Below are 72,089 nucleotides of genomic sequence, written 5' to 3' on the forward strand. Positions count from 1 at the left end.
CATATTGGAAAATCACAGCAGCAGTGCATTGAGTGGGAGGGACATCTGTGTCAGGCAAAAGATAGCTGAAACTGCACTGTGGCCTCAGAGGACTGTCTCGGTGCTATTGTGAAATTAAGATTTTAGATTCTAATCCTAAATTCCATAAATTAATTAGTATCCTAAATTTAGAAGAATTAATAAGTTCACAAAAAAAAAATCAGAAAAAAATCACTTATCAAGATCAGAGTCTTCAGACAATCTAAGTGTCTGAAGTGCCTTTAGCATGTGATTGCTAATTTACACCTCAATTCAGTAATTACTAAGACAGTTTGCTTATCCAGAGTTTGGACACATCAGTCTTTCAGTCCTCATTTATAATTTTAGCAGTGAAGTGGAGAGCAGAAACACTTTGCTTATTCCATAATTTAGTAGTTTGGAAATGTGTCTAGGATTTGAGAAATTATTTAGGTTTGTGAATCACACTCTTACACTGAAGTGGCTCATAGTTTGCTTCAACAACTACATTGGCAAGTGCTGTTTAGTATGGGATGACAAATGCCCTTGAGAGATAGGTCCTAGGAAGTTATTTCAGTGACACCAGGGATTATCGCTAGAAACATTTTGCCTGAAATCTTGGATGCTAGTTTACCAAAGGCAGCTTAGCAGGGCTAGGGATACATGGAAGGGGAACAGCAATGGAACAGTATTACAAGGAATGGCTGAAGTTTCCTTTCTAAATGCCTGGACATTTAACTGAGAACAAAGAAGTGGGGGCAGATGGGGGAACAAAAGAACACAAAACTTAAAAAACCCTCTTAATTGCAAGTTACCATATCATGAATATGTATCGTATAGCATCCAAAAATATACTACAGAAACTGTGTGAGAAACCTAATTTTATGCACGGCAAGGGATTGACTCTCAGCATCTTTACAGATAACTAACATGTTACCTATGCATCCATTCTCATTGACATTGTCCTTCATTAAATCAGTAGGGTTAATTCCATGCCCAAGGTCTGAAAATTTGAAAAGTAATCGTGAGGCTCCTTTCCAGACAAAAGTTTAAGAAATAGATCAGTGTCTTGCACACAAAAGTCTGGTTTCACACCTGTATTGGAATATGTTCATTTGTTTGGTTTAATATAGGACTAGGTGAAGGCCTTTCTCTTAGTTAAATTAGGAGATGGGAGTCTTGGAATGAGGGTCTCAGAAATATAACTAAAAAAAAAAAAAATCCCAATGTCTTTAATTCTGAGTGTGGATAACTATTTATATATAAGTCACAGCCTCCACCATCCAAGGTGGCAGAATTTTGGCGAAAGTTTTAAAATAAGTTTTTTAAGCTTTTTCGTTTTTTTTCCTACATAACTTGCCAAACTCAGACTTTTAATGTGAAAGCTTCAATCTATAGATATAGATAAATATTTTTAGGAAAATTAAAGCTGTAGAAGTGCTGCTATTCCACAAACTTTTCTCCCAGAAAATTTACAAGCCTCCTACACACAGGAGCTGATGTTTTTTCACCAAATAATTTTGTACACTTGCAAATATAGTCCATTTTACATGTGTGGTTTTGAAATAATAATTTGATAATATACCCTGAATTTCACTACATGTGGGCCATTTTATTCATAACAAGGGATGAATTTCAAAGGGGCAGAGTCCTGACTCTTCTTTACTCCTTCTTCTCATTGATGCTCAAGCTCCTCTGTGGAATTCAGTGACAGTACACTCACAAACATAATGAGGTAGAATCTTGAGGAAAGGATTTCCACAGGACTCCAAGGCACCCCACATACAGATATTTTCCCCAAAGGGCATAGCTTGAAGAGAATGATTCTTTGCATCTGCACTGCTCCGAGGCATTTACCAGGATAATGAGACCAGTCATTCATTTCCTAAGGCTAACTGGGTCTGTGGACTGCCAGTGAACCATGGATCACTTGATCACTTGCTATTGTCCCATGGAGAGCTGTCTGTCATGCTTTCCTCCTTGTTTCCAGCTGCTACATTGCACTAAAGACAGCTAGAAATACATTAAACTCCATAAAAGTACTTTTGCTTGTAAGCAATTGCTGCTGTCGCATGGAAACTTAAGGATTCCGAAATCAGAGAAACAGTCCAACATGGTTATAAAGAGTTGTGGCGGTTACTGAGACAATCTCTCCATTAACAAGCGTTTTAATAACAATAGAAAAGCAGCTTGCTAGTTTAGGCACAAAAACATAGCTAAAAATACATCTATAGAAACAGCTTTCTATTATTATAATCTATTAATTAGGAAGTAGTAATTTAGTATTAATTCATACTATATTGGAGAAGCATGGATTTGACGGGTGGACCACTCAGTAGATAAGGAATTGGCTGGATGGTTGCATTCAAAGAGTTGTGAGCAATGGTTCAATGTCCAAGCGGAGATCTGATGGGCTCATCTGGTCATGAATTCCCCAGCTAATTTTTTTTTTTTTTTTTAATTCCCTGTAAGAAATTTAAAAAACTGCTGAAAGAGTTTAACTCAAATGAAGCAACTGCAATTAATAAAAAAAGTTGATTAAAAGTGTAACTGCGATTTACATTCACGTTAAGCAAAACAACAAAAAAAAAGAAAAATCCACTATTTAAAAAGACATATATTTTATAGTGAAAAATTTTGTTTCAAAAAGCTATGCATGTGCTTTCATAGTTGTTCAGAAAATATGCAATGATTATATACCTGTATTACCATTGCTTTCTCAGGAAACATAGATGATCTAAGCCACTGTCCTGGGCAGTCAATTTTTCTCCTTCTTAGTAGATGGTGCAGTGCTGTGTTTTTGACTTTCAACCTGGAAACAGTGCTGATAACGCCGATGTTTTTAGTTGCTGCCAAGTAACGTTTACTCCGACCAAGGACTTTGTGAGTCTCATGCTTTGCCAGGGAAGAGGGGAAGCCAGGAGGAAGCAGAGACAGGACACCTGACCCAAACTATCCAAAGAGGTATTCCATACCACAGCATGTCATGCTCAGGATGTAAACTGAGAGTTACCCGAAAGGGCTAGATTGCTGCTTGGGTCTGGCTGGGTATCGGTCAGCAGGTGGCGAGCAGTTGTATTCTCTTCCCTTGTTATTTCCCTTATCATTATTATTATTATTGGTGGCAGCAGCAGTGGTTTGTGTTATACCTTAGTTACTGGGCTGTTCTTATCTCAATCTGTGAGAGTTATGTTCTTTCGATTCTCCTCCCCATCCCTCTGGGAGCAGGGGGGAGAAGGGGGCGGGAGTGAACGAGCGGCTGCATGGTTCTGGGTTGCCAGACAGACTAAAACCATGACAGCCACGAAACCACTGAGAGCACTTATTCCTGTGGCTGCCCGGTAACCCTTAACTGTGCTTTTGTATGGAAAAAGGATCTTTTTTATGGTCACATAAGATGAACACAATTAATGTAAGCTTCAGCTGCATATACTTTTCCCCAGATCACTTCAAGGTTTGGTCCACAAAAGCATTAGTCTGCTAGCTTGCAACAGAAACTACAACATTCATTACTCTCACCAATTCAAGGTAAAAGAAAGATGGAGAAAAAACAGACCTAGGGAATAAAATATTGTGCACAGATGACAAATCCTTGAAGAAAAGCAAGTAAGTCTGATACTGCCCCATTTGCTAGCAGTGAGTTATGTTGAAATGTAGATCTAAGACATAATGTGTGGTTTGGTTTTGTGTTTTTTTTTTCTTTTAAGCATATTTGAATATAATTTCCATATGTCTTTATGTATGCAGCTGTGTGTAATGTGTTTTTCAAACTTTTTGACTCAGCAAAACATAAAGAACCAATAGTTCTTTATTCTAACTTATTACTCTGTGCCGGTTTACCTGTTGGGCTGTCTTTATCTCAGCCTGTGAGTTTTCTCACTTCTATTGTTCTGATTCCCATTCAACGGGGGAAGGTGAGTGAGCAGCTGTGTGTTGCTTAGTTGTCAGCTTGGGTTAAACCACAACCATCATTTCTGGTGCCCAATGTGGGGCTCAAAGTGTTCAAGATAACAACAAATTTTATTATAATGTGCTAGATTGATTTTATAGCTTTTACTGCTGTTTAGCTATTAACTGGCAGGCTCATGTGCTTGCCATGGAGCTTGCTTGCCTCACTGTAAATTAGAGTCAAGTGCACATTAGTGGCTGCTTTTTGCTTTCACTGTTTGCTGTATTGGCGTATGGCTTATCATCTTCTGATGTCCCCAGGAACATTTTGATTACTGCAATGGTGAAGCATGTGGGCTTGCAGATGGCCAGGTCATGGATAAATAAGCCCATGCCAGAGCAGGTATATCTCAGCGTGTCTGTGGCCTTGGTTATGTCTGTGCCACAGCAGGTATACCTCTGAAGGGATTGTGGCCCAAGAATAAGTCCAAATATAAGGTATATCTCGAAGCATCTTTGGCTGTGGGTAAGTCCATGCCACAGCAGATACACCTTGAAGCATCATGAAGCTTGTGAACATAGCTAAGACTACAACAGAGCAGAACACCCCTGGAGGGACTGCAGCTACATGTAATGCTGTGCTGAAGCAGGTATATCTCTGATGGCATTGTGGACTACGGATAAGGTCATGCCAGAACAGGAATACCTCAAAGCAACGGCAACTGTGGATAAATCTAGGATGCAGCAGGTATATCCCTGACGAGACTGTTACTCATAAACAAGGCTCTACTCAGAGCAAGCACAACCCTAAGGGACTGCAGTCTGTGGTAAGTCCAAGCCAGAGTAGAGGCAAGGGGAGGAATTCATTGAAATGCTAAACCTGATGGTCTGGTCCAAAGGAACTGGGGTGGAGACTACAGTGGAAATACCTGTTAACTGCTGTAACCCGTGATGTGAGATTTATGTTATATTAATTACTACAGCAGGAACCACCTGAACTAGTGGAGGAGAAGCCTTACAAGAAGCAGTGCAAATACAGCAGTGACCTGACCTAACTGGCTTTGGTGCCCAGTAACTCCATACAACACATTACCTCTCCTGTCCTGAATGACCACCATAATAGATGGACCCCAAATTCAAAGACTAAATAGATTCAGTGGATATTTTCTGGACACTTGTGGATATTTTATAGATATATTATAAGGGTGGTCCATAAACTACAGGAATTATATCTGCATATTGCATCAAAGGATGTGAATGGAATCGGTGATTAATGAGGATGTATTTGATAGTCTGGAATCTGAGCACGAAGTAAATGGTACGGAATAAGGGTTGACAAATATGTTGGGTTTGGCTGGCATGCAGTTAATTTTCTTCATTGTAGCTAGTATATGGCTATGTTTTGGAATTATGTTGAAAGAGTGTTGATCATTCAGGGATGTTTTAGCTACTGCTGAGCAGTGCTTACACAGTCAGGGTCTTTTCTGCTCCTCACCCTACCCCACCAGCAAGTAGGTGATCAGAGTGAATAAGAATTTAGGAGGGCACACAGCCAGGACCATTGACCCCAACTGACTAAAGGGATATTCTATACCATATGAGATCATGCTCAGCATATAAATCTGGGGAAGAAGAAGGAAGGGGAAAACATTTGGAGTTACGGTGTTTTGTCTTCCCAAGTAATGATTAAACCTGATGGAGCCCTGTTTTCTTGGAGGTGGCTGAACACCTTGTTGCTGATGGGAAGTGGTGAATGAATTCCTTGTTTTGTTTTGCTTGCATGCACAGCTTTTGCTTTACTTATTAAACTGACATTATCTCACCCCACAAATTTTCTCACTTTTACCATTTCAATTCTTTCCCGCATTCCACTAGTGAAGAGCGAGCAAGTGGCTGTGTGAGGTTTAGTTGCAGGCTTAAACCATGACAACTCTAATAACTTTATGTTACATACACAAACAGGAACAGAATAAACAAGATTTTGAGCTTAGTGTAGTGAAGTGCAATAATGATAAAAGCTGGAAGCTTTTAATACAATATATCGATATAAAATATGAAAATACCAGAAAATTTTAAGACCTTAACACTTTCATCAAAATAAGATTGTAACGGCATATTAAACCTTTTAAAATGAAATTATCTTCTACAGATAAAAGAACTAAAACTAAATAAGCAATCAAAATGACACAGAAAATACACTGTCTTCCTTAATGGTCTTCTGGGGGAGTTTGGGGATATGTGGGCTATTTTTTTCTAATTCTGTTTTCAATGAAAGCCAAAAATTATTTATAGATTTTTTTTTCTGTATATTTCCTCTTCAACAAATTTAATCTTCCTGGTAGTGCTATAAATGATTTTCAAACATGTCTGGGAGAAAGGGGTCTTATATGATTGCAAAACTTTAGCTTGCACAGTCCTAAACACTCAGGGTTTATTCAGCAGATCTCTGAATGTCTTATTCTCATATAGACACTAGTCCTGGTACCTAAGAAGAGTCCTTCATAGGTGCTCTTATCAGTTGTTAAGGAGACTATATGATTTAACACATACACTTAAACTCTGCAACTTACTTGGTGCTAAATTGCTTGATTACTTTAAAGTTGAGTGTAGTTTTAACACAGTGAAAATATTTTTATCTAATGACAGAGTACGAAAACCTACATTTAGTTTTGTTAATATATTTGCTTTTTTTTTTAATGTTTGCAAATTAACATTTTGTTCTCCATTCACTTGTAAGAATTTCCAATACAGTAACTTTGCAGCAACTGTTATGGGTTAAATTCTAGGGTTGTATAAGCTTTCCAAGATCATTCTCACCAGTAAGTGAAATAACCATATACTTTTATTTGCTCATTGTCACCTCTCAGGTAAGATTGCTATTTGAAGTATTCCTAGATATAAAAGATTTGGGTTTGTTGGGTTTTGGTTTTTTTTTTTTCAGATACCTTAAAAGCTAATTTAATTAAAACCCGAAAAAAACTAGGAAGTTACAGGTTGGATGGGTAGGAAACTGGCTCACAGGTCACACTCAGAGTTTACTTAGACTGGCAGTTTGTCACAAGGAGGGTGCGGGAGGGACTGATACTGGGCCCCATGCTGTTCAACATCTTCATAAATTACCTGGATGATAGGATTGAAAGGCCCCTCACCATGTTTGCTGATGACACTAAACTAGGTTGTGATGTGGACATCGGAAAGCCATCTGACAGAGAGCTGGGCAGCTGGTAAAGAGTATAAAGTTTAAAAGATTAAAAACTTGAGATAACAAACCCAAACTTGAGATGACAAACCCAAAGATCCTAGTACAGGCTAGGATCTGTGTGGCTGGGAATCAGCCCTGGCTGAAAGGGACATGGGTGTCCTGGTGGGTGACAAACTGAACATAGGTCAGCAGTGCAGTGCTGCAGCAAGCAGCAAAGACAAATCAGATCCTGGGCTGCAACTGTATCTGATTACAAGCAGAGCTAGAGATGTGATTATCCCACTCTACTCAGTGGTGGTCAGGCTGCACCTGTGGTAATGTGCCCAGTTCTGGTCCCCATAATTCAAGAAAGAAACAAAAAGTCTGGAGAGGGTCCAAAGGAGGGCCATGAAGATGGCCAAGGTGCTGGAGAATTAGGAAATTGCTGTCCAATTAGGAAAGACTGAAGGAGTTAGATCTTTTCTCTATGGAGAAGGCTCAAGGGGGACCTTACCACAGTATGCTAGTACTTAAAGGGCAGCTAAAAAGAGGATGGAGGCTCTCTCTTCACAAGGAGCCACACAGAGAAGACAAGGGGCAATAGGTACAAGTTGCACTAGGAGAGGTTTCATCTTGACAGAAGAAACTTTTTATATCGAGAACTATTCGCTGGAACAACCTCTTCAGAGAAATGGTGGAGTACCCATCACCAGAGGTGTTCAGGGTGTGACTGGATACTGTCCTGGATTCAACTGCAACAGTTATTTTTCTCCTTCTTAGTAGCTGGTACAGTGCTGTTGTGCTTAGACCATGACAGACACGATGCTAGATAATCTCCTTTTCCCACAAAAGTTTGAACCAGGTGATCTTTTAAGGTCCCTTCCAACCCAGGCTGTTTTATGATTCTCTGAGACAAACAAACAAAAAAATAATTAAAAAAAAAAAAAAAAAACAAAACAACAGCTGTCCCCAAAGTTCTATCACTCTAAAAATACTTTAGAGGCCAAAATATTTTTATATCAAACCTTGGCAAGTCTTTTTCTTTTATTGCCAGATTGTGTCTATATTAAAGAATAACACAAAGGCTCTCTAAGGCAAGGCAAGGCAAGGAGTTTTGAGGAAACAGGTTTTGTTACTACCACACAGTCACTAAAGCGGTTAAGCTACTTAGGACTGGATGGAAATTGAAATTTTATTGAAGCTGATGTATTTTACAGAGACATAACAGTTTCAACAAGAATTGTAAACAGGATGATTTCTTAGGGAAAGTGTCAATACCCTACTATTTCTCTAGAGAGTACAAAACAAGAATGCAAAGGCAACAGGGACAGACCAAAAGAAATTGAATTTAAAAGGCAATATTTTCAGCATGAAAATAGCTATTCTGACAAAACTGATTCTCAGTTGCACTCAAAGTATTTCTTGTTGTTCCAATGTAAAAATAAATATTTTAAAACCTAATTTTGTGAAATTATCTGAAGATAGAATACTTGGTCTCTCAGGAGGTCTAATACTTTCTTTATTAAAACTGTCAACTTCGTACCAAACAGATCATGCAAGACGAGCAGTATCGGCCTCAGCACTGCTGTATCTTCTACCCTTATGAGGACTTGTCATAGCCTGAGATTTTCTGTTGAAGGGGAAGGAGTAGTGGGGAAGTTGTGTCTGCTTTGATTTTTTTGCTTCAAATTAGTCTGTTAATATGTGTTACTATATAGAAGAAAGATTTTAAAGACATAAATTGTTGTCATTGCTGTTGCCATTAAAGGGGACTATCTCATGTTAGCTAAACTATTGGATACATGTCTTGCTCAGCTCACAGCTTCTGTACAAGTACTTTCACATATAACAGCCTAGGAGTTTGCAAAAAGGGGCAACATCAAATCTAATATGCATGTGACATCAAGTTTAGATTATTTCATTCAGTGTGGCTAGAAAACTGTTAGGACATTTCTTTGATTTCAGAAAATATCCATTTATTCACTGTGTTGACTCAAGTACAATGCTGACCTTAATCTTCTGGGCTGTTATGGACTTGGCTTACATGACCCCACAATACATTGTGTGTTCCACCTTCTGCAGGATGGCAACTTGCCCCGTTATCCACATTTCCTGGAAATCATGATATTACCATCCTCAAGCGTCATCTAAACACAAAGATTTTGTGCAGCATTATTTCACTAGTCAAGTCTACATTTACAAAGTGGTAAAGAAACTGAAGGAAGAGACACCTGCTATAAGTGTTCCTGCCTCTCAAAATCAATCAACTAAAAAGCATATAAGCAGTGGTTTACCAAAAGGTCAAGAAGAGGTAACAGATTCATTTCAAGTAATATTGATTTCTTTCCTACAGATTTTCCTTCTGGGTGGTGTTCAGGCACCAGTGTGAATTGTTTACCTGCCCATTTTTCACTGCTTGCCACAGCAAATGTACCTTGTACTGTGGATCTAAATATACCTCCTTTGATGATGCAATTTGTGTGATCCAGGTAGTTAGATTCATCTCTCTGATAGTAAAACATTATAACATATCTTGATTGATACCTTGGAAACAAACATCCTTGGCAAAATGCAAGACTCTTGAATCTGCTAATTTCAGCTAAAGCTTTATGTAGTCAAATAAAACAATTAAACTGCAGTTAAGGGTCATAAAATCAACTGATGATGCCATAAGTTTTTTGTGATATTATTTGCAGGTGGCATGAACAATATGCTTTGCACAGTTGGTAGACTGAATAGACTGAATGAAAGATAAAAGAAGTTAATGTTTTCAGGGTAGGAGTAATATCACTGAATACAACTATACATAGAAATGTACTATGGTGGGAAAGTAAAGGATAAATATGAATTATTTTGATAACTGCACTATGCATGGCAAGATCAGTTACATGCATCACAGTCTTATAGGCAGGGCAACAGTCTTTTGTATTAACAAGGTTACTTAATATTTTCCATGATAAGACTCATTCTGGTCGCTTATACACTTTCCAAAATTTAATGAGTCAGATGTACTGAAATTTGCCCATTTGATATCTGCCTCAAGTCAATTATTTTCAAGCATTTTTCAAAAACAAGGCCAGTGAGCATGTTTCAGCAATGTTCTGACAATACTCCTGTAATGAAAGTCATTGTGTGTAATACCCAATTGTGTGAGTAGGTGCTGTACTTACTATGCAAAAAGAATACGATTTTTACTCTTGTGAATTGCAGGATCAGCATGTTGTTCAGGGAGCAGCTTGGGCAATTCTTCCATTACATATTATTTGTATGATGCAAAATTCACTTGACTTGAAAAAGGGACTTACATCATTCACTTCAATGGGACATTGCTTGACAGCAATGATATACCAGAATGTTGCATATTCAAATGGGTCAGAGACACAGAGCAATCATCTTTGTGCCCAGCTGAGCAGTTATTGCATTACTACTCTGCAGGCTAGAATTCATTTGCTCCCTAACTTAACATGTCTACATTCTCTTAAAAACCAACAAGCAAGCAAACACACCACCATTCCAGCCCTGATTTTTTCTTTAGAATAAAATAATTATTAGTAGATGATAAATCTGAATAGTTTTGACAGCAAGATATTTGATACTTCCAAACTAGATGAAGGTATATGTAGGCTGAAGAAACTGAAAGACATTGACACTGACAAACTAGAAGAGAGTTGAAATGAACAAAAATAAATGGGATAAATACTTCATAATGGGAAATTTAAAGTCCTACTGAACAGTTAAATAGAGGAAAAATCTATAGTGTTAATTGTATTTAATTAATTAAATTTAACAAGATGTCATGCAATCTGTACAAGTTGTTCTCATGGCACTTATCGATAACCAGATAAAATATAGTGACCATTATAGTAAAAATAAATAGATATTTTTAGTCGTCTTCTGAAAATTGTACATTAACCTGTTGCCCAATACTTAAAGAAATTAAAACCAACTTTTTTTTAACTAAGGATTCTCTTGTCTTCAGTTAGCACTATATTTTACTAAGCTATACTAGACATTATTTTTACCAGAATAAACAAATATATTGTATATGTAATAATTATTTCATTTAATAATTATATGTGCACATACACATATACGTAACTTAAAAATATTTTGTGGTGAAGTTATGTCTGAATTAAGAAAACATATACATATTATGGTTTAAGATAGTCTTCTCAGAAGGAGATGACAGAAAGCTTGTTAAGTTCTATGCATCCACTTGCATTTAATCAAAAAGAAAAGAGTGGAACAGATGAAAGGTGATGTATTGTATGCGTGCAATGAAATACAGTTCACTCCAGCTTTGTAACAAAATGTAAGTCAGCAAAAATCACAACATGCCATAGACATCAATTGATGTCAACACAGTACAACAGTGTACATGACAAGTAGTCAATGGAATCCCTTCTTTTAAACAACTTGTTGACAGACTTGCTGGTGTGATGTTCTGGCTACTTGGAAATTAAGAAAAGGAAGAAAAGTAATGAAAAAAGGACAAACTTCTTCCTTTTCTTTGTAAAAAAGCAGTCTAACTAGAACAAAGACATATTTAGAACAGCTTTACCAGGCAACACTTAGGTGTTACTTACTGAAGTTTTCCAGTAAGAAACAGGCTTTACAAATTGGAGAGTAGCAAGAATTCTCAGAGAAAAAAAAAAAAAAAAAAAAAAGAAAGAAGAAATATAATGGATGAAAGAGAAAGAAAAAGAAAGAACAATGTCACTAATGCATTAACCAGCAAAAGGCATACTAGAAAATAACTTATTTACATGAAAAAAATCTGAGTTTACTTTAGTCCAGACTTTAACAGCCAGTCCAGACAAAACATTAGATGAAGGAAAGTTTTCTCAGTAGACTGTAAAAGCAATTGAACTTTTAATTTCACCCCATCTTTCCTGAACAACAACAATATCCAGTTGATAAAGAATTCCTACAAAAAAAAACCCTACTGGTTTATGTATGATCTCTTGCAGTTAAGTCAGAAAAGCAGCCTTCATGCAGTGTATCTTAACACATTCTCTTGTTAGCTGACTCACTGTTTCACAGTGGGGAACAACATTTTCTGCAACAATAAGGAAATCCACCTTCATGTCTTTTCTCACTGAAGTCACTTTGGTTTTCTACCATAATTTTTTCTTCTTTATAATTTCAGAACCCAAGAATGTTGCCTAATTAATTTCATTTACTATTCACATCTGTTAGGTTGATTAAGACAAAACACCAGAATATTCTGTTGGGATATGTAACACTTTTGTTAGCTCTCAGTATTTCACACCAGGCCTATGTAGTGTTTGAGTAAATAAGCATTCTATAAAGATTTCTACTTTGTCATGTACATTTCACTTCTTTCCAAAATTCTACTGTATCTAAACAAGAATAATTTTGGTTTGGAATTTTAAAGGGGGGGGAGGGAGGGGGGGTGCCTATTGTTGTTCATTCATTTTAGTCTGTTTCAGACTCCATTTCCCATTGGTCTATTTGGGGTTTTTATTATAAATTTAACAGATGAGTTCAATTACTTGGCTGAAATTAAATGAATACTTTGTCTTCACACGTCTGAGGCTGAATACCACTGGAACCTAGCATTCTGAGACCTGCTTATATCCTATTTAATTCAGCCATTTGTGAATGCAGAACTGTCATCTATGCCTTTAGAAAACACCTCAAAAAATAATTCCTCCTTCAATTCTTCCACATTTCTTACATTTTAGGAAAGCGAAATTTAGCTGATTTTAACAATTATCTCCATAGTCAGCAGGGATAACTAAGATTCCTTTACATTTCAGTGCAATAGCCATTAAGATCACTAGCTCTTAATGAAAGTTTGTGAAGAGTGAAAACCTTCTTAATTATAATATTTTTTCATTTAGGTTACTTGAAGCCATTCAAAGGCATTTCACCAGTTTTTTACCCCATCCACTGCTCCTTAATGTGCTAACTTCTATAAGTCTGATTAATCATTACTAATACCCTTCCAATAAGGAATGCCGCCTACAATGAAATTCCCTCAGATTTTCAGCTCCTGACATACACTGCAGTAACACTTTGAAAACATGCCTACCAAATAGAAGGCAAATTTTGATGTGAAAAAGAATGCTGGCTTAGAGGTTTTGGGTTGTTTCTCTTTTTTTATTTCTCATCTTATCCCAGGGTTCATATTTATTAATGTGTTCATTTTGGATACCCCTTTCTTTTTTTGTCATTTACTATGTCAGTATGCTGTTCACCTCCTATATTTCCATATCTTCCACTCTTTCTCCTCTTTCCTTATAGTAAAAAATTTGGGTTTGTTTTGGTTTTTGTTTGCTTGTTTGTTTTGGGTTGTTTGTTTTTTTAATATATATATTTTAAAGGTAATAATTAGATTGCAGAAACATCTGTCTTCTATGACTTTTATTGTTATTAGGACTTATACTGTTGGGCTGCCAGCCCGACTTTCAAGAATATTGCATGTGCCTAGGTTGAAGGTCCCCTCAGCAAGCACAATATCATCTCACAAGCAAGCACAGACATGGTCTGATAGTAATATCAGTCCTGAATAGAAAATTATAATAATAATAAAGCTCTGTACTCCAACATGGCCATTGTGAGTTCGTGTATTTTAGTTTCCATTTTTTAGTGTAAACACTGACAGAGACATTTTAAAAATAATGTTTCTTAAATATGAAGCATGAGTGAAGACAGCTGAATACTGCCTCATTACATGTAAGAAAAACAGCTTTCATAGGATATATTCTGGGAAGATAGAGGATACAGGAAGAGGATATATCACATGTAGGAGCCACGCATATTTGGCCTCCTTGGAAAGGAGCTATAAAACTTGATCTAGTTATATTTGAAGATATTGTGGAAGAGGAATATGGCGTTTTTTGAGTCACATAACAACCTAATGCCAAGAGAAGAATACAGTGGATGCTTGGTTTTGCATCTCACTAGATTGACTGCATATCAAGAGGATTTATACTTTTTTTAATAAACAGCTTCTGCATGTTCCTGGTGTTTATCACTGAGTAATCCAGTGATTAAGCCATAGCTGAAGAAAAAAATTGTGAGCTAAACACAAAAAATAATTCACATTTAGCATTGCAGTATTTAAGTTGAATGCCAGTACATCATAGGGTATTAACATGCCTTTTAACATCTTGGCTCCCTGAAGAATAAGAGGGAGCACACCTGAGTAAAGCAATTATAAAAAGTATCATGTAGAAAGAGGAAGACCTAGTATAGCCAGGAAACCTCAAAGACTGGAGTTATGCTTTACAGGAACTGGTGAAGTAAATCTGGAACAAAGGAAACCTCTTGTCTCTGCTGGGATTTACTGCCATTGTCTCTGAATTAGTCACGAAAGTCACATCAGCCTTCTCTCACACAAAGAGGATAGTATCCTTTGCAGTCCTCCTATTCTCTCTTATGTGATAGATGTCAATGTATGTTCTAAAAAAATCTCGCATGATATTAAAAAAAAATGGCATCAGCATTATTCTCAAATTCCAGCAGCTGGTAAAGAAGAAGATAAAAAAGTATTTCTCTAGTAAGCCATAATTTCAAAATTAAATATTAGAAATCTCAAAACATACTAAGAAACAAATAGAAAAAAAAATTGTACTACATTGAAAAGTTGTGAATGTAGTGTTCCTACTAACATCAGAAGGTAAAAATGGCAGATTCTTTACAACTATGAATACTGGGAGCCATATTTTCCCTATGACCCAGTTGCCAATAACACCATGATGATGTGTTTGTCCTTTTGATCAAATGTTTTAACCCTGAGACACTGCAGGCATAGGAGTGTCAGTATGAATGGGTTAACTGGACAGCAATTCTTGCAAAGCTGGTGGGTTTTTTTTCAGGAAATCAATCCTTTTTTTCTCTCCCCTTCCCCTTGTTATGTGACTAAACAAGTTGCATGAAATTAAATAAATGCTCTTGACAAGGTGGTCCCGTGAGACACCCAACATATAATTTAGTAAATGTTACAATGTATCACTTTCAAGTAAAAATATGGGAAAAAATACCAGCAATAAAAACTGAGTTTTAAAATAAAACAAAATAGAAACCTCAGTGTAAGTGAATGCTCTAGTTACCATAGAAACATGTAGAACATCAGCTTTGAAAACAAGGTTCCTTTTTTCCAATTATTAGTCAAGCCACAAGTCATAAAATCTCTGCTTGACATCTCTACCCAGCTCTTTTGGAATCTGCATAAGGAAGAGCATTTAAAACACTTAATGCGGAATATCAGTTCCTTTCATGATAACTTACTTGTCTTCAACTTGACCTGCTTGTGGACAAAGCAACACATGCAGAGGTCATACATATGAACTTGCTAGCATTAGAAAGCTATATATGTCTTGGGAAAACAGAGAAATATCAGGATTTAGATATTCATGTGGGGCTGCTAATATGAAGACACCCCATGTCTATCATCCTCCAAATCTTTGATATTTTGTATGGTATCACTTGACAGCTGCTAAACCCACTTACGGTACTTAGTACCTAACCTTATTGGAAGTAGAGTGTGTTTAGATGATCACTGTATACCCTAGGTACTGGAAGAAGTTTTAATACAAATGTCTCATGAGCTAAATATATAAGGAACAAAATAACAGTAAGAAATAATCAGAAAAATGCTTACTGCAATCAGTTTGCTTAGGTGTTTCTGAAGGTCCCAGCAAATTAAAAATGCCTTGGAATTTAGGAAGGTTCTAAACATTTTTCCCCAAAAATTCCAGGAAAAATGTCTTGTGAATATAGCTTCTATTGATGAAAAATTAGGAACATCCATGCGATTTCAACTAGACAGAAATATGTAAGATTTCATCTTTGGCTTCTGTATTTTTTATCTGGTATGATATTGCCTTCTCACTTAGAAGTTACTTTTAATCACCAAAGAGAGGATTTATTCTTTCCAAATGACCAGAATGAAAATTTTTCACTGCATTTGCTTTAGCTAAATACTGTAAATATAAATGTTATCACATCATTTTCACTCAATTTTTTATCCTACATTTCTCCACAGTGAAGAAATTTTCTCACACTGGGAGAAAGAGTTCCTCTAACTGTTGTCCTAAAATTTATCTTAAGTCCTCCATGCTTGAAAACTATCTTATCAGTAAAAAAAAAAAAAAAAAAAAGGGATATTACTGTATTCTACAAAGAAGAAATGAAATGGAAAAGAATGGAAATAGCTAGAGCGCTTAAACAGGCTTTAAGATCATCCTTGATGATCAGGCAGGATACCTAAAAACTTTATACAATCATTCCTGCATTCTTAATATTTAAGGACAAATGTAAAATTCACACATACCTTAGGTAATGTGAAACAATACAGATTAAAAATAGAGCGCAAACTGATATCTTAGAATCATAGAATCATAGAATAGTGAGGGTTGGAAAGGACCTTAACATCATCTAGTTCCAACCCCCCTGCCATGGGCAGGGACACCTTACTTTAAATACCGCCAGGGAGGGAGGATTCACAGCTTCCTTTGGCAACCCATTCCAGTGCCTCACCACCCTCACAGTAAAGAACTTCTTCCTTATATCCAATCTAAACTTCCCCTGTTTAAGTTTTAACCCATTACCCCTTGTCCTATCACTACAGTCTCTAACGAAGAGTCCCTTCCCAGCATCTGTATAGTCCCCCTTCAGATACTGGAAGGTTGCAATGAGGTCTGCACGCAGCCTTCTCTTCTCCAGGCTGAACAGCCCCAACTTTCTCAGCCTGTCTTCATACGGGAGGTGTTCCAATACCTCGATCATCCTCATGGTCCTCCTCTGGTCTCATTCCAACAGTTCCATGTCTTTTTTTATGTTGAGGACACCAGAACTGAATTTTGCATTCTGAATAGTGATCCTACTGGGAAGTGACACAAGGAACAACATTCAAGTAGGCATATATGTTTCTATTCATTTTTACCACATTTTTATACCAGCATATGTTGATACCTTTCATTTTTCATTATTTGAGTTTTATTGGGGTTTTCTTTAGTATTGATATATGAACTGCAGTTTGATAGAAGTGGATGCAATACTAAATTCTAACTTTAAATTCTAAAATTGTGACATCCAAAATGTCATCAAGAAAATCGAGGAAAAAAAATAGAAGAAAATAGAAGTTATTCACAATCTTTTTTTTTTTTTTTATTATTATTTTTTTTTTTTTTGGTGGAGAAAGATGAATAACGGTGCCAACTGACAAAGTTAAATAATCAAGTTAGGAGCTAGACATTATTATAATTTAAAAATGCAAGCAGACAGGCATAAACGAAATACCACATAGTAGTCATACCTTATAAGAGTGGAAGAGTTGTGGTTAAGTCGTTAAGTCACCTATCCCTTTGTGATAATGTAAAATTAAATTTCAGATGTTCATTTCCCTTCTTTTGCCTGATGTGTTAAGCAGAAGCACTGCAGTATAAATTCTTGAATATCTGAACATGTGGATCTGACACTTTTTGTACCTGAAGAATATGCAGTATCGTGTATGTCAGAAATTCTGTCCTAAAATGAATACTGTGAAAGTGTGGCGATACTTACTGGAAGAAAAAAAAAAAAAAAAAAAAAACCAAAACAAAAAACGAGAAAGTTTTCATTTGAATACTACCGTGAAAGAAGAGATCACTGTAAGCACAGGTAGGTAAAACACAGCATAATATAGATGCAGACATAACATAGTAATTTTTTGCTGGTCACTGGTTTCCTAGTAAAAAACCCCACTATCTTGAAGTACGAAATGAAATTTCAGGATGGCAAGATGATCCTTTCTATATCACTGTAGAATGATTGTAATACATAATGATTACGAGAATGGTGGAGGAAGAAAGGCATAGGCTAAGTTTCACATCAATTAGATTACACTTTGAAAGGTTAAGTCTAGAAAAACATAAGTAAAACAAATCTTAATAAATTATTTGCAGTGCAATGGAAGGGAGAACAACTTAATATTATACTGTTCTCAAGTGAAAAATTTAGTGGTATAAGTCATCGAATCAATCACCTAGGAACAGAAATATATTACATTCCAATACATGTTTCTTCTTAATTAACAATAACCCTGGAAACAGTGACCTGAAGTGAAGGACTTAAACCAGAGTACTCTCTTAACCAGGATATTACAAAGCTATATTATTAGTGAATCTCAAATAAGTTTCTCTAGTTCAAAAGGAGTAGCAAGTATATCATATGCTGCCCAGAACATACTCATGGGAGATATGAATTTTAATTTTCTGAGGCAGAAAAAGGAACTTTCCCTGTATCTCCAAGGAAAGCTTGTCTGAAATTGTGTATCAGTAAAAACCTCTGCTGTTTCAACTTCCACCACATGCATTGTGTCACAAAATGTGCCAAAGAGTTTCGTTCTTTCATGCTCCAGATGAATTATCATGTCATTACTGCTGAGATTGTGAAACGTTTTAGTATTGTCTCCATATGAATGCAGATCAAGCTGTGATTTAGTCATACACATACACTGCATTATCTGGGGCGGGGGGGGGGGGGTGGGGTGGGGTGGGGAGGGTGTTGTTCAGTGTCCAGAAGAGATGGGTGACATTAAATAAAACAATCTTTAGTTCAGCACATATAAGAAGAAGTCTGGATGTCTGAATCAAAACTGTGAAACTGCAAGCTACTTAAGACATACTCCTGAGTTTCACCACTAACTGCTGATACCATTCTTAATGAAATCCATGACAGTCAATATCTAATTTATTGATGAAATATGTATCAAATTACATGATGTTCTACTAAAACATAAAATTATTACTTTGTTGTATGCAGTACTTTGGATACACATGACAGTCACTGACTTTCCTTAGAATACCAGGCTAACATCGGTGACGTTTTTGCTGAAATAAAATTTGAATTCCAGTTCTGTTACTGTTATGAACTGTATGGGTTAATATTCTCACCATTTTTTATGCATAAAAGATGTAAACTGCCTTTTTTTTACTCAGCACCACTGCAAATCCCACAGTAATCAAAAGCTTTATTTTAGTTTTTTCTAACTATGCTTATGGATTTCAGTATCAGATGGCAAAATTCATGCAACACATATCTATGAAGAAACAAAAAGTCCTTTAAGTTAACAGTACAAAGAACATCAAAGTAATTTTGAGTAATATTGAAAAAAAGAAGACCATTCTTCTGTAACATAAAGAATATTCGGCATGGCAAAGCAACATGAAAAGTTAGAACTAAAAATCAATATATTTTCAGCATTTATTCCTATGCCCTGATCCCTATTAAAAAATACACCTTAAAGATAAAAACAATCTGATACACTTCACATACATTTCACTTCTACACACATTTCACTTCTACGCAACTGTTTGCACAGGACTGCTTTGTACCCAGCTAGTAGGTGCTTATTCACAGCATCTCAGCACAGTTAGAAGCAATTCTCTTACCTTCAAGGTATCAGTAGCTGCTAGCTGCAATCACACTTTGATGGCCACAAATTCATAATAATATTTTGTCTGTTGTAGTCTGTCTGTGGATTCAGCATCTGTGTCAATAATAAATAATAATAAATCTGGGTTGGAATATGTATGTTTTCTTAGCAAAATACTTGAAAAGAATAGCTCAGTATTAGTAACATTCATACTTCTTAACATCCGATCAAGTTCTTTAAATAAGGGATTAGATATTACACCTCATTTTCCTTAATTCTCTGTGTGACTTAAATGGAGCTTTACCGTTCCATTATTATGTGAAAGCTTCATTATAGGTGTTATTATGTTTATTTATCTGGATGAGAAACTACAAGGAAGAAAACAGAAGTTAGGCATAGCATCAGACAAACCACTCTCTGAAAATATATTATGTATATTAAAAGAACACACACACCAAAAAAAATATCCAGTCTGTTGCCTTTAAAGATTTTATTTTTGATTCCAGTCTAGCAAATCAAAAATTTACACTAGTTTTGTCATGCAGCCCTGTTTTTTTACAAGAACAAGGGATTTCTAGTAGGAAAAAACCCACATTTTTTTTCCACAAAAAGTGAAGAGACATTTCATTATGTTTTGTTCTCGTAGCTTTGCCTAGGATAACAAAAAAAATTAGGTCTTTCTAGGTGACACTACACTGTGAGAAAAAATAAGCATGCATATAAATGGTAATTTTTTGAGCACTGAAAACATGATATAATAGGAAGTTTCAATAGAAGATTATTTGATAGAAATTTGAAAGCATAGTTGAGAACTGCAGGAAATATAATAAATGGCCTTTAGAGCAAACTTTCTGATACAACAAAAATGCATTTTTACATGAGAATAATAAAGAATATGAAGAGCACAGACTGGCACAGTTGGGTTTCACAGAAAAGGAGGTTCACTCTTGCTTCAAGCACACAGTGTGCTATGACAAACAAATAACATGAAAATATCTACATCCAGAAATTATGAAAATGACTGATCTACAGGATAAAATATATGTGGAAAAATGAGGACCAGCTTCTCCTACCTTTTCTGTTGAGAAGAAAGAGCTACCAGAGAGCTCAAGATCAGAAGATCAGGACTGAAATCTGAGTTAAGAAACCTATAGTTAGGCATGGAGGTCCTGTAGAGAGAGGGTATTTAGAATCTACTTATATTTCCTCAGCATAGTGGTTTTGGACTTGTTATTTTAGGAATGCATTCTTTGAGCATTTTGTGGGGAGCCTACCCACATACCAACGTATTTTGAATTCCACTCTTGGATGAAAGACCTACATGACTGTCTTAATACTGTAAATTATTAATTACTTTGCCATCCATGGAAATTAAATGCAAAAACAATTATAATACCTTTTAAAACAACATACTGGTTCAAAACCAGTTGCCTGGACATTGTCAAGCAGATAAATGCTCTGTTCTGAAAAGTCTTTTCTAGGTATGACTGCTGTCTTTCCACAGTTTATAAGCAGTCTGAGCTCAGGCTGCTTTCTGAAATAGTTGATGAAAAACATGCATCCAGTAGAAGAAGAGTTAAAGAGAATAGAGAGCTGTAACTTCTTGCAGTTAGTACAGCTGAAGCTAAATAACACTGAAGCCCACCAGCACAGCAAAAGTTATTCTCTTAAACCGTATTCCCATCTAAAAAGGAACAGATGCATCCAAACCACTTATTCAGAATAGTACCAACACTATTGGTATGCTTATAACAAAGCAAAGTTTAGAAGTTGGTGGATTAGGGACCAGCACTACACAAAAGCATTCTAGGTACTACTAGTCCAGCAACAAAACTGACACAGTTCCGCTGCCCAGGATCACTCCCTGCTTAGTTTTTCTGCACTAAGATTACACGGCAATAGGAAATTCAGTAACATGCCTTATTACTCTAAACAAATCCTTTATTTCTAACTGATCAGTCTCCCAAGAACTCTTCTAAGGATAACGATCACCAAAAGCAGCAGTACACCTGTGTAGGTAAAGGGATTCTCATGGGAGAGGGAAACAGAGCTCTGGAATTAGCAGTAAGATTTAACAGATTGTTAGAACAACAGGAAAACACTTAGGAGAGGCAAACAGTAGGCTGACACACTACCAAGAGGCTTAAAGCACTAAGCAAGGCATTTAAGATACAATATATATGTTTTTCCTGGGTTTACTAACAAATCTTCTCTGATATAGCAGAACAAAATACAACAGAATTGATAACACATTAACACAAGTATTAGATTCATTTTATTTCTCCCTAGTTAGCTGGCTATCAATGGCAATGCAATGAATCCTTGAGAGTTCACTTAGGGAACCTCAAACAAATAGGGCAACTGGCACTGAAATTATTGTAATGCAAAGATTTGCTGAATGCATAATAAGATATGAGAAAAATAAAAAATAATGAGAAAATAAAAATGAGAAAAATAATAATAATTGAAAAAGCCTCTTTTTCTGAACATAGTTTATTTGTATGTCTTATGAGGAATACCTGAGGAAACTGCAGTTCTTTAGTCTGAAGGAGAAGGCTCAAGGAGTACCTTATCAGTCTGTACAGATACCTGAAAGGATGATAGTGAGAGGAAATGGCTGGTCTCTTTCCCAGGTAAAAAGCGATAGATAGGGTAAGGTAATGGCCTCAAACTGTACCAGGGGAGGTTTAGACTGGACATTAGGAAATCTTTTTTCACTGAAAGGTATTGAAACAGCCTGCCCAGGGAAGTGGTGGAGTCACCATCCCTAAAGTGCTCAAAAACTGTATAGACGAGGTCCTCAGTGACATGCTGGAGTTTGAAGTCCTGGGGTAAAGGCTGGACTTAATTATCTCAAAGCTCTTTTCCAAGCTAGTTGCTTCTATGATTCCACGACTCTACAATTCTATCAGCTGGATGCCTGTTGGTATTTTGGTGTACCTCTACTCTTTACACCAGATAGCAAGCCTGATCTCATTTCGGATAGTTTAATGGTACCTGTCAGCTGTTCAGTAATGTATGAATCATAGAATCATAGAATAGTTAGGGTTGGAAAGGACCTCAAGATCATCTAGTTCCAACTCCCCTGCAATGGGCAGGGACACCTCACACTAAACCATGTCACCCAAGGCTTCCTCCAAAATGGCCTTGAACACTGCCAGGGATGGAGCATTCACAGCCTCCCTGGGCAACCTATTCCAGTGCCTCATCACCCTTACAGTGAAGAATTTCTTCCTTATATCCAATCTAAACTTCCCCTGTTTAAGTTTTAACCCGTTACCCCTTGTCCTATCACTACAGTCCCTAATGAAGAGTCCATCCCCAGCATCCTTATAGGCCCCCTTCAGATACTGGAAGGCTGCAATGAGGTCTTCATGCAGCCTTCTCTTCTCCAGGCTGAACAGACCCAACTTCCTCAACCTATCTTCATACGGGAGGTGCTCCAGTCTCCTGATCATCCTCGTGGTCCTCCTCTGGACTTGTTCCAGCAGTTCCATGTCCTTTTTATGTTGAGGACACCAGAACTGCACACAATACTCCAAGTGAGGTCGCACAAGAGCAGAGAAGAGGGGCAGGATTACTTCCTTCAGCCTGTTGGTCGACCTGTATGAGTGGCATAGCACTCTAAATTTTCTCGACAATGCTTATCTGAAGATAGATCAAGACTTGGATGCTGATAACCTCACCTTAATCCATACAGGTAATACAGGAAATCTTACACAACTGATAATTTTGAAAGATTACTTCTGGAATTGCTGATGTACTTAGTGGAAAAATTTGTGAGGTATTTGAAATGCAATCCAATGAGATGGAAGTTCTCAAAACAATCAGGTTATGTTCAGTAGAAAATCTGGAGTGCAGGAGAGAAGTGCCAAATTATGAGGATAGGCACCAAGATGCTAGAAGGGACATCATTTGTTGTGCTGCAGATGCGTATCTCTCCCTATTAATTCCCAAAACCATTATTTCCTCTTGACTACATCAACATCCTTTCTAGATCCCTCTTTCTTTAATTTGCTGATATTTATTTATCCATTTATTTATTTGTTCATTTATTTATTTTCCTGTCTGAAACTGTTGAGTAGCTTGGATCACAGCAGCATTTCTCCACATACCTTGCAAATATCAGCACCTTGGGCTTTCTTCAGCGTCCTCTTCTAAAATTGGGAAGGTTTCACCTCTGAAGAAAATATTTTTAAAGTTTAATAGATTTTTTAAAATCCACACTTTTTTTCTTTAAGATTTTTTCTTTTTCTTTTAACTGAAATGTTTTCAAGTTGCTGAAATATATCTGAAGTAAATTTGTAGCCTAGATATAAAATTCTGGTTAAGTGGTTACTGACATGCTTTTACTAGTTTTATGTCACATTTACTGACATAAATAAACTGATGTATTGATAAGTCAGGCTTTCACTATTTTTTTCTCTTAAAGGGATGTGGAAATCTTGTTTCTAGTAGCAATTATGAATAATCCTAAGTGTAATTGGAAAATCTGCTTTGTGATGAATAAACCTTGATTAGGAGTTGTCATTCAGCAAATCACAGAACAAAAATGATCTGATGGGAAGTTGCCTTTAATTGTTATGAGTACTGTTTCTAGTCTTAAATAAGTAAAAAATACATTACTTTATCACAGATCTAACTTTCTGCACTTTCAGCATTTTAAGAAAGAGATAATTAGGATACGTTTAGACGCTGATTTTATTGCTAATCATGAATACCAGTGCCTATCATGTCAGATATATAGTCCCGTTACATGATTGCTCTCATTGCAGCATGACACTCAAAATGGTCAATAGCTTTCATGAAGAAGTACCTGTGCATTTCAATTGACAAGGATTTTACTAAGTTATAAACAGAGATCTACATAAAATATGCATAGAAATGAGTGAAACAAATCCAACCTGTTTGTCTTATTACCCTGAAGAGATTCAAGGATCCCAAAGATGATCATCCTAGATGCAAAGGTGTGGAGGTGACAATAATCCTCGGCATGTTCTGCAGTAAATTCAGAAGCTCAAGATACACTTCTGAGTTCATTGCAAGAGTGTTACCTTGCTGCCCCATGTCTCTGAAAGTCAGCCTGATCTAGATAATAGCAATATCTGTAACCACATGTGTTCTTTTAACTCAAAAACAACTCAGTCAGTACAGTTCTTTTCAGACAGCATGTGGTCTCTAAATTAATAAGTACTTTCTAGTGTTATTCACAGTTCAGAATGCAGAATGAACCTTCTTGAGATTCTTCAGTACTCCCTGTGGTTTTGGTAGCTAGTAGAGAAACTGATATTACTAACAGCACTAGATGAACAGCTGTCAGTTTTACAGTTACTTTAGTTAGCACCGTACCTTGCAGCACATCAATTTTGCAATTTCTTTAGATTTCTCATACTTTTCCTCAACGGTCAGGGTATTTTAGTCTTAGTACCATCTAATCTTGCAGTAAGGACAGTATCCAGTTTTGGAATATACTGATTTAGACAACATTTATAAAATTAAATACTGTGCTGATATTTCTGCAGCCACCTGCCCATTCCTAGTTTCAGGGCACAGATAGGTAAATGATTATCTCACACTGAATAAAGGTGCTAATTTACAATGTTTTAGGTACTCCATAATAATTTTCCTGTGACTCTGTAACTAGGAAAAATTAGAGGTTTATTGTTTGTTTTCACTGCAAGAACGAGCAAACTATTTTTTACAATGGGATATGTGTGTATAACTAGAAATAAGCTGTCTGAGTCTTTCCTAGAAAACTGTTTGAAATCTTACCTTATGCAAATGTGTTGTTCGCACATCTGAATACTTATGATGTACCCGCAGCAATTTGCCTATTTTTAGAAGGACCAAGAGAGACAGAGTCAGAATTTTTGTTTTCCTGAGTTTAGTATTCTCTGTAGAGAATTCTCTACAGCAGACACTCCAGGTCTGTGACATTAATTCAGTCAAGCTTTAATATTTTTGTATAAAATAGAACACTTCTAGAGGGAGGCAATGATAGCAAAGATACTCATGGGATAACAACTGCTGGGAAGCCAGGCTATTGCCTGGAAGCATGGAAATTTGATACTCAAATGCTTCACTGGAAGCAGGAGGAACAAAGACTCTGAAGCCATCTTTCAACCCTAGATGAGTTCTCTAATTCCTTATCAACCATAAATTCTTATATTTAACAGGCCACTAATGTCAGAAAGTGATCCTAACAGTCAGATTGGAGACTGAGGAAATCTGTGTTGATGAATGAAAGAATCATTTGGGGTTCAAAAGAACAAATGAAGTAGGAGAGAGAAAGGTGTGGAGTAGCATACATATTATAAAACAAAACCAATTGTCCCATTTCTTTCTGTCTTTATAGCATGCTTTACTTAATACAGAAAAATAAGTGTTGAAGATTTCAGTCTGTAGACTGAAGTGCAGCAGTCTTCAAAATATTTCAATTTTTATATGAATAGACTATTCTCAAACTAAAATCTACCAGCATTCATAAAATACACTATATATATATACACTATATATTTTATGAATAATTATTCATGTATGAATACATACAGCTTTCTTCTATGTTCAAACCCATGTGTCTTTGTTGCACATAGGTTGCATATATAACAATTAATCTTTATTATTTAGTGACATCTGTTTATGTACTCCTGACAGTCTGTGTCTTCCAATGGACTGAGCCATTGAAAATACTAGTTTCATACTCTGAGAAACTAAGCTGAAAGGAGCAAAAATAAAAGAAGAGATGCAGTAAAATATAGTATTTTTAAATGTACATTCACCAATGAAAATAATTGTTTCCTACTTTTTTGTTAATTGTTAGCAGTATGCTTAAATTATAGTCTGTATTAAGTCTTCTGAAATGCACCTGTATGTTAGGGAAATTAAGAATGACTTTGTGATTCAGTTGTGAATTTGGTTATTGTATAGCCTGTCCTCACCATTTTGATACTTTTTGTTTCTTCAGATTAAGAAAAAAGATGAGCAAAAAATAATTTGCATTTATTCAAACTACGTTTAACAGTACATTATAATCAAAATATATAATGTTATCCTAAATAAGGCATTACTTTTTTGACAAACTCCACAATATTCTTACTTTGTAGTAACAAGTTAGTAACTAGTTAACAATAGCAATAATTGACTAGCAACAGCAATAATCAGATAGTAAATAGATTCCACCAAGCTTGAGTACACAAATCTATTTCAGCAGATTCTCCTCGAACATTATCAGAGATATGCCCTAGAACTCACCAACACAAGTTCTATTATATTGTTAGAAAATACTTTTTTATTCTGTATTTATTTAGAATTGTATTTGCCTTTAAAAAAATAAAAAATAAACAAAACAAACAAACACAAAACCCCCAAAACCCAAAAAACCCAAACCAAAGCAAAAACCACCCCACCAGGTTCTGGCATGCAAGTGTTATCTCTGTTTCAAGCATCACATGCAGCACCCTAAAATAAGATAGCAATAATAAAGAAACTTGGATTCATTACCTAAATGTAACTTTTGCTCCATAAATCTCAACCTTAATCCCATTGTTGCAATTTTATTTAAACAGCAGGGAAGAAGAATAGGTAGAGAATGAATTGGACCTATCATCTTCTGCAGAAAATCTGTTATACTCTTAAATCCTTTGGTAACTCTGTTCTGCCTTCATCTAAAAGTAGACTTTGGTTGGACACATTATCTCAAGGTACATGACCTTTGTATTTCAGAATGTCTCATAAAAAGGGTTATTTGATTCAAGATGAAACTCTTCTTACTGAAGTTAGAATTTCTAGGGAAACCAACACAAATCTACATGAAAAATGGAGCAGAAAAGAATGAACGAAAACTTTTATTCTTTGTTTTTACAACTTATCTGACACCTCGATGATAATGAAAAATGCAATAAATACTATTATATGCCTTGCGAATATTTGGCAGATTTTGTCCTTCTCTGCCTTTTAATAGTAGGATCACAACACATAACAAAAGCAGTCACCAACAGGCCAAGTAGACAATAGGGAAATAAAAAAGGAAAAGTGTGGGGCTCTATATTTTAAGATGACGCGCCAGCAAAGTGCTGTTATGCATATGTCATCTCGTATAAAAATATTACTGATGAGATATATTGGCAATACATTTAAAACTGATAAAAGATACTATGATTTTTACTTGACTAGTGTAATTCATTGCCACAAGATAACATTGACATCAAGAGGAGTACTTATACATACAGGTAGTCTATATGGTAAATTCACAGTTATGCAGTATAGGATAAAATAATTTTAAAATAATATATACCCAAAAGCTCTAAGGTATAAATCAACCACCAGCTGACAGCAGTTAGTTAGAGAATTTTTTTCCTTTGGACAGATTAGTCCTTGTTTCAGAATTTTTTGCATCTGTCTCTGATTAATCTGGTTAGACGATCATCATTGGTAGTATATATTGGGTTAGCTGGGCAACAGAGTATGGCAATTCTGAGGCATTCTGCATCCTTGACTTTCAAAGACAGTCTACTCTAATTGTCTTCTACTATGCTGCCCTTGAAATGCAAAATGAATTAAATTTTACATTATTTACATTATCTGCGTGTCCAGGAAGTCTCGCCATGACAACTTGCTGAAAATTAATCATAGAAGTTTACTCTATAAAAGTCAGATTTTTCTCAGCACAGTGTTCATGTTCACATATGTGCCCCTAAGTACGTACTGCTTCTTAAAATATCAGCTAAAAAATCAGTGGGGAAAAAAAAAACAAATGAAAGGTTGTCTTTGTTAGAGGAGAATGGCAACAGAAAAAACCTTGAAGTTACAGAGCTGCTATTCCACCTGCAGGAGCTGGCAGCAATAAAACCTGCTCTATACTGAACTAAACATTGTAATATCAAAATAGTTCTTGACGACTCTGTATTTTGCCAACTGTTTACTGCACACAGGGGTCTTCAAGCATTACAGAATACATAGATATCTTTCTGTATTTGCTCACACTGCGGACAATGATGGTGCAAGAAGACTGAAATCCTGGGAGCATATGCTTCATGTCACTTGGAAATACCAAACACTAGGATTCCCTTTATCATTTTTCAAGCTGCATAATTTTGTGGTTGAGGTATCAACAAAGTGCTAATGTTTAACTTTTTAATTAGACCATAGAGATAAATACAATCTGTTGCACTATGAAAAATCTGGGGGCTTATTGTTAAATGAAATTACATCCTATTCTCTGTTTTATGTCATCTACTTAATCGTCCTATAAAAGAAATGTATTCTTTAAGCATACAAAAAAGTGAGGAATAATGTTCTCTAATCAGGAGTTTTGGTTCATCCTCTTCCTCCCCTTTCACCTTCTAGTGTCACTATTAATGGGCTACAGAGAGATAATTTCATTTTGATTTTTCAGAAGCAGGGTAGCTTACTTGCTCAAACACTAAACTTCAACATTTTGATTTTGACAGTTTATCTACTAAGTCCCTAATTAAATCTGATGATATCTGCTCAGGGCTTAGCATATAATTTACATCACAGATGCAACACATCTAACACCTTTTGATCAAGTAAGGCTCAGAGACGAGATTTTATAAACAGAGAATTACATCTTTTTCCTGAAGAGGAGGGCCTTTATGTTCAGGAAACGGTCATGTGAAGCATAATACAACCTACTTCTAGTTTGACTGAATGGAAATTAATAACTTCCAGTGCTGCTACACTTTTATCATTTTGTAGAAAATTATGGAGTTGTTTACTGAGAAAGACCTCAAAACCTTTAAGTGGAACTCCATTTAATGACATTCAGGGTATTTTAAGACCTGCTACTTTTTCAAAATAATTAAATGTAAATTTAAGACAGTGAAACATTAAACCTGGTATCTCCAAAGTCCTCTGGCAGGCATTCACACTCTATTGAACAAGCTTTCTTATACACATCAAATCATTTACATATATTCAAGAGGCTGTAGTCAAATGTCTGAAAAGAAGTCATGCGAAACTATGGCTTATTGACGGCAGTGGGTTTGTTCTCTTGTTCCTGAATTTCTCACTTGAAAACACAAAGATCAAGTGATTTTCTTCTGCAAGTCCCCACAAGACCTTCATTTTGACCTGTTCTGGTACTAGTAGGCAGACACTCCATTTCATTTTTTGAATGATGCCTTGTGATACTCAGCATAGTATTAAGGAGACCTTCCACTCTCCAACCTGCTTGCCCTTACAGAGAGTTTTGGTAAACCAGGTGGGTGATAGCCGAGATACACACTTGCTGATGAAGTTCCTCCCAATGTAACTCTCTATAGTTTGGTTGAGAATTTTTCTGAGACGACTACATATTATTTTTTCTGAAAATAAACATAATTTAGAATAATTTTAAAGCCTTTATAAATTAAAAAAGGAAAATAAATTTATCAGCCTTGTATAGAGTTATGAGTACAACTCATGTATATACACATATATTTTTTCAAATTAAACACATCTTAGAAGAGCAATATATATGGGATTCTGGGATTCATATAACAGCAGTTAGTTTAATGATGTCTTTTATGAGACAAAGGGTATCACTCTGGCTCAGCCTGGGGGGCATTTAATACATCAACAAATCAAGAGTATTGGCAGTATTCAACACAGAGCTCCATAGGCTTTCATGAACTATGTCACTACAGCCTCTAAGAAAATTACTGTTTCCTGTAGGAGGAGGGATGATTTTAAATCTTAGCTGGTCCATTTGGTGGAGTCACTTAACAAAAGACTGAACTGATAACATGAAATCAGTGAGGTTAGTACAGAGTTAAATTTTGACCCATACTCAAAAGTAAATTTAAGATCTTTTGGAAATAGAATATCACATCTATTTAAGGAAACTTCACAGTAGTGCTACTTCTGCTCCAAACTTCAATTTTTTCAAGGTCTATGTGAAGAAATTGTACATGAAATAGAGTAAATTGAATCAATAACATGTGTCCAGGTTTATTTATTTGGTATCCTAACGTAAATTAACTACTCTAGTGTTCAAGTCACCACAAAATTTCTATTCCTGAAGGAAAGAAAACTTGTAAAAAATGTAACAAAGCTATATGTTACTACCTTTTGGGCCTAAGTATTTGTATTTAATGTAAATAAGAAATTAATAATAATAAGTAATTAATAATAATAAGTATTTAATGTAAAAAATACCCTAAACAGTAACTGCAAAACTAAACATTCAGACATAATGATTTTTTTGCCTTCCCCCCTCATCACTCTGCTGTTAACAGCTGAGGGGAAGAGGCAGACTGGGGAGAAGGAGGCAGAAAATGAAACAGCATCCTTAGACTGCTTAAGGATTCACCACTATTTCTACAGTGATGTAGAAAGGAAGCTTAAGAAAATTTGTTTTGCTACCCCATGTATGTATATACAGCATAAACATAAAATGCCCATGCATGGGGGCATAAGACAAAAGCTCACTGGCAAAAATTAATCAGAAAGTTTATATTTCACCCAAGCTTTTTACACGCATTTTAGGAAACCAAATATTATTAAATAGCAATATAAATATTGCCAGATTATTAATAACCAGTTAACATTGAAATATTAATTGTGATGTATCAGATTTATTCCCTGGGCACTCCTAATGCTAGGACTACATGAGGAAAGATTTTGCTGAAGTGTCCAGAAAGACAGAATTTACTTTCAACAGCATCATTGCAGAAAAACTTTCAGCATGGAAGAAAGGAAGAAAAAAAAGCCCAGGAAAGCTACAGATAAAAAAAGTAATCTTACTTCCAAAAGAAAATGTGATCTTTACGCTCTAGGGTGTTGCAAATATCATGGGGTTATATATATGGCAGTCTTTACTGCCACAGCTTTGCCTGTATTCTGTGAGCAGGTGAGAATGGAATTGTTAAGAGGTGAGGTAACATTTCTGTACCTGTAACACACACATCTTGGAAGTATGGTAATAGATTATGTTGTTACAGTTTTTTTGTACTAGTAACTCTAGACATATTTAAGTTATTGAATACCTCTGTCTAAACGGCCATAAACTGAGATGTTTTAAAAGGGGAATTAGAGAAAGTATAAAAAAGTTAATGAAGCATGGCTGTCACAAGAGAGGGACATGAATATTTCGAGTAGGTATGTATCACATGTGCATAGCGGACAGATACAAGGTGATGCATAATGTACGCATTATTTAATTGATAGACATTATAAAATGTATGGCTTTAAGGGCTCCCCAGACTCTGTTGTATTGTCTCACAAATGAGGTATGTGCTGCACAAAGTAAAATTTCCTTCTGTGAACTTTCTCTTCTGCAAAAAATAAGGAATGAAGTAATTTTATGATGTGACTAATAGAGGATTTTGTCCGTACTTCAGAAACTAGCAGCATTTCTTACATTCATTTGGATGGCAGAAAAAGTGTAAGAAAAAGTAGGGTCAGTTATATTCTTTATCTTCCATTATTTCCTTTTCACTGTATCTCTACAGATTTTGGACATTTTTCTAGATTTAAGTACTAAAAGTACAGAACAAACCAAAGAGGTAAGGGAAGAGAGATGAGGCCCGGTTCCCCCTCAAGCAGTACCAGCTTTCACTCAAAGAGTGGAGATTTCTTCAAATTCAGTTAAATTCTTTTTGTTCATGTTCCACAGAGGCCATTCAGTTCCACAATGAAAATGCTTTGGTGAGGTGGGTACTCATATAATTTCCTGCAATTTGATCATAATAGGCCATGATCTTTATGGAAAAAGTGTCAAAAAACAAAACACAGCACACATCTCTCTGAATTTATTTCTCCTGTGTACATGACAGCAGAAAAATAGCTGAAAATAAAGACTGAACAGAGATTACATTTTTTTCAAAATCAAAGCCTTCATAGCAGGCATAAACAAGTTCCCTCTAAGAAGACGTCTCAGGCAGCTGAGCCTGATCCATGTGTCAAAACCAAGAGAAAGTCATAGATAACTATGACTGGAGACTGTAGATCAAGACACTCACCTGCAAACAAGATGTCCTGGTTTGTGAGGTTGATTGACAGAGCCAGTTCTAGCCAGTTCCTCAGTTCCAAGATAGAGCCACCACTGCCCAAAGCTGAGCCAGTCAGAGGTGTTGGTAGCACCTTTATGATAATATATTTAAGAAAGGGTAAAAATGGTGCACAACAGCTGCTGGGAGAGACAAGTGAGAATGCGTGTGAGAAACAACTCTGTGGACACCAGGGTCAGTTAAGAAGGAAGGGGAGGAGGTGCTCCATGTGCCAGGAAGAATACATATATATTGTGCAGGCAATGTGTAGTGCAGTGCCTAGTACAGTGATGATACCGGGAAAGCCAAAGCTCAGCTGGAGTTGGAATTGGCAAGAGATGTGAAGGGTAATCTACATACACATGGACAGCAAAAGGGATGTTAAGGAAAATGGGCCCTCAGCTCACTACAGCAAAGGACTAAGTGACAAAGAACATAAAAAAGGTTGAGGTGTTCAGTGTGGTTTTTGTTTCAGTCTTTGCTGGTTTCCTGCCTCCCAGATCCTCGCTTTAGTAACAGAATCAGGAGAAGAAAAGCAGTATCCACTGTTAAGAAAAAATGAGCTGGGAAAGAAAATTGGTCTTACATAGATCCATGGATCCAGATGAGATGCATCCCAAATACTGAAGGTATGAACGGTGGCTTTGTATTGCAACTTTCTTATTGCTCTGGATAGAACACAGTGATCAGAAGAAATTCATGAGGACTGGAAAAAGGCAAATATTGTACACACTTTCAGCCAAAAGGGAGGTTCCAAGCAATAACAGACCAATAAGCAAATCTTTCTGGAAGATAAGTCCAAGTGCCAGAAAGATAACATCAGGACCCTAAGGATACTACTAGGCCTTAATGGCCCTGACTGGCCTTCCCTTCTACTCCTTGCCTAGGGGCCCATATCAGCCCAGGCATCTAATCACTGCCAATGCTATAAGGTACCTGCCTCCAAGTCTGCCTCTGGCTTTATCACAAATCCCACCTCCAGCACTATCTTCTGCTTTTCTAACTTGCTGACTGAGCTTCTCTGCTGGATTCCAGACTCAAATTTTTACCTTCCATTATCTGACTGTCTCTGGACTGTAGATAAAACCAAGTTACTATTACCAACCCATAGTCAAGATGGTGTCTCTAAAGTGTATTGTTCAAACAAATTTCAAAAAAAGTGTGGTGTAAACAATTTCATGATAAATTACCAGAATGTTAAATATTTATAGAAACACAGTGACCCAAAAATACAACCAAGTATGCTACTAATTACTCAGAATATACATAATACACTGTACTGGATTATTATATATTATTTGATTGTATTTCTACTGTATTATGTATAAAGTGGTCTAAACCACTGCAGCATAGTTTAGAAGACAACTGATTAGCTGGTAAATAAGCCTTCAGTTAGAGAGGCTGCAACAAGTCTAGGACCTCTACTGCAGAAGGTAATGTAAACTTGGGTGATTGATGAACTTGCTGAACACTTTTAAAGCTTCAACTTTGCAGATTTTGGAAACCTTTTCTAAAATGTGCACTTTCCAATAATTTAAAACAGCTTTTAGTAAAAAAAAAAAAACTAAATTAGCAATTACAAGGTCTCATTAAGTCTTATTTGTTGTGGCGCTGCATTTCTCTGTATTTGTGATTAGTTATGTACTCCAGCTCAATGGATTACAGTCCTAGACTACAGTTATGACTCCAGTGCTGGAGTTTTTTCCGTCCTATGGAACAGCCAAACATTCTGTTAGAATCTCTTCTTTGTCACAGATATTGTTGCTTTTTGGGGCATGTGTTTTTTAAACAAGGAAAGAATATATGTTCTTTACCTAAGATTACTTTACATCCTACTGAAACACGAATACGAAATGTGAATAGGCTGTTCTATTGTTCTTATAGCAAGATCCAATCTCACCTGTTAAAAATAGATTAATAAAGGAAAATTCATTTACAACCTAAAGCTTTCTGAGCTTCCTGCAAAACTCTGAACAATCTTATTCCCTGAAGTTTTCAATGGAATAATAGTATATGGCTTCTGCAGGAACTTACAGGACTGGACAAGTTGTAAACTCTGAAGTGATGAATTTTGATAGCTAAGTTTTATGGAAGCATTTCAATAGACAAAGTATGTTGAATCTGAAGCCCAGTTCAAGTATAATTCTTCAGCTCGTTATAAACAGTAACATAAACTGAATGCAGTTCAGGATTAAAAATGCTAAGACTGCTAATTGATATTAAAATGTATTTTATGTTCAAGCTGGGGTCCTAACATCTGGGAATAGCATCTCAGAATGAGGAAGAAAATAGAATAGACCAAGTCTCCTGTTTTCTATTGTTTAGTGAGCCTAATGTAGATGAAAACTCCATTCGTTCGTGCTAGAATATTAAGATTAAAACCATGTGGTACAATAAAGTACTTTCTGTCATAGCTCACGCATTTAAAATATGACATTTATAAGAAGAAACTAGAAAATAAGATGACAAAAATATGTTGGGTGATGAACTACATAGCTTAGTAGATACCTTGAATAGGCAGGGACAGAAAAGCATTTTAAAAAAGACTTGTAAGAAGAGACATTGAAGGCTAATTTTCAAAGCACTTATACTATTAATGTGAACTTTTGCCTCTACAACAATTGTTGTTTAAGGTCGTCTTCCATTTGCAGAGGAAAGTATAGACTGGGAACATTGTGTCCTCTGGGTTGCTCAATGTATGTTTTTTCTTCACTGTACTTGTCTTTGAATTTGTAAGCAGCTTAAAGTCAGTGAGGTCTTTCATTTTCCATTTCTGTAATACAGAGTATTTGGAGGTTCATAGAGAATAATAAACAGGAATAATACATAAAATGCACCAGAAAGTTATATTTGGCACCTTGTATCTCATAGAAAAGATTACTTGAATGAGGAATGTTAAGCAAGAAAAAATGTGGGAAGAAAGTGTTCTTTACGCTGTGCTCCATCCCAGGAAGCAGTTTTGCACATAGTAAATTAATTATTGAGGAGGACAGTCAAGCCAGGTCTGAAGGATACACTGACTATTAATGCTAGCAAGAGTTATCTATATATGTCATAGCTAAGCATCATTACGTTAGCTGATCTGGGACTTATATCAGTAGCTGGTATGCATTCTGTCATGTTACCTAGGAATTAAATCATGAGGCTATACTTTATATATAAGTATGTGATATCAAGAAGTTACAATAATTCTTTTTAGTATGGATTCATATGAATGAAGCAATGAAACTCCACTTATGACTGAAATTATTTAGGTATGGTTAAAATTTAATATTCATAAGACTGATTTATACTATTAAAAGAACTTCTCAGATTTAAGTGACTATTGCTCAGTAGAGTGCTTGCTGACTGCAATTTTGCATAAGTAGGTATGTAGTCATCTAAAATTGGAAGTTTTTCTTATTTATCTCAAACTCTAGATTCCCTGGTTTCCTGCAAAATCATTCATGAACAAAATTTGCCTGCTACATGCTAATGCCTTAATACTAAATATGTGAAAAAAAAAAAAACAACCCCCAAAAAACAACCTGCAAATTTTTTAGCACAGTTGTTGAATACACTGTTTATCCTATCTATGCGGAGAAAAAAGGAAAAGCATGCTCTGCTTCCCTTAGTTTATCAAAATCCTCTGTTGTTCAAAAGGCTGACTCATGTATAGTTCACTTGAAGTAGAAGAAGGATCTTCATTTCAGCATAACTTCATTTACAGTATAGATACAAGGCTCCAATTTGTTTCTTTTCTTTTGCTACCCTCTTTTGCTTCTTTCTTTTCTTTCCATGCTTTCATTTTTTCCTCCCTTTTTATCCTGGAGAAATAGAGCAGATCGAACCAGAAGGCAGGATATGAGATACACAACAGGAACAGATTGTTTCATACAAACCTGATTCCAAGAGACAAAGATGCAATATATACATATTTATTAGGGTCACAGATACTTTTTAAAATGTTTTCTCAAAGCCTGAGTTTTTTCAATGACCTAACTCTTAGCTGAGTTATAACGAGAAATGTATGTAGAATGACATTTTAAGGCAGTATTTTCTGGACAGAATTTATATGAAATTGAGAAAGGTTTGGGGTTTTGTCTTTTTTTTAATTTTTATTTATTTTATAATTATTTTATTTTATTTTATTGTTGTTTTATTTTATGTTATTTTTCTATCTGAATAAATTCCAAAATTTTCATTGCATATAAATAATTTGAATCTTATAACTGAAACTTGCTATGCAAAAAAGTTATTTTACCTAACCATTCCTCATATGTAAAAGTTAGTTGTAAGATTTTTAGGGGGAAGGACGGTACTTTATTGTATGCTCGCACAGTGAATACTATTTAAATAGAAACGGTAATCAGACATGGGAGTTATAACAACTTGAGATACATTAAGGAATATTAAAATCTCATTTTAATGCCAGGTTGGATGAAGCCTTGTGTGGGATGGTTTAGTGTGAGGTGTCCCTGTCCATGGCAGGGAGGTTGGAACTAGATGATCTTGAGGTCCTTTCCAACCCTACCTATCCTATCCTATCCTATCCTATCCTATCCTATCCTATCCTATCCTATCCTATCCTATCCTATCCTATCCTATTCTAAACACTGATTTTAAATTATAAAGTCTGAAATGAAATAAAAGAAATTAAAAGAGAAGATTAAGAATGACTACACACTCTTTCTTATTACAAGTGCTCTCACCATAGTCTTTGCAAGGTACTTTAGAAGTCTACAGTGACAATTTCTGACACCCGAATTCTCTAGGATACTTAAATACATATCAGAATTTAAGCACAAGAATGACTGTACTGATTCAAGTGATACTCTCTGTGAAATGTAATGTAAAACATATGCTATACATATTTTAAAAAACTTGCTGTCGTGGTTTAAACCGATCCACACAGGTCGTCCACTCACCCCCCGCCCTGACCCTCCCCACTCCCGGAGGGATGGGGAGGAGAGTCAGGAGAATGTAACTCCCACGGGCTGAGACAAGAACAGCCCAGTAACTAAGGTATAACACAAATCACTACTGCTACCACCAGTGATAATAGTCATAAGAGAAAATAAGAAGAGAATACGATACCACCGCCGAATGAGTTTGACCCCCCTGAAGAGAGAGAGCGCCCTTCTGGGTAACTACCAGTTACCTCCCTGGCCATGACGTGCTGTGGTATGGAATACCTCTTTGGCAAGCTTGGGTCAGGTGTCCTGTCTCTGCTTCCTCCTGGCCTCCCCTCGTCCACAGCAGAACATGAGACTCACAAAGTCCTTGGCCAGAATAAACATTACTTAACAACAGTTAAAAACCGTCGGTGTTATCAGCTCTCTGCCCAGGCTGGAAGTCAAAACACAGAACTTGCACCAGTTACTAAGAAGGAGCAAAACGGCTCCTGGTAAACCCAGGACACTTGCCTAAGGCTTTTGGCATGTGCTCTAGGTATGCACACAAGTATTTTTAGGAAGGGCTGGAATTTTAATTTCACAAATATTTATACTGTTCTGTATGCATGGGTACAGGATATATACAACAACATAAACGTTAAACAATCTTGTTGTTATAAAGTACCTCTTCTGAAAAACAATGATCAGGGTTATAAGTGAATTCTATAAGGAGGCAATAATTGTTCCATATTACACACTTTTATGTATTGCAGTCACATAAATTCAGACTGCAATTACACAGTTACAAGCTGTCAGAAAATTATTTAAGGTATTTATGTTGATAATTATGTAATTTGACACAATTATAGTTAGAAAATTAGTTCACAGATTTATTTTTCTCCAATTTTTCTAAAATAAAAATGTTTTGTAATTAAGGGGTGGAAATAAACACTTGATCCTTCAGTATGATAATGTCTGACCATAAATCAAGAAATTTTTTATCTTGCATGCATTTGCAACACTTGAAGGGTTGGGATCTGAGGCATAGGCAGGTAAGTCAAATGCAGTAACTAATGATACAAGACAAATATTAAACAAAATATAGATCTAGCATGTGTCTGACAAATATATTTCCCATCAAAACAGGTAGGTTGTAATTTTCTGACACAGCACTGAAATGAAACCTAATGTGTAAACCTGAGAAATCAAAGTATTTAACCATTATCCTGCATTTTTTTGTTCTTGATCAAACTGCTGTTGAAATCAGTAGCACCACATATAAAGTACAGGAGATCAAACACCTAAAATCACCTGCAAGAACAGGAAACTGAAATATAACTTTTCCTGCAGCTTTTGTATCTGAACACAGCTAGAAAGGGAAATAGACAGAAGAATGAGTACACTAAAGACTAATTTCAAAGATGAAGAACATAGACATCACTACCATTATTTGCTGGTGACTAAATATGTTAAGAACTTCGTAATATTGATGAAAAAAATCAAACTCAAAATCTCATTGTAGTCTTAATGATTTCAAACATCTTGAAAAGCGATAAAAATAACAGAAAAAACACATTCATGTTTTCATTTTGATGTTTACAAATTAGAAACAGTTCATAAGAACATGTTAGCTTAGAAGATCACATAAACAGTGTCTTTTTTAAAAAAATCTGTATGCTCATGAAGATCTGTGTGAGGCTAATACTGTGTAAACACACTAAAGAAAGACAGTCTTTCTGCTTTAATGAGTACAGTTTAAACTTAGTAGTTTAAATTACACTAATTTATGCATGTGTAATGTTTTGTTTAAAAAACAGAATCCCAGATGATGGTGCCAATATCAAAGAGATATGACACATCCAACAGAAGAGTTTGTGTCATAGTAGAATCTGTCTCAGTAACACTGATTTATTCTGACACAAAAATGATTACTAAGCCTTTCTTTGTTTCATTCACAAGGTTAATATTAGCTCAATTTACCAAGACCAGAAAATGGTCTCACACGTTGGCACAGGACTACCTACATCATCTGATTTCTAGGGCAGCACCAGAGCTGACTTTGGCTCAGGCCAAAATAATGCCTGAGCAGCATTTGAAATTATTAAAAGATCAAGAAAAACATCCTATAAACAAAACTTACCTTGCTTGATGAAGAAAAATGCCATATGGTTGTGGGTTGTGCCATTTCACTTGCTTGCAGGGTCCTTAATCCTTAATCTTCATAGGGGACAGGCTGAGAATGGATTGTATTGAACTGTCTTGTACTAGGGTTGCTACAGAAAGTAGGGTAAATCAGTACATCTGTACTCCAGAATGCTAGAAATATTCTTTTAGAGCTAATTATCCAGCAATAAACAATGAAAAGAGCATCAAACTCTTCTGTGGTGCTGTAATGAGGATACACACATTAAAGACTTAAAGCTGCTCATGTCAGTTGTTGATACTGTCAAGTTATATGAATTCAGGAGAAAGACTACAGTGTCCTCCTACTGTAATTCTACAGAGTACTGTAAAAAATTAATGAAATTAATTTTAAATTAAATTAAAATTAATTGATTAATTACTTAATTAATTAATTAATTGAAAATTAATTCCTGACCACCTAGTGCATATCATTGTATAAGGAATAAGCAAGCAAAATGATTAAGTAAACCATATATTTCTCACTACTGCCCCACAAGGCTCCCTGTTCTATTTTTTTCTCACTTTGCAATTTCCTAACTTCTGGGATTACGCTTTAACCTGCAGTAAAACGCTCTGTGATATGGAACAGATCAACCGCCAGCAGACAGAAAGGAAGTCACTAATATTCTGCAAATGAGTTTAGGTCACACCATCACAATTTCTTTTCTCTGTGTATTATTCAGTGCCTTTTCTTACTTTGAAGAAAAAAATTCTATGTGATGTGAGAGTGATCACAAAAACATGGGATTTTGCTCATAAGTCTTTCATAATATCCTCTACAAATTTTCATATAAGCAGCGATTAAATGTCCTAGTAGCACACTGCTTGGAGATTAAATGAGCTGTTCCTTAACAGCCATTCAGTTTTTGCAATAAATTATCTCCCAAAATTGAAAACTAATCAATTTTACTATTACACTTTACTCTTTTTTTTTCTTCAGAGTGCCAAAGTAATTATAGGTATAAAGGATAATTGCATACTCCAACAATTTTTCTTTCCATTTTAAAATGTATATTACATATGCTTTCATCTCAGCCATACAGCTGAGTGTACATTGTACAGGAACAAATAAAATTTCTACTGACTTTAATGAAAGTAAGATCGGATTTACATCATATTTTCACATATTACTTTCATACTTTCTGTTAGGTTGTGTAACAAAAAGTTCACCCGAATACCCACAAAGGAGCACACAGAGAAAGTGGGAAGTTGGAGAAGCCCACATAATATCCTGCTTCAGATCCTCCCATGCTCATCCCAGGAGCCATTATCCCACCAAAGGCCTATCTCCACAAGCCCAGAGGAGCAAGGAGAACAAAGGAGGTGAGAACCCATATTAAAGATTCAGAGAAACAGAAGTCTCCTGGAGCCTCTCCCATGGGTGTCTCAGGAGAACCTCAGCCCCAGTTGTTGCAATACCACCATGACGAGCCAATGTAGAAATGCCTTGGAAACAGAAGGGAGGTAACTGCAATGACGTATGGGACACATTATGGAGTGCAAGGTAAGAATATCTGGGGATTGCACAAGATCTATTACGGAACTGGGGCAGGAGCACCCACCCTAGTAGGACACGTGGGTTATATGACACTAATCTCCTTGTGCAGGTCAATCCCACCCCATTTGCATTGTGGCTGCTGTTGTGTGGCAATCAAACAGCATAGCAGACAGGTATGTATATGATTCTATGATTTCTGTCTGAGAAGAGTTATTTCTGTTCCAGTGGAAAAAAAGTAAATAGTTTTCTGCATACACAGATAAGGTGCTTTTTTTCTCAAAATGTGTCACAAGTTGTGGTAAATCAGGAAAGAAAAACACATTTTATTTATCACCTGCTGAATACTTATCAAAATCCTTCCGAGATGCTAGAATTTCCTCATGTTCTGTCTGATTCATATATTGGTACATAAAACTATAGAATGTGGTCTGTCAAATTCATGCCTCTCCAGTGTAGAGACAAGGATGTCATGTGGGACAGTGTAAATACATTGAACATGTCCAGGTAGATAACATCAGTCACTATTCTCGTATGCATCAATGCTGTGCCCCATCATAGGCAGCCACAGAAGTTGTCATGCATGGGTGAAGCCTTGTTTGCTGTCACCAATAACCAGCTATCTAGCACAAGGGCAGGCCCTGGCCTCTCCTCTTAGAGGCCACCCATGCAGCTCACCCTTCACAGCTACTAAAAGCCAGTCACCTACACCAAGCAGAGTGATGTATCTAAGCTTATCTCTGAGATTTGCTAGCTTAGGCTACGTATTTATGTGACTTTCCTATATAGCTTTTGGGCTGATTCAAGCTCCTATGAGCCTGGCTAAGTATCCAGAAAAAAGTGAATCTTCACCAAGTAAATATCATAAGTAGTCTTCTACTATTCCCATTATGTGTTCTATTTTACCAACTTTTAAAGGATGGGAAAGCGGATTGGCCCATGTCTCTTCAATGAAAATCAATAGGCTATATTTTGTGATGGCATCATCCCATGCTTGTTAAGGGCATACAGCCCTTTATAAAGTCTTTAAAATTGTTTCTTTTTCCCCATTAATACTTAATATAAAAAATTCTAAATGCAGACACTTGGGTTAATATAGCATATCTTTAATCAAAACAGTACAAAATGAACTATTCAGCTTTATATTTATGCTGCAATGGAATAGATACTATTAATTATTTGGTTTTAATCCAATATTTCAATATGCCAAGAGAAAGAAAAAAGGAACCGTTGCAATGAGACCAATAGTATACTGTTCTGAACATTCAGTAGCTGAAAACTGACGTGGGGAAAATATTTATATATAGCCACCAGTTGAAAAAATTAATCATTTTAGCTGGACACTGATATAAAAAATTGCTGTTGGCGTATGAGCAGTGAATACATAGTCTTGTTACATGCAGCAAAAAGGTAGAGCGAAATTTCATGAATACCACACACATTTCATTAGAAATCAACAGTCAGTTACTGAAGGAACCACAGTAATATATCTATTTTATCTGCAAGCCTCTAAATTACATTTGGATTCTGTGGAATCCACTTTTAACCAACCTTTTTTCAACTACTTCTTTGAATACTAAAATCAAAGAGTGGATGATTTTCGTGGATTGATAAGATTAGCCTGGTTTACAATTCTCTTTCATTGTGTCTGCTCTGGGAATTAAATATTTGCAATTTATGGAGGAAGACTTAAAGATCCCTTATTTTGATGTTTCCTTAATATTTCTCAGTTTAATAATGTTTAAAAAATATTTTTTTTTAAGAAGGTATAAACTTCCCAGGGTATTTAAAATGTGATCATCAGTATGTCTCTCTCACTCTTCTGTCTAAATAACCAAAGCCTTTGGAAGACTTTGCAGGTATATAACAGACATCGGCATTACTTTACCTTTATTTCTGCATGGATTTTTTCTTTTTCTTTCTAATTCTGTTCTTAGAAAGTAATAGTGGCATTTTTTACCCTTCTTTCTTCTTTGCAGAGGCTCATCTGCCCAACCAGCAAAATCCATGAAATTACAGAATTTACTTTGTGAATGACTCTATGATTTCCCAAGTTAGGCCTATCCAGTCACAACCCAAAATTTTTAAAAGACCATTAAATTTACTATTATTGTGGCTTTGTAGGTTTATACCCCCAGCATTCCTGAGACATGGAAGAGAAGAACAAATCTGGTACTTGACTATATCTCTCCTTATGCAAATTTTGTACAGACAAGTAAGAGTAATATACACCTTGGTTTTAGCACAATGTTGCATTTTTGCATTCATCTGCTGTTTCAACTAGTTAAGAAAGTCTAATATGAAATTCTAGGAGGTTTAATTTAATTACCTAAAGGCTGTGTATCTCATCCAAACTGTCTGTCACTGTTTAATCAGTGGAGGAGCAAAAGTTCCATTAGAGAAGGAGATTCTTATTACTTATATCTGTAATGTGAAAAGTCCCCATATCACTCAAAAATGTGTTGTGAATATAAAAGTTACATCATGTCAGATATGCAGTTTCTAACATGGCATAAAGTGATTTATTCAGTAATGTGAATGTGAAATTTAGTGTTATTTGAGATGTCTCAAAGTATGCAAGACATTTATAAATGAATGGGAGATGACTGGGTCTTACAGGAGACTGTGGTTTTCTGGTGGTGGCTAGAAATCAAGTAAGATATCCTATAGCGCCTTAAATTGCACTGCATGTGTTCAGATGAGTGGCTTGAGACAAACTTAAGACAAAATAAATAGCAACAAAGATGGATTCCTTTTAATTAGGCAGTTTGGACTATTAACTGTTAAAACACTAATTGGTCTAACAATAAATGCTTGACTTTAAATATGTGATGTCTTTCCTTTTGTTTGTAAAAGGATTCTGAATGTCATGCTACAAAATTTAGGTGCATGGTTTTTTCTTTTAATTTTCCTTAAGCACTGTTTTTCTATATAGCATCAATATTATCTGTGCACATGCATAACTACAAAATTTTCTTGCTGACTGCATTTTTTCTTCCATGTTTTCTCTGTCACATGTATTTGGATTGCTAGCTCTTGGCAGAAATCATTATTTACATAGCCAGTAAGACAGTATAAAAAAAAATAATAAAAAATGGTCTACTATTGAAAGGATAAATGCCAAATGTCATTCAATCTCTAAGGAATTAGTTTGCTACAAATAAGATATCACTTAGGTTTATTTCAAACTTCAAAAGCACATAATGAAGGATTGCTGGGGTTTCTTTAGGGGAAAAAGGGGAGTGTTTATGTTTTCCCTGCTTATTTAATACTTTTAACATAAATAATTGAAATAGAAAGATTTTACAGTGTGTAAAAAAGCTTTACAACATTAATGATGATAAAGATAATAAAAGCCTCAATATATTCATTGCACTACTCCTACTGAGATCCTAATAGCTCCTCCAAGTCATTGGCATGTCATGCCATGATGACTCAGTTTGTACATTCAGCATATTTAATTTTCCTCATCTGCATGAGGAAAACTGAAAGCAATGTAACTGTTGAAAGATTTTGAAAATGGTTACTGTCATGACATTTCAACTTCTTCTTTACATTAAAATCCTTCCTTTTATGCTAATCATTTTTAAAACCAAACACAAAACATGCTGCCATGCCTACACTTTTTGCTGTAGGGCCCTTGGAGACTCCTGTGGATGAAGTCTAGCCTGGTGCAGGCTAAGACTTCAGGGCAACTGGCAGCTCTTTATCATCAACTTGAGAAGTTCTTCTCAGAGTTGGCCATCCTTTACAAGGGCTTCCTCAAGACTTGCAAGCTATTTGCAGTTGCTATGGGATAAGATCTACTAGCAGAGTCTCTGCTGTACAGCCACCACCTTCCTCTGTGGAGACCCTGCCCATGTGCAGGAGGGTGGTCCTTGAGGGCACAGTGAAGACTGGAGACTTGATCTCACCTACTCTGCTTACCCTACAGCTTGGTCCTCCCAGGGTGTTCCTCACCTTTCCCAGCTAGGAGGGCTGCCTTGCAACCCACATTCACCTTCTATCTTGAGGATGTGGGCAGGTACCCGTGCTCAGCCCTCAGCCCAGGCTCTGCAGCACTCGTTGCTGTTTGCGACCTCCTAGCACACCACTCTGTAGGCAGCCTGTTCTTCCTCTAGCTCAGAAATTCCTCCCTCAAAAATGTCACTATACCCTTGCTCCTTACCTGCTGTGCTTCCTTGCCTTTGTGTGTCATCAACAGAGGAGGATGTAGAGCATATGGACTCATTTGTGCTCCCAGTTGGTTTCTGATCCTGATATATAGCGCGGGAGTGGTGACTGCAGCCCTGTTCACGGTGTGGTTCACAGGCACTCATGGTTCAGAGGGGGATTTCTGCAATGAAAGGGAGACCGTAGAGCGTATTTGCCGTCAGTGGGCCAAGTGCTAATATCTCCTCTCAGCCCTCCAGCACTCCTGCTGAGTTTGGAACTGTACTTCTCAACTTTCTATCCTCTCTGATAGAAGTCAGGGTCAGGAGCAGAGAGAAGTCCCCAGCGGTCCACCAAGGCAGGGCCTGGAGCCATGCCTGTCCTACTAATCCAGCCAGGAGCAAGGCAGCTGGGGGGCACCAGCTCTGAGTGTCATGCACCTCCCAGGGGGCAGGACAAGCCAAGGCCAGGCTGGCAGGTCAGCCTCAGGATCAGCCCTGGGGAGGGGAACCAGGGTCAGATGGAGGCTGGAGATACCCTGGGTGAGACATGGTGAGATCCTCTGCCAGCATCCAGCCAACTAAAGCTCAAGACCTCAAGGACATCCTGCACCAAAGGTTATAGATACACATTTCAGAACCTAAGTGGACTTGCATGGACTCTGCTAATCTCCGTTTAGCCTATCTCAGCAATCAAGCCCAATTATTCAGAAGTAAGGTGTGTCACAGTTTAATTTCGAGTGATATGAAGAACTTCCTTTTTTAACTTCTCTCACACGCTTTTTTGTTGTCTTCTTGTGTTTGTATTGGAAAAGACAGAAAACAACAATCTCTATCATCGCCTCACAGCACTCCTGATTTTTTTTTGTTGTTGTTATTTCCTATCACTCATCCCTTTTCTAGATGAAACAGTTCTAGGTTACTTAGCCATTCCTTAATCTAAATCCATTATATGCCTTTGATCATGCTTGTCAACTTTTCTGAAAGCTCTGCATTTCAGTTATATCCTCTCTGAGGTGGAGAAACTATGGATTGCTACAGCAAAATAAGAATGTTAAAAACTTATTCAGGTTTTTTATTCTCTTACTGATTTGTTTCTGCTACTGCTTCAATATTTGCTTTTTTTTATGATTGCTGCTAAGAAGTTAGTTGACATCTTCATGAATTATATGCCATTGTTCAAGTTCTCATTTCTGAGTGATAAAGGTTATCACAAAGTTTCTCATTTTACGTATGAAGTTAGGATTGCTTCTGTTTTATTTATATTGCTGTACCATAGTAACTTTGTGCAGTCTATCACAAATAGCTAGCATTTCTGAATAAACAATTCAGAACTGTGTTTTTTATATCAGGCAGTAAAATTGCAAAATTCTCATTAAAATAACAGCATCAGGAGTTTACCTGTATGTTTGAAACTAACAAGCATTAAAATAAGTTAAGCATGCACACTGAAATGTTCCCATGCAAAGGAGAGCTCTACCAGCACAGTTCAGTCTGATTTAATAGGCAGGTAGGGATCATTGAGATACCTGGAGGCATTCCTCCTGGTTCCAAGTTAGTAGCCCAGAAGGTCACACATCTCTTTTTAACCCTGTGTCATAACTATTGGGATAAGTCAGAGACTGCGGGACAGGGCAAATGACAATGGGCATCTTTTAGGCAGCTGCGTCATACCTGAGATCAAACATGTCACCTCAACAAGAAATGGAATTTTCCTACTATCTTGTAATATATCAGTCAAAATGAGAGTCAACTCTTTTTATGTGAATACATAAAGTCAATTCAGTGGAGTAAATGGTCCAGTTTCTTTCCCAAGGTCTGAACACTTATCACCACACAGTTTTAAAGCCAAATCCTGTCCTATTATAATTGAATCTATTATAACCCTGTTCTATTATAATTATAGTTATAATTGACTTTCGTTCGTGATTGTCTGAATGTGCCTCAATAGTCCAAATAAATCATTACTCCACTAATCATTGCATCTATGCATTTTTATGTCCTATGCAATAAATGAGCTCTGCTTCTTGCAGACCTTTATCCTCTAATCCTTACCACTAGGTGTCAGAAGATTACTCAGGGCCAAAGATCTGCTGGACTTAAAAATGTTTGTCTTTTCCAGGATTTAATAGTACATTTAGTAGCATTAATACAGCTGGTGTTTTTAAGTGATATTCTCCCTACAGTTTTAACTGCCAAAGACATGCTGGAGTGGGACAGTGAGGGAAGGGACTAAGACTGGAGCAATGGTGCAGCCTGGCAAAGCTTTCAGGAGGTCAACTGTAACCCAGAAGAGAATGTTTAAGTCTGAGAGATGGAAGCTGAACAATTAAACCAGTTTATCTGTCATGAAACTACAACTGACTCCATACCAACCACTGTGCAGAAGAGAAAGCATAGCCTAAGATGGTATAGAATTTTCAATTAAGAACAACCATTGCAAACAAAAATAATAAAAAAATAGAAAACTCCTTTTAACCAGGGAGTATGTACCCTTTAAAAAATAGTTAACTTTTTTTAATGATGTAGGTTGAAATTTCCTGCAACTCTATGAAACACCAGTATTTAATAAAAAGGGGGGGGGGGGGCAGGGAATGAGATTAATTCCTACCAATTCAGTAAATATATATTTTCACTGGTATTATAAATATGCATAATATGCATGTCTTTAAAATCAATATATCATAACATGGGCTGTCTGATTTAGACATAAGCCAAACGTCCACTTGTGAGCAGAAATATCCTCACAGAGTAAAAATGAGGCACCAGTTAACCTGAAGAGACGTTTAGGCAATCAAGGTGAAACATAAGACACAATAGTAATTATTCTTGTGGATTTATGATTGTTTCAAAACTTTGATACAAAAACATATGGAGATGCCGCCTAAAGGGCATATCAAATTCTTGGCATGCAAAATTTAAATCTGCTGCAATACTAATTCTGCCTACCGTGAAACAACGTGACTGGTCTAATGGTTTGTGCTAAGTGAAGGTGGCTACTGTTAAGCAAGCAGCCAAAGTAAGCACTACTTGACATTAGAACATCAATAGCACACTTTTAGAATTTTATTTCCTGTTTTAATCAAAGAGCAAGTGAGAAGTTAGCACCTCACTCCTTGGTGACATTCCAGGTTACAAGCACACACAAAATGAAACATTTTAAATGCTCTGGGGAGTGAACGGGAAATGCGTCATCATCATGTTTCTTCAAAGAATACAAAGTGAAAATTCACATACAATAAAAATATAAATACTGATTTACATATTATGGGCATATTTTCAGACCAGTCATGCCAGGAGGTGTGATGGTCAAGAGACTTTTTGCGCGTGTCTCATAGAACTGAGGGAGACTGAGCGCCTGTTCCTGCTGAGCGGCGTGTTATCGTTCGGGCAAACGGCTAGAGAGGATCCTGCTCACCAAGAGGCGGGGATGGTTTCTTGTGTTGTCTGCCCTGAGGCCGCAAAGATCAACTGCCCAGGCAACAAAGTGCCCGGAGGCAGCGGCACAGACACTGCAGCGCCTGCCAGGCACTGAGTTAACTCGGTCAGGGGCTTACCAGATTCCGGTGCAGATGAGTCTCACCTGTGGGAGGGTCCCAAGAGACCCTGTCCCTGCAAAAAGGCATCCCTCCGGCAGCTGTGTGCTCTTGGACTTTGGACTCCGATGGTCTTATTGGCCACAGAAAACTTCGCCAAGGATCGTTAAGTACGTCAAAGGACTACACCTGAAAGGTTTTGACTGACTGACTGACTGACTGACTGACTGACTGACTGACTGACTGACTGACTGACTGACTGACTGACTGACTGACTGACTCACTCACTCACTCACTCACTCACTCACTCACTCACTCACTCACTCACTCAGAAGACGTTGCCAGATTTATAGGATGGTGGTTCTGTTTCTCTTCTTTCTTTCCTTTCTTATTTTCTCCCTCTACTTCAGATCTTTTATAAGAGGAAGAACTTACACAGGCCTTTGCTCCTCCTGACAGATTTAGGGAAGTTTACAATGAAATTGAAAAATTGAAATTTTTCAGCCTCTGGAGGGCCGGTGGTTTCTCCTACAGGGTATGGTAAAAAATAACCTCCCCTGACCTGCAGAGTGGGATGGGGCAGGAGGTGGGAAGGGGTGCTCAAATATAATTTCCATAATTATCTTTTCATACTGTAGTGACTAATATTAGCATTAATATGCCAGCTACTTTCACAAACACTTGTACTACAGTAAAAAAGAAGACAAAATCCTCAGAAAATATTAACAAGCATAAGTTTTAAATAACCTGGGATCTTTTCCTTCTATGTTTACTAAAATAGCTGATCAAGTGGATCCAGCATTTCTGCTATGAGATTAAAAAAAAAAAAAAAAAGTCATAGATACAGTAATAAATGGGGTTACATTAAAATGTTACAGGCAGGAAAATCTTATAACTTCATTAAATATAATAGAACATAGTATTATAAATGTGATGTGTTTTTGGCAAAGCCAAGTATTAGTAAGATCAATATTTTTTAATGGTTAGGTTATAGAAAAAAAAATATTTTGCTTTATCAAGTTTTAGTAATTCTTTCCAACAAAAAAACCCATCTAACCAATATCCAAATAAAAGAATCCATCTTGAAATAACTCAATATTTCCAACAATCCACAATCACCCAGGCCCCAGTGAATATCAACAACTTCTTTGTTTTTAATGAGAAGTGCTAGGGAAGAACTAATCATTAACGGCCTTTGAACTCCAGAAAACAGGTAGTAGACTTTCACTGGAGTTAAAAGTAAATTCAGTGTGTTGGTTGTTTGGTTTTTAGTTTTGGTTTTTTTTTCCTGTCTTCAGCTAATGCCAGAAACTGGTCTTTTTACCAAGAAAACACAGATGAACCAGAATTCTGGGAAATGCCATGTGCTCTGCTTTTAAATACTAGCATTAGAAAGGTCAATTTCTTCTCCATCTGCCCCTTTTGTAAGAAAATCAAAACGTTCTACTTGAGGAGCTCTTGTCTTCAAAGTCTGCAAATGATTTACTCAGAGCTAACAAACAGTCCCGTGAGTGCTGTTCTTGTGTCTGCCTGCTCCAGGTAACCCTGAGGGCTAATGTCATCTACTTTCTCTCTTTTTTCTTCTCTTCTAGCTTCTGACATTGCTGTTGCAACTCTCTCTCCCCAGGGCAGGAGAATATTCAGAACAATTTCCTCATGGAGTTATTCTCTGACACTAGTTTTTTGCATATTTAAATCTTCTAAAAATGTCCTGGTGCATTCAGCAAAATAGCCAACATGCTACATACACAACTGGTAGAAAAAAATAGAACCATTTTTTCTTCAGCAAGCATACTTTCATTTAAAAGAGAAACTCTGACACACACATGTTGAACTGTGTTGGTTTTCTAACTTAACTTCAATAACTTAAAATGTAAATAAGGAGTATTTACCTGGGTTTTTTTTTTTACTTATTTTGATTTTTTTAGTAGCATTTAATTTAATTCTAACTTTACCAGGTATTATGACTGCATATTTTAAACAGTCATCTGTTACCAAAGAAATTTATTCACATTGATGATAAACACTTTGACATTATTTAATCAAAACTTGGTTTTTTTAGATTTTGTTTTCTGTGAAATTTCTCATTTTCATTTAGAATTTGTCTAATTGCCTGATGCTGTTGTTTCTTTTCAGGATGGAAATGTTTCTGGTCCAATTTCAACTCTCTATCAATGAAAGTGTATGACCAATGAACAAAGGCATCTTTGCACATCTCAAACTCTCCTGGAACTGTGAGCCTGTAATCACACACAAAACTGTGAGTTACTGACATCATGTGTATGTATTTGACATCTTGCTATATTTCATTATATTCCTACCACTACCATGTATATTTACATGGCCAAAGATTTATTTATCAGTGAGAAAAGTTATAGAAAAATATTTGTTATTCTCATCAGGGTTTGCTTGACAGGAAAGGAAACACGTTTGTTAGCATCCTCAAGATGTGCCAAAGCTTTTTGGCATTAAAGTGTCACACACTACCCTTTTATATCTGTCAGAGGTCAGCACACTACTGGTATCACGATTGCCATATTAAAGTCTTCTGTTTTGGAAACTGTCACATATACATGAAAAAAAAAAAAAAACCAAGAAGGAAGAAGAGGAAGTGGCAGAGGGAAGACAGCAAGTCAGCAAAATTGGAATGACATTGGCTAAGTAATACAGTTTCCCATTTCCAGTATCTTTGTAGCATGACTTGGCAGACAGGTGGTTACCAGGTATTTATTGTATTTGTTCAAAGACCATTAAGCACTAAAGAACAACATGAATCAGTGATCAATCACTCTGTAGAGTTCCACTAACAACTCTTATCACCATAGGTGAAACACAATTCAGGTAACCCTGAGGGCCAATGTCATCTACTTAGCTTTTTCTTCTCTTCTAGCTTCTGACATTGTTGTTATGCACTGGTGATGCGTAGGGTAATACACTGAATGCCAGAATGCTTGACACGAACCAACTGTAAAGCCGGCAAAACTGTCTCAAAGTATTTTTCCTGTTTAAACTTTCCCTGATACATGGTATAACACTGCAGCATATTGTGGGCAGGTCTGTCATAGCTGTGAGCAGAGGCAAGAGGCCTTGGACAGAATTTGTGATCCTTTGATTGAAACAAAGAGAGCTTGGGCCTTAACATAACCAGAGCGTCTGGGAAGGCATATTAGAGAAGTAAGATTGTTGATGCTGTATAGTTTTATAGTTAGGAACAGGATGTGAAACCACAGAATTAAGATGTTGAAAAGTTGTGGTCAGCAAGCAATGTTAAGCAAGTCCATATTGTTAACTTTTGAATGTTAGAACGTTAGCCAATGGAATTGTTGTTGCTAGGCTTGTGATGTAAGTTAGCCTTTGAACGTTAGCCAATGGAATTGCTGTATCTAAGGATATGACGCAAGCTGGAAGAATGAGATCAGTATATAACCCAGTGTATGCACAATAAACTTTGGCAATTGCTTGATCACATTGATCGTTTCTGCATTGTCCGCGACTCCTGCTTCAACAGCATATATCACATACATTGTTCATATGTATGTATACGCATATATACATTATACATTCATGATTTCAGCACCTGACCAAAAAGAAACTAAGCATATGTATATATATTTCAAAGTTATCTTCTCAAATCTACCCTTCCTTGCTGCAGTATTGTAAGAACTTTTACAGCTATCACCTTTTTTCTCATATTTTCAAGTTACTAACTAGTTCACCAGACAGAACTTGCTACTATTGAATTATTTAAATTCTTTCAGTAGAAAAATCGTTGTTGCTGAAAATATTAATTATTGAAGAAAAGGAATAGAATATTTAAAGTTACTAAGAGCCACTACCACATCTAATCAAAGTTTTGGTTTGAAGATCTGTATTTTCAGCCTGGGCTGATTGAGCCTTCTGGATGGACTAGTTTATCAAGAATATACATCATCTTCTGTCTTGCTTCAGGGACACTGTATAACTGAAAATAACTATAGGGATGCTTCCACACAGCAAAATGTCCAGGTGTCCTGGGTTCAGGCTACAGGAGATAATTGCTAAAAATCAACTTGTAATTTCAACTTTCCTGAAACATAAGAGAATGTATAGATATTTTAGTTTGGGGACAAAATATTAACATTTTTAAATAGAATCAAGTTCTTTTTCCTGATATTTTACTTTTAAAAATAGAACCATTCATAATTTGTACATTCCCTACATTTAACTTCATACTTGTTTCCTATCTTTCATTGATAAAATTACTTGAGAATAATTTCAGGCCTGACTTAAATACTAGCTAAGAATTTTATTAATATTATAGTTATTATATTCTATGTTAGAGAGCTGCTCAGGCTGAAACCACAGAACACTGTATCTCTCTCCATCCCTTTTTTTAGCTGTTTATTCTAGGTTGTCTCTGCCTGAATATTTCCTCATAGTCAACAGCAGTAACTTGCCCAGTTCCTGTCTTTTCCCTCAAGAAGTGTTACAAATGATACAGAATTGAGTCACAGAGGAATTTGTGGCATGCTAAGTCTGCAAAGTCATCTTCATTTAATCTCTATTCACAGTTTCCAAAAATACCCTGAAGTCATAACAGGAAGGAAATCTTTGCAGACTGTAATGGAGTAAGTAGTGATTTGGACAGTACTTAGCCTCCATTTCTAAAAAGGAGGAACTCTATATACGTGAAACTCACAGGCAGGTTAGCGGTTGCTCATGTGATACTATGTCTCTGTAGAAGTAAGTTGCTGAAGACTCTGTAGCAGATTATTTTTAAAGCTTCTAAATGCTTTGTATAAGTGCAACACCTTGATTTAATACTGCCATTGGCGTTCACATAAAACATTGTCATTCTAATTTGTTTAAAGCCCAAATCCATTGCCAAACAAAGGCTTTGTTGTTAGAAATGCTGATTGTGTCACAACTGCTTTTGGATTACAAATCTAAACTGAATACCAATGTCTGTGAAGCGTTATTGCAATGGTAATAGGAAATGCCTTCATATTATTTGTTCTGAGAAATGACATTACTTAGAAGTAACACTCTGGCAAAGGTAGTTACAAGCAGACATCAAAGCACAAAAAAAAATTGATGGAGACAAAATAAAAGTCCTTTCAGGAATTACTAATTTAGCCTTCAGCACTTAGAGGTGTTGATAGCAAAGGGGCTAAGGCACTTCAACTCCAACCGATTTCCGTCTCAGACTCAGTACCTACATTTTTGTTTCACCTTCTGCAGAGTAGAAACAAGATCCTTTGGCAAAAAAAAAAAAAAAATGGTTATGTTTTAATTCATTTATTATTGATGATTATGATGATTATTATTTGTATTTGTGCAGAGGAGCTTAATTCTTTTTCTTACTGCCATATAAACATTTAGCAGAAATATTGTAGCTGCCTTGGGGTTTTTGCAGTTTACAGCAATAAACAACTGATAGAAGCTGATAAAGGAGTACTAAGAGACAATAACTTGTGATGGACTCCAACATCAGCATATCAGTAGCCCAGTTGTTTTTAACTTCTTAGTTTTGGGGTGGTCTACTTAAATTCATTTAAGAGTTTTAAAGAGACATATTAAGGGGAGGAAACTGGTATTACTTTACATCACTAATTTTTATTGGAAGTTTTAGCCTCTCAAGCATGTAAGGCAAAGGGGGAGAAAGGGGAGAACAATTTAGAACCATAGAATGATTTGGGTTGGGACTGACTTTAAAGATCATCTAGTTCCAACCTCTCTGCCATGGCCAGGGACACTTTCCAGTAGACCAACTTGCGCGAAGCTCCTTTCAACCTGGCCTTGAACATTTCCAGAAATAAGGCACACACAACTTCACTGAGCAACCAGTGTCTCACCTCTCTCATAATAGTTATCTTCCCTATACCTAATAAAAATCTACCCTCTTTCAGTTTAAAGCCATTCCCTCTTGTCACTACATGTTCTTGTAAAAAGTTCCTCTACAGATTCCTTGTAGTCCCCCTTTAGGTATTGACAGACTGTTATAAGGTCTCTCCTGAGCCTTCTCTTCTCCAGGCTGAACAAGCCCAACTCTGAGCCTGTTTTGTATAAAAACAAGTGGACTAGAAAGCATGGTACCATTTGTTGATCAGATTTACTAGCTAACCTATTCACACTAAATGAAAGATGGTGGGTAGGATGTGAATAGACTACATATTTGAAAGAAAGTGGTCACATTTGATATGATGGGGAAGACAGAGTAAGTAAATGCTAAAAAAAAAAGCCATGACTGAGTGTCCTGGGTTCAGTGGTAGCAGTCATTTTTCTCCCTCTTAGTAGCTGGTGTAGTGCTGTGGTTTTGACTTTCAGCCTGGGAACAGCACTGATGATACTGATGTTCTTAGTTGTTGCTCAGTAATGTTTACTCTGACCAAGGACTTTATGAGCCTCATGCTCTGCCAGGGAGGAGGGGAAGCCAGGAGGAAGCAGAGACAGGACACCTGACCCAAACTAGCCAAAAGGGTATTCCATACCACAGCATGTATATAAACTGGGGGCAGTTACCCGGAAAGGTTAGATCACTGCTCGCTCGGGCTGGGTATCAGTTGGCGGGTGGTGAGCAGCTGTATTCTCTCCCCTTGTTACTTCCCTTATTGTTATTATTATTGGTGGTAGCAGTAGTGGTTTGCGTTATACCTTAGTTACTGGACTGTTCTTCTCTGTTGTGGTTTAAACCCAACTACAAAGCTCGTTCACTCACTCCCCCCCCTTTTTTTTTCTCTCCTTCTTTCATTTCCTTCCCCCTGCCCCTCCCCCCCCCCCCCCCCCCCCCCCCCCCACTCGTAGAGGGATGGGGAGGAGAATTGAGAGAATGTAACTCCCACAGGTTGAGTTAAGAACAGCCCAGTAACTAAGGTATAACACAAACCACTGCTGCTACCACCAATGATAATAATGGTAAGAGAAAATGAGAAGAGAATACGATACCACCGCCAAATGAGTTTGACACCCCCGAAGAGAGACCGTGCCCTTCCGGGTAACTCCCAGTTACCTCCCTGGGCATGACGTGCTGTGGTATGGAATGCCTCTTTGGTTAGTTTGGGTCAGGTGTCCTGTTTCTGCTTCCTCCTGGCCTCCCCTCATCCCTGGCAGAGCATGAGACTCACAAAGTCCTTGGCCAGAATAAACATTACTTAGCAATAATTAAAAACAATCAGTGTTATCAGCTCTGTTCCCAGGCTGGAAGTCAAAACACAGAGCTTGCACCAGCTACTAAGAAGGAGAAAAACGGCTACTGGTAAACCCAGGCCATTATCTCAACCTATGGGAGTTGCATTCTTTTGATTCTTCTCCCCATCCCTCCAGGAGAGGGGAAAGTAAGGGCAGGGAGTGAGCGAGCAACTGCTGGGCTTAAAGCATGACACTGAGTTAGAGTAGGAAAGCCAGTATTTTGAAAGAATTTGAGAAGAAAGTATTGCTTTACAAGCTGAGAATTTTACCTAGACAAAAAGGGTAATCAAAATTTACTTGCGGGATTCAATTCACATCATTCTTGTTATTTACAGTGTTGGTGTTCACATTTAAGCTAACTGTCTTTGGATCCTGGTAGTCAATGTACAGTAATTGAGTACAAAGAACAGTTAGTCTTATATTAAATAGAAATTTACTCTCATTGAGATGATTCTCACCATAAGCATTACTGACTGATCCAGGCTGTAATGATAGCTAAGAATTCTATCCGAAGTGGGCACATTAATTTAATTAATACATTGAAAAGAGAGATGATAGACACGCTCTAGATGCCTTCAGTTTAAACAGTTATGTCTGAGCTGATCACACTAGGATCATTTCATGCTCAATGGAGAGAAACAGATACTTTAAAGATGAGATATGTATAAGCATTTACTTCAAAACAGGATGAGTCTTCCTGAAGTGTCTGCTTTTTGACAATGAATGTAAAGGTAGAAATTTAAGTAACAAATTATGGTGTAGATTTTTATAGTATAGTGTCAAAAAATGCCATTTAAACCTAATTTCAGAAGATAATTTTGTCACAAAACATTTCTTTTACAACGAGAAATTAACATTTCTCAACATTAGAATTAGAATTTCTTCAACAAAATATCCTAAAGGGCTCTAGGCTTTTTCAATAGAAACTGTTGCTTACTTTTGAGGATTATGCAAACATTGCCTTCCACTAAGGGGTGTATGTGTGTAAAAAAGTATAATGTCTAAGATCTTACTTAATAATAAGTTTTTATAAAAAAGCTGTTATGACATTTATTTACTGTATTATATTTTGAAAGGAAAAAGGCTTATTTTAGATGTACAATAATATTTAGCACATACTGGACTTAAAGTTTATTTAAGAAGATGTATACATAAAAATTTAATATTTATTTTGTATGTTTCAGTCAGTATTTGTCTTTTATGGTATATAGAAAAGACATTTCATTAAACAATGGAAATGTAATTATTGTCTCCAGAACTAAATTACTATAATATCCCAAAGTATAATTTGGTTCTGCAAAGCTATTCAGTAGAAGTAAATGTTAAACAGAAAAAACATGTTTTAAGCACCCTGAAACATGGGAATAAAACACCACATGGGCTTCAAAACTTGGAATCTCCTCACCTATAGAAAACACCATGTTAAATTTAACTGCCCCTTTTTTTCTTTTCACCTTTTTATACCTATCTGAGGGTTGATCCAGAACCCTGATTTTAGGGGATTAGAAAAATAAAAATACAAGTCTTGCAATGAACATCATGATAGTAGTGAGGCAGACCAATCTTTAACAAGCAATTTGAGGAAAGAATGGCAATAAATACAGTTTTCGTAATATTGTGCTTCTTCATACATGGACTAGGCAGACTAATCTTTGTAAGGTTCTACAGTAATAGACTCATTACTTAGTAAAATAAAATAGACTGAGTATAAATTACATTGCTGTACAATTGCATCTGTGAGTTGAAAAACCCCACACCAAACCCTTCTCTCCAACGTGTCATCAGATACAAATCAGAAAGTCTGCTTTTAAATGTAATGTGTGCATTAATAAAATATACCGGGTTACATTAAGTTTAGCTCAATTCCACCGAAATTACAGTGTAAGTGGGTGGCTAACCTTCAGGAAATGGTTCAAAATTATTATTCTCCAGAAATGTTTTTTAGCATTTGCATTTTGATGTCAATTCATCAGTTTTTAAATGTTGCTGATGGCACCAAGCTGTGTGGTGCAGTCAATATGCTGGAGAGGAGGGATGCCATCCAGAGGAACCACAACGGGCTTGTGAGGTGGGCCACTGTGAACCTCATGAAGTTCAAAAAGGCCAAGTGCAAGGTCCTACACCTGGATCAGGGCAATCCCAAGCACAAATGCAGGCTGGGCAGAGGCTGGATTGAGAGCAGCCCTGAGTAGAAGTACCTCCTGGTGTTGGTTGATGAAAAGTTCAACATGAGCCAGCAATGTATGCTTGCAGCCCAGAAAGCCAGCTGTATGCTGGGCTGCATCAAGGGGAGCATGTCCAGAATGTTGAGGGAGGTGATTCTACTCTGCTCTTGTGAGACCTCACTTGGAGTACTGTGTGCAGTTCTGGTGTCCTCAACATAAAAAGGACATGGAACTGCTGGAACAAGTCCAGAGGAGGGCCACGAGGATTATCAGGAGACTGAAGCACCTCCCATATGAAGACAGGCTGAGGAAGTTGGGGCTGTTCAGCCTGGAGAAGAGAAGGCTGCGTGCAGACCTCATAGCAGCCTTCCAGTATCTGAAGGGGGCCTATAAGGATGCTGGGGATGGACTATTCATTAGGGACTGTAATGATGGGACAAGGTAATGGGTTCAAAGTTAAACAGGGGAAGTTTAGATTGGATATAAGGAAGAAATTCTTCACTGTTAGGGTGGTGAGGCACTGGAATAGATTGCCCAGAGAGGTTGTGAATGCCTCACAACAGACCATGTTACCCAAGGCTCTGTCCAACCTGACCTTGAACACTGCCAGGGATGGAGCATTTACCACTTGTCTGGGCAACCTGTTCCAGTGCCTCACCACTCTCGCAGTGAAAAACTTCTTCCTTATATCTTACCTGAACTTCCTCTGTCTTGATTTAAACTCACTACCACTTTTCCTTTTGCTATAGTCCCTGATGAAAAGCCCTTATCCAGCATCCTTGTAGGCCCTCTTCAGATATTCATACTGATTCAATCCTGCCACTGTCTCTCCTTATCACTACAATGGAGATAGTTTGATTATGCCCCCTTTCATAGAAGTTTAGTAGCTGAAGCCCATAAGCCTGGGCAGACCTTGATATATGGAGGTCGAACACACTGCTCCTCCTTCTAAGGTGTGTAAAACTATCTTGACAGAAGTAAGACTGAGAAAAGACACTATATAGCTTTTCATGCTGACTTATTGCTCGGCCAAAATCCTAAGATTTATGAGACCTGAGGGAGATGAAGAAAATCTCATTCTCTAATTTGGAGTTCTTCAATGGAAGAGTGCAAACACATCTAGGTTCTAGATCCTGCTCCCACATTAGGACCTCTTATAAGAGAGATACTATTATTTTTAAAGCAGATTTTAGGTAAAATTCATACGGCAAAGGCAGGTATTTAAGTCTTATGTAAAGGAGTGGGTTTATTACAAAGCTACGTCTTCTATGGAAATTTAAGATAAGAAATTTTATCTCACTCTTTTTGAACCTAAGAACAAACACAGTTTCTATGTCTTAACTGTCACCTCATAAGTCTTACCTGTTTTCTCAGTCATGTTTGAACTTTGAATATCTACTCATGAGTATCTAGAGATTATTGCATCATGCACTTTTCCATCTACATATTCTCTAAATATATTGTGGCCCGTCAAGCTAAATAGCAATATGCTAGCTGATTTTCTAGGCCAGGGAAAACAAAAATACAACTGAAATGTTCTACAGTTACATTACTTTAATCTTTGTATTTTACTCTGTCTCCATCTAATTTCTGAGCCTTGTCAGAGACTAAGGGTGGATTCATAGAGCCACATTCCTGAACTTTATGTTAGCCTTTAAAAATATTCTTGAAATATTAATAATACCTAATATCTATCTGCTTACTACGATACAGTTAATCAGAATTCTACAAAAGCTTTCTCAAAGCTCTTTTGTTCTTGCTCTTATGCCCTCATAAATCCTGTGATTTTTAGATTTGGAATTCACAAACATTGTGAAAACACGGAACATGTATCACAGAACTGTAGAATTTTAATTAAAACTAGAAGAAGCAGGATAATTAAAGTACACCACTAACACCAATATCACATTTAAATGGCCATTTAGAAACCTTTGCAACCAATTGTCGGCTAGAGAAACAGCTTGTTAAGCTTGTTCAAATATTTTGCTTTGAAAAATTACATCTTCAGCTGGCACACCAGAAGCTGGCAAGGATATCTGTTAATATAATTAAAAATTTAATAGAAAATTTCACAGAAGTGAATTATCTGTAGAGAAATATAGCTTAAAAGATATGGACAAACTGAAAGTATTTTAAATTAATTGTATTACTTTTGAACCTGTAGAAAGTATATTTGAAAGTTCTCAATCAGATTTCTCTTAGATACTTAAACTTCATAGACTTTAGTCTATGATGTAACCGGTATTCAAAATATGGTTTAAATGAAGTAATTGTAACAGTTTTGTATCAAACAGTTAGTTTACAGCTAAAAAAGCAGAACAGTTTACCTTAATTGATCAGATATTACCAGGATATATATATATGTGCGCATGAAACAGAAAGAAAGCTGAACCTGCTGCGTATGTGTTTGTCTTCTTACATATCACAAACAATTTAGAAGTAATAAAATCTATCATAATAAGATAATAAGTAATATAATAATCTTAACTTACTTTATAAAGATCTTTGGGAAATATTATATATATATATATATATAAAAAGAGTACATGCAGCAATTTGGAAACATAAGATAAAATACATAAGTAAAGAAGGTTTGCTTAAATAGCTGAAAAAAATTGGCATAAAATATTAAGTGAAATTTTCAATACAGTTATGGAGTATCAGCCTCTGTGTGTACAGATAACATATTTTGAAAGTTATTGAAAGTTTTTGAACAAAGAAAGAAATTTGGAGGCTTCAAAATTTGAACATTAAGACCATGATGCATAATGTAAAAAAACCTGCTGTTATGCCTGAGGAGTTGACAACGTGTAATCCGTTCATTGTTACCAAGCTATCTTTGGTTCACTGGTTAACAAAAATGGTGAGAACAGAAATAATAAATTATAAAAGTAAAAACTAATTTAGGACTTCTAGAAAGAGTGATGCAACATAGCAAATCAGAATTGTGCTTTCCCCTTTGAGACAGGTGTACCCCATCTGTTGCCAGTAGGCTGGGTTTTATGTATATCAAGCAGAAAAAACCCCAAATTCTGCCAGTGACACCAGGCTCAGAGATAGGTACTGATCTGCTGCTCTGCCTGTTTCTTCCCTCACAATTTCCTGTAAGTGGAAGGATAAAGGACACTGCTTGTGCTCCTTACCCCTTAAGCAGTCTTCTCAAGGCCTTGAAGTCTCTCTTCACTGCCCTCAGAATTCTTGTTGCCCAACTGGAAAATCAGTAATGGATAATAATCCAAGGTTCATAGCAGGGTAGGAAATTTTATTTTCACAGCTTTAACCTGTTCCCCAGAGACACATCAGACTTCTCTCGTAAGTGTGTTTACGGGGCCTTGTACTGGGCCTTGTGTTGTCCTTAGAAAGGAGTCTCCTATGACAATGACCCATCTTTTTTGTTTATGGAAGCAGTTTTGATGCAGGGCATAAGCCAACTTAACCTTGGCAACACCTTCAACCTAGCTGTGCCATTATCCTCATCATCACTCGATTATACTTGCAGAGCTCATACCTATAAGAAACTTAACTGATGAACAACAGTAGACTGACACTACAGACAATTCACATGTTTCGTTAATGAATGATTTATTGCAGATGTAGTAAAAGTTTAACTGTAGTTGCATACACTTTAATAATACTTCTTTTAATGTAAGGGAAAATTTATGTCCATTGGACAGTAGTTACAGAATTAGTTTAATTTAGTGTTTGACATATTTTATATGAGTTCTAGCATAGTAGGCTGAATTACATTAGGGATAAGCCTGGTCCTTTATTTGAACCATATCACCTCACAGGAGCCTCAGCAGCTGTGTAAACTGAATTAAATGATGTAATCTGGGAATTAAGGCTGAGTAATTACCTTGAAAACTGGTAGCAGGCATCCCAAAGTACAGATTAAGGTTGTCATTTTCCACTTTGTCTCCAAAGCCATTTACCAGTATCATCAGTTGTAGGTAATTAAATCTGCTAATCTGTGAAGGATACTTTGAAAGTAATCTAAATTAAAAAAAGGTGGCTTTAATATGTAAATTATTTACTTTTGGTTTCACATCTACCTGCCTTTTAATGAAACCCTCCTACTTGGGGAAGCATATTAGATGCAGGATATTTTCTGATGAAATGGAGTATCTGTGTCATTATAGAAAGAAGCTTGAATGATTGTATATTCGCAAGGGGCCTGGTTAGTCTCTATTCACACAACCCTCTCAGCTTCTCATTACTAGTATTTTAAATAGCAGAAAAATGTCAATGGCTGTCAATCAGCCATTAAGGAAATTCATAGTAAACTAAATTAAGAAGGTTGTTGTTTTTTTATTTTCTGGCTAAATTTGTCATATGAAAAGATTTTACTAGCAATATCAAATATCTAAAAACATTGTGCTCTCTCTGTTGCCCAGATGCAAAGATGTTATGTAAAACCTTAATGTTGTGACGTGCAGCATTTTTATTATAAAATGTAATGCACCAGATTAAAGTGTATTGACATGAGGGAATTCTTGCCTCTTAAAATTTAGAAATAAATCAAAACAAGCAATGGAATAATATAGCATTATTCCCAGTTACTTTACTAACACCAAAGTACCCTTCTGGGCTACTCATTATGATTCTTAGAAACTCTTTCGTATGTGGACAGCTCTCAGATGAATATTTACACATGGGCGGGAGACAACTGCTATGTTCCACCTGCTCAAAAACACAGTCAGAACAGGAGATGTAGCATAAATAGTACTAGAACTTTGGAATAAAAAATGCTGGACACCAAAAGTACTAAGTCCATTTGTCAACAATATTTTAAATAGAAGATGAGAGTATTTCCTCTTCAATTAACAAGCTTACTAAAAAACATGCTTCAATGCAAAAAAGTGGGCAATGGAAAATTTAAGTATATTTAACAAATATTAACTGTATATTCCACTGAAATATCCTGTTGGAAAATCTCAGACAGTGCATGCAGGCTTTTGCGTCTTCCCCTTCCCTGCCATTGCCACCTCTTCTCTTCTTTGTATTTATTGTTATGAGTTACAAATGTAACAAAATTTATAATAACAATGTAAATATTTGACAGATAATTGCACAGCATTTCATATTATACACATCTGAATCCTTTGCTTTAATTATCATGCTAGCGAACTGTTACGCAAAGACACGCAGTTTCTACATTCTTTACAGAGCACATAAGAAGCTTATCTATGTTTAATTTATCAAGTATATTTGATCTACAGATTCATGTCTTTCCATCTCTTCTACTAGTTCCCCTCAACTATTTTCTCATATTTATCTGCTAAATTTTTAGTCTCCCAGTCAGTAACTATTGGCAGTTGACTTTTCCATTCTGAAAGGTTGGAAATCCAGTGTTTCAGAGCTTTGTCATTTGTAATACCAAAGCAATTCAAATACAGATATTGAAGTTCTCAGAATAAATACCTGGATGATTAAATTGTCAGATACTGTCAAAATTACTGCATTGAGTTTATGCAGAAAGGTAAGTGGATGTTTCTGGTGTGGCAGTTCTAGCTGGCTCCAGAACATAAAGGTATGTAAACAGAAAGAATCATACATGTAGCAACTGAAAAAAAGGGTCTGACCCAGAATTTATACATTATAGTAGAAGTAAAAGCAAAAAACAGTTTTTCTCAAACAGGTATATTTGAATGATAAACTGTGAAATACATTGCCCTGACACCGTAATTTCCATACTACTTCACACTGACAGTATAATCTTCACTTACGTCTCTAAAGAGAATAAATTTATAACCATCCAATCAGGTAATTCCACATCAGGAAATTACTAAGAACTAATGTATCAAAATTTCAGGATAAGATAAATAATTTCAGAAACATTCTGTTCCCCAGAAATACTCAGTAGTGACTCCTGTTTTCCAAGAATAGTTGTATATCCTTGCAAGACTGACAATCAAATGCCAACCTTTTTAATTACATGGACTTTATATACCAGGTATCTGCACCTGCAATATTGCTCACTTTAACTGCCATTATACAAAAAATACTTTATATATGCTACTTAAGGGGTGAGTCTGGCCCTTTTCATCCTCTTCTAAATTGTCTCATAATCAGTATGAGCATATTGAAGTGACTACTGCATAGTTATAATGAGAATCATCATCCAGTGATAAATACTGATTAGGGAACAACCTCACAGTCACTCCAAGCTTTGTCATTGTTCACTGCTAATTATAGTTTTATTTTTTGTGTGCTTTTCTCTAGCTGTTATATAAGCTTAACCTCATTGAGAAATATTTCTTGAAAAGAAATTATTTTAAAGAAAGCATTTAGGCTTTTCTAAGTGATTCTTAAGAAACTGATTACCTCAGGAATAAATGAGTCATTGCTGGAGGAAATAACTGCTGTCTATATAGATGATTAATGATTTGGTATTTTCTAGTATCAATGAAACTCTGCTTTCCAGTTACTGCTAAAACTCAAAAGTCTACTGACGGATCTAATTGGTGGACCAGGGCTGCACAGCATGAAGGTATCTGGAGATATAAAATTCTGTGCAAAAATCACATGAACATTAACTGACCAAATGCTTTTTCTCTTCTCCAAGTCTGCCGTATGGTGGGCTGCAGTATGCCACAGCGCTGAACTGACAACGCCAGCAGATCTTAAACACTGTTGAGGGAATTTTTTAACAGGAGAAAATGGTAACAAGTACTGTTGACTTCAGCAACAGGCTTGAACTGTTAACAAAAGGAAATCCTATGTGATTGTAAACTATTGTAAAATGACTAGGTATTCTGACAGAGGTGAACAGTAATAATACTCAGACTCTACAGGAATTTGTTTTTTCCTGTAGAATGGTAACTGTATTTTTTAAAATTTTGTTCTGCTTTCCTCATGTTTTGTCAATTGGGATTTTACTGACCATACCACTGAGAAATGATCTCATGTAATACAGCATCAGCTGATGTTAAGATTTTAAAGAAGGAGCAATGAATATACAAGAAAAGGAGGATAAACTACAATGTTTTATCATGGTTTTGTCTTTTAGGTGCTTTCATAGAGCACACCTGGTGCTCTTTTACTAAGATGAATCCTGATCTTGCAACATCTTTTTTCACAAACTAGATCTTCACATCTCTGTGAAAATTCAGTAAATAGCTAAGCTTTCTGTGGATCAGCTTACTAGCATTTCCAACCAGTCTGCAAGACTTTGGTCATGAAGAAATTTATTTTTTCATGCCCATAATATTTTAGTTTATCTTTCTCTGCAAGACAAAAAGTACATTGTAATTTACTGAAGTTCCATATTTTTAAGGCTAGTCCATGCAATTATAAGGAAGAAATAAAATAATCATTATCTTTTCTAGGAAGATTTTAAACTATGAGCCTAATAAATTTACTTATACTTTTTCTACTTTTATAGAATTGGTAATTATTCAGCCTTGATATTCAGTATTGTATCCATGCCCTATCATCTGTTTGCTAGCTGTTGGTACTGATAAGTCATGCATGTAATACTTTATTTTTGACATTACAGATACTCCAAGTAACAGACTGGATGATGAATTATGACCCCTTAAAGTCATCAGACAGGAGGAGAAATTCTATGAGAACGTAACCTTCTCAAATATGAGGTCTATAACAACTGGCAAATTAAAAGGCAGAAATAAGCATAAAATTTAAAGTAAATTAAGTAATACTCATAATGCACTTTTAAAGGGTGACTAAACTTATTTATAGAAATACTTTAACTTAGACATTTCAACTAATTTAGCCCCTTCTCCTTTAGATCTCCCACACACTGCCTAGAACGAATCTCTGGACATGCAAGCAAAGCAGACACTTATTCCATGTAAATGGAAAATACAGTCCTTCTGTTGCCCCAGCTGACACACTAGTGTTACATTGATCTATCACAAAAACGCAAAAATATAACGTTGAAAAAATTTATATATTGTAATTTTGATTTACTCCAACTTACACTATCATGTTTCATCAAAAATTATAAATTCACAAGAGGAAGAAGAAAAACAATGGGAAACCAAAGATGAAGCAACTGCTATCCATTTGCAGCTACACCAGCTAAGCGATGCAAGATACAAATCTTCTTATATACAAGAAATCAGCTGGTTTCTTTCATCGCTGTTTAAAAAAAGAAAAAAAAAGTCAGGTATAAATGAATTAAGTGCTGGTGATGCTGCATTAAAGGAGGAGTGGAAACTGTCAAAGTGCTAGGCAAAAATAAGAGAGTGACAACTATGGCATCAAGGTTCAACCACCCTAACATCTGCTAGAGCAGACCACTGATATCCCTCAGGGGACTGCAGGGGGACCAGTTCTGATTAGTATCCTTATCAATGACACAGACAGCAGGATGGAGTGCACCTTCAATTGCAGAATGGTGCAAACAGATGACGCCACCAACGTGAGTGGTGCAGTTGACATGCCGGAGGGAAGACAGACTTGGACAAACTCAAGAAGTGGAAATGTGAACTTCATGAGGTTCAACAAGACCAACAGCAAGGTCCGGGATCTGTGTTGGGGCAACCCCCAGCATCAATACAGGTTATGCAAGGAAGGGATTGAGAGCAGCCCTGCAGAGAAGGACATGGGGACACTAGTGGATATGGTGGGCTAGCTGGTCATGAGACAATAATGTGCACTCGCAGCCCAGAAAGTCAAACGTATCCTGGGCTGCATCAAAAGAAATGTGTCCAACAAGTCAAGGGGGGTGATTCTGCCCCTCTACTCTGCTCTTGTGAAACCTCACCTGGAGTACTGCATCCAGCTCTGGAGCCTTAGTACAGGAAAGACATGGATCTGTTAGAACAGGTCCAGAGGAGGGCCAGAAAAATTATCAGAGGGCTGAAGCACTTTTTCTGTGAAGACAGGCTGAGAGATTTGAGGATATTCAGCTGAGAGAAGATAAGGCTCTGGAGAGATCTTACTGTTGGCCCCTTAAAGGGGGGCTATAAGAAAGATGGGGACAGACCTACTGCAATAGGAAAAGGGATAATGGTTTTAAACTAAAAAGAAGCTAGATTCACACTAGATTTAAGAACATTTTTTTTATAACGAGGGTGTTGCAATACTGGGACAGGTTACCCAGACAGGCCGTAGATGTAGCATCCCCAGAGACATTCAAGGCCAAAGGAGATCAGAGGCCAGCAGTGTGCTGTGCATGCTGCATATGTAAAGGAAAGATGTATTTTTAGTACACATTAGAGGGTGAAGCAGTCCCAGCAATAGTTAGACTTCACTGTAGAATTATATTCAGGTAAATTAACATCTGAAAATATAATACATAGAATCTAGTTATAACACATTTATAAAGAGGATAATCCTCTTTGACATCAGTTTCAGAAGAAACTGCAGTCAGGGAAGTTCCTGCTGCTGTTAGTATGATTCTGCCTTATCATAAATGATTATCTGCAATGAGTTGTTGACAGATCGGAGCTTTTACTTGAGGCAAGTGGAAAATGTGTTATGGATAATTCTCATTCTACTTTTTTATTGCAAAGCTACATCACAGCTTACACATAAAAATGTTCTCCTCTTAATCACTCTATTTGAGAGCCCTTGAAATGTAATGGTGATGACTCCTAGCTAGCAAGATAGATGTTAATGCAAAGTGAGTCATTACAATTTAGGTATGACCTACTGCTTAACACATTCAAATAATTTGAAAGAGTGATATAGACATGATATACAAATCATATTATGACTCTAACCAGTTTGAAATAGTGCACTCTATTTTCTCAATCATATTAAGGCAAAGCATAGTCAGGTAATCCATCACACTGACCTTTCTCTTCTTTTGTGGATCAGGCATATGAATTCTTTTGGCTTGCAGAATTTAGTGTATAATCAACACACACACACTTCTCTTCAGCAGTGAGTATCGATCAGTGAAAAAAAAAACGTGAAATTACACACTGAACTACTTTAGACAAAAATCATCAATTAGCACCATCACATTTTTCTCATCCTTTATACTTCCAGAAATGAGACCAAATTCTGTGTCCAGTCATAGAATCATAGAATGGTTAGGGTTGGAAAGGACCTTAAATATCACCTAGTTCCAATCCCCTTGCCATGGTCAAGGACACCTCCCTCTAGCTTCACCCAATCCAGCCTGGCCTTGAACATATCCAGGGATGGGGCATCCACAGCTTCTCTGGGCAACCTGTTCCAGCGCCTCACCTCCCTCACACTGAAGAAATTTTTCCCTAATATCTAAGGTAAATCTACCCTTTCAGCATAAAGCCATTTCCCCTTGTCCTGTCACTATTTGCCCTTGTAAAATATCCCTCTCCACATTTCTTGTAGGCCCTTTTTATGTACTGGAAGGCTGATCTAAGGTCTCCCAGAGCCTTCTCTTCTTTAGGCTGAACAACCCCAACTCTCTCTGCCTGTCTTTATAGGAGAGGTGCTCCAGCCCTCTGATCATGCTTATGGCCCTCCTCTGGACTCACTTCAACGGGTTTAAGTCCTTCTTAGGGTTGCTGGGGGCCCTAGGGCTGAATACAGTACTTGAGGTGGGAGATACCAAATGCAGTAGCTCAGATGCAGTACTTCAGATGATATGAGAGAACCATACTGCATTTCACTGTCCATATCACAGCTGAAAAGTGTACTGACTTAATCAAATCCAGAAAGTATTTTAAAAATCACACTTTACTGAAATATACACAGCTGATATTGATATAACACAGTAGGATCGGAACAATTTGATGATTCTCAATCATACATTTCTATGTAAATTGCAGTTCTTGCTGTGTAACACCCTCTATAAATCTCTAAATTAAAAAAAAAAAAAAGTGTGTGGGGGGGGTGGGGGTGGGAAAAAAATACATCTTCTAAATACATTCATTTAATTTACAAGTTCTTTAGTTCTTTTGACTTTTTATGTTCCTCTTCATGTGACAGGGAAGAAACAGATAATTCACAGTATCATTGCTGGGTGCTTTAAAATATCATTTAGCACACTTCCTCATTGCTCTTTACATGAACATCCTTTTACTGACATCCACAGTTACCTACTGATTAATAAAAAGTCTTACAAAAGAACTGTTGAACACCTGATTAAAGGAATGAGTCAAAATTTTGTACTTTTAGGAACTTCTCTTTATAAAAGAATACATGAACAAAACCAGAATCTTAGGTTTAACTGGAAACCAAGATTTTATTAATAACATATTATGATAGATTTTCCTTTAATTGCCCAGTAATTGAGAAAAAAATTGAAAACATTGTAGAATTTTTTTTTTTTTTTTTTATGCAGGGACTATATTTGAAATGAGGGTAGGCATGAGAAATGTATGAAATTTTTACTTTCTCAGAAAGAGTTCATGCCTCTGATGCATTGAGCATATAAATATTAATAAAATCAATCATTTCTTAGTTTATCTAGAAATTAGCTTTGTATTGATTATGCCTAGTTATCTGATGTGTTTTTGACAAAACAAAAATGGGCACAAGCTTCTTTCATTGATTTACTGTCTAATAAATAATTACTATTCATTATTTATTGATTGTAAACTTCCATAATCATTACCTTTCCTTCCTCTTTATGCTATCAGTGTCAGTTCTAAAGCTAGAACAATCTACTTGATCAAATTTTAAAATTGGTTGTGTGCACAGGAGAAATGGCATTCGGGAGAAATGGCGTTCAGTAGAGCCCTGTAAACTCATGCAGGAATACAAGGTTTTTATTCCTCAACGTACATCATTTTAGCACACTACATGTAGGAAGATAATGGAATAATAACCCAACAGAAGGTGTCCATAGTTTACATGATAACTAAACCAGTGTAATTCATATAGTATATTTTTCTGACGATGATAAAGACAGCAGTTTTGTGAGGAGAAAAAAAGAAGAAAAAAGTATTAAAGCAGAATATCAGACAGGATATACTGGGGCAATACCCAACAGACAAAAGAAAAGTAATACACTGTAACAGAGACAAATCTGTCATTTTTTCTTCCTCCAGCTCAGATTTTGTGCATAACCAAATACCTTTCAATTACAACTTGCAAGGACTGTGACTTATGATCTTGACCAATGTAATAAAAAGCATACACTACTGAGGACTCTTCAGATGAAATAGCTGAGGAAATAGCTCACTATTCCATCCCTATTTCCTCAAAAAGAAGAGGGATAATAATGGCTGCAGCACCAGGAAGTGTGATAACTTACACATACATCTCAAAACAAAGATGCAAGGCCACCAGAGTCAACTACAGCAGTATCAAGAGATGCAAATCATGCACAAAAAAAAAGCTCTGCGTCAGAATTTTTTGTATCAAAAACTTACCCAAAAGCTGTGTGAAGGGTAAGAGCAAGCTCAAGCTTTCTTCTTCCAGTGAACATAATTTCGATGAAGGAACATGTGTATTTCTACCAGAAACAGAATGGTAAAATTAGAATGCTCATAAGAATTTGAGGGTTGAATAAGAGGGTTGAATTCACACACAATGAAATAAAACCCACATAATCCACTTCTTCACTGTTTAAATTTTATAACCATAAGTTAAGTAAGTACATAAGCTGGCAACACAGTTAATGACTGTATCTTGTACAGAAAGTGACCATTACTGCTGTGTTTTGCATTTACCTATTTATCGCAGTTCTGCCATAGTCCATTCAGATTCAAGTGAAGTTTAGACACTTTCTGTCTTTATATCCAGATCAAAACGGTGCTAAGGTGAAAACTAAGCACCCTGGTCTCCACAGAGGAGTTATTTCATTGATGAGGAGGTATTTATATTTTTGTGACAGGGAAATACAAGCACATGCATCCAAATCTTGATGTTAATTAAATTAGTGCTTAGTGAATTAGAGCACTTTTATAACTTTTTAGTATAAACGTCTGATTTGTACTGAACTCTCGGTCATTATTTAGTAGGTTTCTGAATCTTGCCTGAGACAACTATGTTTGAAACCCTTTAGGTTTCACTGTCAAAAAAGGAATTATGTTCAAATCTTCACCAAAGCCATGAGATCATGCATTTTATCCTGGCTCGTAAACATTTACTCCCCCACTTGATTATTGCTGTTATCCTCATCAAATTAGATATATTTGTGTGTGTGCAGATTGTTTTTCATATACAGTTCCAGAATTAGAAAAGGGAATTGAAAAAGATAATGAAAGATTGTTCAATCTGAATGACAAAGCATCTTTTTTCTGCTAGGCATTCGTAACGAACCCAACTGTGAAATTTAGGATTCTTTAGGATACTAATTTGAAGATTCATACTTTCCCACAACTACAGATCAGTATATGTTAGCAATGTGGGTGTGCAATTGTCATGGTTTAAACCCAACCACAAAACTCGTTCACTCACTTCCCCCCCTTCTTGCCCTCCCCCTGCTCCTGGAGGGACAGAGAGGAGAATCGAAAAGAATGCAACTCCCACGGGTTGAGATAAGAACAGTTTAGTAACTAAGGTATAACACAAATCACTGCTGCTACCACCAATAATAATAATGATAAAGGACCAATAACTCGCCCCACTCCCCCCAGCCAAGCACCGACCGATACTTCATCCAACCCTGCAGTCCCCCCCAGCCCTTCCAGGTAACTCTCCATTGCATCTTAGGCATGACGTGCTGTGGTATGGAATACCTCTTTGGTTAGTTTGTGTCAGGTGTCCTGTCTCTGCTTCCTCTCAGCCTCCCCTCCTCCCTGGCAGAGCATGAAGCTCAGAAAGTCCTTGGCCAGACCAAACATTTGAGCAGCAACTAAAAACAGTGGCATTATCAGCACTGTTCCCAGGCCAAAAGATCAAAACGCAGCACTGCACTAGCTACTAAGAAGGAGAAAAATAACCAGTACTGCTGAACCCAGGACAGCAATGCATTGAGTATATGCAGACTCAGTTCCATTTTGGAATTTTGTTCGAATAAATTAGTCTGGGTAGATTATATAGATTCAGTGTATCTGTAAATTAACAATGAAAGCTATGATTGTAAATAGGTATTTCATGCCTTATAGACTAATTCTTACACGCAGTGTAGGTATGTTTTATTTTTTAATGTTGCGAGAGAGAACTACGTATTAGATATATATGCTAGCGAGTGAATCCTGCTCCTCCAGCCAAGAGGTACACC

Source organism: Lathamus discolor, chromosome 5 (assembly GCF_037157495.1).
Source record: "Lathamus discolor isolate bLatDis1 chromosome 5, bLatDis1.hap1, whole genome shotgun sequence".
In the NCBI taxonomy this organism is placed as follows: Eukaryota; Metazoa; Chordata; class Aves; order Psittaciformes; family Psittacidae; genus Lathamus; species Lathamus discolor.